The sequence below is a fragment of the Lepus europaeus genome, chromosome 8, assembly GCF_033115175.1.
Source record: "Lepus europaeus isolate LE1 chromosome 8, mLepTim1.pri, whole genome shotgun sequence".
NCBI lineage: Eukaryota > Metazoa > Chordata > Mammalia > Lagomorpha > Leporidae > Lepus > Lepus europaeus.
The window spans coordinates 56,200,518-56,272,606 of record NC_084834.1 but is presented as its reverse complement, the minus strand read 5'-3'; the positions used below and the strand labels follow the sequence as shown (position 1 = coordinate 56,272,606).

The following is a 72,089-nucleotide window of genomic DNA, read 5'->3' as shown; positions in this document are numbered from 1 at the left end:
CTTATACTTTCTCCTTAAATGTCTTCTAAAACCCCTTTGGAATTCTTAGGTTTGTTAAAAATTGTACTGAGCAGTTCTCACCTGCGAAGAAGTGGGGATGTGATTTTCAGCAATGATTCTTTTCTTGGTTTTAGGTGACTCATTCTCTGATGATAAATGGAAGATGTATGCATTGTACACATTTGAAAAGAACAGAGTAAAATATAAAGAGGAACAAAATTTAACTATAACCTTACCAGTAAGATATAATTATTTTCACTAGTTATCTTACCTTCTTTGTAATATCTTCCCAATATGTTTATCATAAAATATAGCACTGCATATAAGTGTATTTGGTATTTATGTAGAGTTTAATAAATAATTGCATATCAAACTTCCATGTAGCCATCAAATAAAATTAATATAAATTTTAAAAATATAAAATTACTATTATGGTCCAAATGTTTATTGGACTTTGACACTTGCTGCCTGGCACTAAGTCTCTATTTCATGTGTTCTGTTACAGAACTCCTCAGCCACCCCAGGCATGGCTCTATCAGGCCCAGATGAAGAGTGAGCTGCAGTGATTGCCCCTCTATAGGGTACACAAACAGTAACACTTGGCCACATCCATGAATTGCCATCTCCACTAACCCAGAGTACATGAACTGTGAGGGTATGGCTATCTCCACTTAGACTTTGGAAGGATGGAATTGCCTGGACACTCAGGCATAACCCAGGCATGGAGTCACATAGAGAGAGGTCTCATGGCAGAGAGTCCTATTAAGACAATGCATAGTAGAGTTCCCAAAAAGCACAGACCAGGAGAGCCCCCGTTCAACTCTGCACAGGGACTGCAGCCCATGAAAACCAAGGTAAAGGCTGTGCCCAGTAAACAATGGGCTAGGGCCTCTCAGAGTCTTAAAAGGCACATGGATTCAAAGAAGATTCTTCCCAACCCTTAAGATTCAATGTTGCTAGTCTTGTTGGATTTGGGATTTGGTCAGGCCCTGTCACTCTTTTTTTCCTAGTTCTCCCTTTTTAATAGAAATGCCTATCCTTTGCCTGTCTCAATACTATTTTGGAAAGCACATAACTTGTCTAATTTTACACGCTCACAGCTGGAAGGGAATTTGCCTCGGTGTGAATCATACCTGATGTCTCACCCACATCTATCTAGGTATTGGATGAGACTCAGAATTTTAGACTTTTGAGTTGATGCTGAAACAAATTAAGACTTTAAGGGCTGTTGTGATGGAATGAATGTATTTTGCTTGAGAGAAAAACAAGAATTTTGAGGAGTAAGCAAAATGCTATTTTCTGAATGTTTATTGCTCCCAAAAATTTGTATGTTGGAATCTAACTACCAATGCAGTAGTATTAAGAGCTTTAAGTAGCATTAAGGGCAGAGAGAGGGGCTGACCTTGTGGTGCAGTGTGTTAAGCATATCAGAATGCCAGTTTGAGTTCCAGCTACTACACTTCCCATCCAGCTTCCTGCTAATGTGCCTGGGAAGGTAGCAGAAGATTGCTTAATTACTTGGGCCCCTGTCACTCACATGGGATATCTAGATGGAGTTCCTAGCTTCTGGCTTCAGCCTGGCCCAGGTCTGGTTGGTGCAGCCATTTGGGCAATGAACCAGCATATGGAAGATCTCTCTCCTTTCTCTCTCTCTCCTTTTCAAATAAATAAATCTTGTTAAAGAAAGAAAAAAAAAAGAGAGAGAGAGAGAGAGAAACATGGAGCCTTTGGTGAGGTAACCAAGTCATAAGAGTAGTGACTTCACACATTGAGTAAAGCAGGATTTCTCTCCCCCAAAATCCATGTAACTGTTAATGGTTCACGGATCAAGGGTGGAGATTTGATAGAATTGTGGCAGCTAGGAAGTGGGCCGGTGGTAAGTGTTTGGGTTGCTGGGAATGTTCCCTAAGAGGGTGGTTCTCACAAGAGTGCTGGTTATTTGAGTTCAAGTTAAGCCTAGCTCCTCTCTCTCTCCTTCGTGCCTCACCATGTGATCGTGCCTCCTCACCTGCCATGCCCAGCTTCCATCGGACACCAGAGTGTGGGGCTGCCCAACTCTGAACTGTAACCATCAACTGCAATACCGTTTTTCCTTTCCAAAGAAACTCCTCATGGGTACTTTAATTAAAGTAATGAAAAGCAGACTGGCACATCTCATGAATGGAGACAGCGCCCTGAAAGCAGTGGAAGATGGCCCAAGTACTTGGGCCCCTGCACCTGTGTGGGAGACCCGGAAGAAGCTCCTGGCTCCTGGTTCTAGCCTGGCCCCACCCTGGCCATTGAGGTCATTTGAGGAGTGAACCAACCAATGGAAGATCTTTCTCTTCATCTCTCCCTCTCTCTTTAACTCTACCTCTCAAATAAATAAATAAAATCTTTAAAAAAAAAAAAAAAAGAGGGAGAACTAGGGAGCTCATTCATTCTTTCTGCCACATGAGGACACAGCCAGAAGACCCCATCCACAATGGAGAAAGCAAGCCCTCTCCAGATACTAAATCTGCTGGCACCTTGATCTTGCACTTCCCAGTCTCCAGACCTATGAGTAATAGATTTCTGTTAATAAATTAAGTAGGCTGTGCGCGCGCCCTCTCCTTCCTCCACCGCCGCCGCCTCCTTCTTCTGCCGCTCCTGGTGCTGCTTGTGTGCTCCTTCGGTGCGGACCTGGTACCTCTTTTGTGAAGCGGCAGCTGAGGAGACTCCGGCGCTCGCCGTGGCCGACAAAAAGCCCAAGGAAGGAGTCAAGACTGAGAACAACGATCATATTAATTTGAAGGTGGCGGGGCAGGATGGTTCTGTGGTGCAGTTTAAGATTAAGAGGCATACACCACTTCGTAAACTAATGAAAGCCTATTGTGAACGACAGGGTTTGTCAATGAGGCAGATCAGATTCCGATTTGACGGGCAGCCAATCAATGAATCAGACACACCTGCACAGTTGGAAATGGAGGACGAAGATACGATTGATGTGTTCCAGCAGCAGACGGGCGGTGTCTACTGAAAAGGGAACCCGCTGCTTTACTCCAGAACTCTGTCCTTACAGACCAAGGACACATTCTCAATCTGAAAACTGCGATTGGTTCCATCACATCCTGACTACTGCAGCATAGTTTTCTCTACTCTTTCATTTCCCCTTCCCCATTCCTTTATTGTACATAAAGTAACTAGTGTATGTGCACAAGCATATTGCATTTTTTCTTTTCTTTCTCTCTCTTTTTTTTTTTAAACTAAATGGCCAATGGTGTGTTTTGATTGACATCAAATGGAGATGGAATGGGGAAAATCCTGGTTCTGTGAAAATACCCCCTTTCTCCATGAGTGGCATGCTCATTCAGCTCTTATCTTTATATTCCAGTAAGTTATTTTGCTCTCACTGTTTTTTGTTTTTTTTTTAACTTTTATTTAATTAATATAAATTTCCAGTATACAGGTTATGGATTACAATGGCTTCCCCTTCCCATAATTTCCCTCCCACCCGCAACCCTCCCCTCTCCCGCTCCCTCTCCCTTTCCATTCACATCAAGATTCATTTTCAATTCTATTTATATACAGAAGATCAATTTAGTATAAATACTTCAACAGTTTGCACCCACATAGAAACACAAAGTGAAACATACTGTTTGAGTACTAGTTATAGCATTAAATCAAAATGTACAGTACATTAAGGACAGAGATCCCACATCAGGAGCAAGCGCACAGTGGCTCCTGTTGTTGACCCAACAAATTGACACTCTAGTTTATGGCGCCAGTAACCATCCTAGGCTGTCGTCATGAGTTGCCAAGGCTATGGAAGCCTTCCAAGTTCCCCGACTCTGATCATATTTAGACAAGGTCATAAAAGACAGGTTGAGGATAGTAACCAATGATCCTAAGAGTGGCCTTAACCAGGTCTGAACAATTATACAGCATTAAGTGGGGAAGAGGACCATCAGTACACACAGGTTGGGAGTAGAGCCATTGGTGGTAGAGTAGAGGTTATGATTACATGCTCATTCAGCTCTTATCTTTATATTCCAGTAAGTTATTTTGCTCTCACTGTTTTAACAAAAAAAAAAAAACATAAAAATCCTTGCATACCTTGTTTGATTGGAGAATTTTAATATTTTTCATTTATCATTGTAAAACCAAGGACAATTTTATAACTTTTTTGTACGTAGCTGTTACATGTAGGGCAATCTGTCTTTAAGTAGGAGTAAATTACTCTTAAAAAATGAATCCTAGATAGTTTTCCCTTCAAGTCAAGTGTCTTGTTGTTTAAATAAACTTCTTGTTTAAAATGAAAAAAAAAAATTAAGTAGGCTAAGATATTTTGTTATAGCAGCAGGAATGGACTAGAACCATTACCATCACCTCAGAAATCCTCATCAATACCTTCTTCTTCCACTCACAAATGACCACCAACTTGACTTTTATGATCATTATTTCTCTTGCTTTTCAGTATAATTTTATTACTTGAGTATATGCCATGAAAAATGTCAATTTTGTCTGTTTTTTAATTTTATATAAATTAAACACATATTTTACATCTTGATTCTTTCCTTCAACAGTGTATATGTAAGACTAATCCATAATGTCAGATGTAGCTGGAGTTCACATATTTTCATTGCTGTATGATATTCCATTGTAGGAAATGAATCATTTAACTTATCCATTCTACTTTAGATAAACTTGTGAGTAATGTCTACATCTGTCTTGAATATTTTCTTTGCGTAATAGAACTATGTTGTCTCTAAAATTTTATGTTCTATTTTTATCATTTAATATTTATCATAGTATTTTATGTTATTAAAATCTTCAGAAATTGTGAATCTAATTGTTGTGCAACATATCATTATGTTTGTACTCTAAGTTATTTAACCATTCCTCTAGAGTTTTCATTTAGATTGCTTCCAATTATTTGCTACTATAAATAATATTATGGTTAACCTTTTTCATGCATAAGGATTATAAGGATTTTATCTGTATTTCAGAGGATTCCCTTATGTCATTTCCCAATATAGAATTATTATTTCTGAGAGTATAAATATTTTAAATAAAATTTCTCAGAAGAAGAGTTGTAATAATTTATTCTTTTTGTCAGGAATGAATGAGTGCTTATTTTCCTGTTCCCCTACCATTAAAAAATATTCTCTCTCTCTCTCTTTCTGTGAGTGTGTGCGTGTGTGTGTCTTTCTCTCTCCCTAGCCTTTCCATCCTTTCTTCCTCCCTCTTTCCCTCTCTCTCTCTCATCTTCTTCAAGATTTTTTATGTTAACTTTGTACTACTGTCGGGGCCAGTGGCCCTGGCCTGACATGAGATGCAGCAGGCTGAGGCTGTCCCTTATCTAATCCTGTTTCCAAGACTTTTCGTCCCATATTCCTGCAGGCAGGATGTGACTTCTGATGAAGGTTTATGATGTTCTTTGCTCTATCTGCAGAGCTTGTACCCTGACCATTGCTACTTTGTAAACTTGCTCTATTCCTGTGCTATGCATGATTGCACACAATGAATGTTATCTGTATGGGGTCTGGGGTATATATCCTTGTCTTTCTGTGTGCTCGGGGCTGGAGGCTGAAGAGTTTCTTCAGGGAGACTGCCTTCAGTCCCTCTCGCCGGGCCCCCTACTTTGGCCTGGAACGCGATGAGGCAATAAACGTGGTGATGAATTGACTGAGTGCTGCGTGTTTCCATGTGGTTTGTCGGGTGGCCTCCGACATACTACTGCCTAATCAAGTACCAAAAATGGCTTGCTATGTACAAGAAATAGCTACATAAATTAGGCCCTAGGGGAAAAGTAGCATTATGTTTAGTCATTATTAATAGTGAGTTTTAGATATCCTGGATTTTTTAAAGGAGAGAAAAATAGAAGGGGAGGAGAAAAAAAAAAACTGTAGCAGAAACTGACCAGTTCCTCAGCAAACACGATTTCTCTTCTGAGCACACAGCGCAATTACTTTAACTAGCCTTCTCTATGGCAGTGTCCACAGCAGAGTTCCAGCCAGTGGAACCTGGAGGAAAGGATGAACACCAATAAAACTTCCCAGACCTCACCCTGCTTTCTCTTTCCCCATCCACTGGCAGAATGGAGACTACCCCAATGTCATAGACGGGAACAAAGCCTTGAAATTGAAGGATCACATGAAATGCCACCCACACAGAAAAATGTTGAAATAAGTAAGAAATAGATTTTATACAGTTAAATATCTGAGAATTTTGAGTTTATCTATAACAGTAGCTGGAGTTATCTTAAAATATGTTTTGTGTGTAAATGCTACATTTGTATGGCAGGTATTTGGCATAGAGGTTAAGATACCACTTGGAATGCCTATATCCCATATCCGTGTACCTGGGTTCAGGTTCTAGCTCGGCTCCTGATTCCAGCTTTCTGAGAATTCACACCCCAAGAGGCAGCAGATGGTGAACCCAGTAGTTGGGTCCCTGATACCCAGATGAAAGACCTGGATTTAGTTCTTGGCTCCCAACTCCTCCCTAATCCAGCCCAAATCATTGCAGGCATTTGGAGAGTGAACCAGAGGATAGGAGATGCTTTCTCTCTCTCTCTCTCTCTCTCTCTCTCTCTCTCTCTCTCTCTCTCCCTTTCAAAACAATAACAATAGTCATTTTTAATGGCTATATTCTTAGTGGAACATGTTGTTGAATTGCTACATATGTTTTCTCATTTAATCTTTACAGACATTCTACACAATAGTTACTATTAACACCATCCTAATGATAAGTGATTTGCACAACATTGAAGAGTAAGTGCTGGGATCCAAATTTAAGTCTGAGTTCCTCGGATGGCAAAGGCCCTCTCATCACACTATTCCATGCTGCCTCCTGTGTGCTCTATGCAGAGGCCATACAGAACACACAAGTAAAACAGCTCATTTATTTCACAGGGAATCATTGGGAACGACTATGGATCAGGCTCTGTCTCAGCACATACATCAATGGAACCTATGAGTTCTCTAAACTGTGTCTCTTGTAAATATAAACCATTGCTTATATTTGGCTAATTTGATTGCAATTGCATTTTGATATTATATATGTGACTATCATGGTTTGAGTGGAGAAAGGTGAGGTAGGGTCGTGGAAGGGAAGGACAGGGAGACCGCTTCGTGAGGGACTTGGGCCAGTACCCTATTGCCAGTTCCCATGAGGTAGACTGGGGGGTGGCAAGGCCTTTGCTGCTATAGCTGATAGAAGGCAACAAGGGAAAGGGAGTATTTCAGAGCTGCCCTTCAAGTGATCCACCTAGCAAATCACTACCACAGGCATTCAAATCACTATTACCTATTCTGCCTCAGTAATAACTCACATGAATATAGCAACAGACTTCCTGAGAACTTCATCTGTAAATATACAACTTAAAACTATAAATTTTGGAGAGAGAGAGGGAGGGAAATATGTTTATCTTCTTAGAATTGTATGTATGAACTACATGAAATCTATTCTCTTTATATTAATAAAAATTAAAAATTATAAATCATAAATTTACAGAGCTAGGCCGGCGCCGTGGCTTAACAGGCTAATCCTCCGCCTTGCGGTGCCGGCACACCGGGTTCTAGTCCCGGTTGGGGCGCCGGACTCTATCCTGGTTGCCCTTCTTCCAGGCCAGCTCTCTGCTATGGCCCGGGAAGGCAGTGGAGGATGGCCCAAGTCCTTGGGCCCTGCACCCGCATGGGAGACCAGGAGAAGCACCTGGCTCCTGGCTTCGGATCAGCGAGATGCGCCGGCCGCAGCAGCCATTGGAGGGTGAACCAACAGCAAAAAGGAAGACCTTTCTCTCTGTCTCTCTCTCTCTCACTATCCACTCTGCCTGTAAAAAATAAATAAATCTTTAAAAATAAATAAATAAATAAATAAATTTACAGAGCTATGAAAGATCTCTGCCAGTGAGATCCCAGTGGAAAAAACGGGCCATCAAAGAAGGAGGTACCTTTCTCTGAAGGGAGGAGAGAACTTCCACTTTGACTATGACCTTGTCTAAATAAGATTGGAGTTGGAGAACTCAGAAGGCTTCCATAGCCTTGGCAACTCATGACAAGAGCCTAGGGTGATTACTGATGCCATAAACAAGAGTTTCAATTGTTAAGTCAACAACAGGAGTCACTGTACAGTTACTCCCCATGTAGGATCTCTGTCCTTAATATGCTGTACAATGTGAATTAATGCTATAACTAGTACTCAAATAGTATTTTATACTTCATGTTCTGTGTGGGTGCAAACTGTTGAAATCTTTACTTAATATATACTAAATTGCTCTTCTGTATATAAAGAGAATTGAAAATGAATCTTGATGTGAATGGAATGGGAGAGGGAGCAGGAAAGGGGAGGGTTGCGGGTGGGAGGGAAGATATGGGGGGGGGGAGCCACTGTAATCCATAAGCTGTACCTTGGAAATTTATATTTATTAAATAAAAGTTTAAAAAAATAAAAAATAAATTCTTCAAACCTTTCTTTTATGTCCAGCTTCAGCTACTGATCAACCGAACTGAAAACTATAGAGGACTTAAATTAGCCTCACAAAATTAAAATGCAGAAATTTCACCTTATTCTCTTTTTCTTAAAAAATATTAATTCTGAACCTAAATTCCTAAACTTCCAAGTTGGTAATAATTCCAAACTTCATCATGCTTTGTGAGTTACTTCCCCTCCTTTGAAATGGCACAAGAAATATGGTACTGGGGAGGCATTTGGTGCAGAAGCTAATACATCACTTGAGATGCCCTCATTCTATATCAGAAAGCCTCGTTCAGGTCCTAGTTCCACGTCCCATTCCACTTTCCTACAATGCACAGCCTGGGAAGCAGCAGGTGATGACTCCAGTAAGATCTCTCGCTCTTGCTCTCGCTCTCTCTCCTCCCTCCCTTTCAAGTAAAAGGAAAATAAATAAATAAATAAATAAAATTTTTAAAGGTTAAAAGGAAAAAAAAAATCTGGGGTCTGCACAATTAAAAAAAAATTAAAAAGAAGTCTTAAGAGCTTAGGTAATGATCAATCCAATGTACTCTCCTGAAGGGTGCATGTTTGGGTGGCTCTTTTGACAGGCAAGCCCCAGAACACCCACAATCTTCAGCCCCTACTACTCCACCCACTTTCCCTTCAAAGGCCCTCCCGAGGCACTCTGGGGAAATAGGAGGGGTATCCCAGCCAATCTCTGAGAAGGGTCCCCCCATGCCTTCCCTCATCTTCTCTACTCGAAGCCAGCCTTTCCTCTCAGGGCCGGCCCCTGGCTGGGACGGGGAAGGAGCTCTTCACTCTTCCCAGTGCGTCATCAGCAGCAGTAGCAACAGTGAAAATCAGGAAAGCAGCAGGAGCTCTCCTTTTCACGTACGTACAAGAACAGAACATAGCAAGCATGAATTACAAGTTATTTCACTTAAAGTAATAGTTTGCAAAAGAGCCACTGGATTCAGGATCGTCTCATCATCCTGCGTCATTCATTACTCAAGAGTGGTATAACTCATTCTCCCAGCAGTGCCCCATTTACTATTCGGTAAATATTGATCACATGCTTTCTACATGTCTGTTATGGCACTGGAGGGTAAGGACAGAAAAACACCCATGCTTGAGCAAGTCCTCAGTCAGGTGTACTGTCACAGTGATTTTTTTCATCACAATCATTCACCCATGTAATTCTCAATGAAGTACCATGTTCTGTCACTCAACACATGAGGAAATTGTCAGAGAATCAACTGTCCTGCTCACAGTCCATTACCTGGGTTTACCAGCCCTTCTCTTACTCCTTACCCTAATGAGACCTATTATGTAGCTCCTGCCCTACAGCACCCACATTAGCAGAGGGATTTCTAGAACCCTGTCACATCCCTGTTTCTTCCTCCTAGAATTTCCCTGTCCAGAACCCTTTCCCCTAAGACCATCCTCCAGGTTCCTCCAATTAAGACCCGGATCTTCAAGTTCCCCAGGTGAGATAAAGATCTTTAACATCCTAGCACTGAAAAAGTTTTGGTGGGCATCCCTATCCAATATATAAGAAAAACACAACTTTAATTTTTTAAATTATAAAAAAAAAACCTAACTACTATATGAAAAATCATTTTGCCCTAAGTTTTCACATATGAAAATTCTACAAGAGTTTATTAAAGCTGAATCATTATTGCCCCTCTATTTTCCTCTCCCCTTCTTCCTACCCCCCATAAGTATGCCAGCTTCATCCTCAACCCAATCCAGCAAGTTCCATACCCAAGATGCTGTTGGGTAAGGACATCAGAGCAGGTTTACCACTGGACCAGAGGCTACTCGTAAGCAGAGGTCAATTCTTTCTACAAAAAGTTTCAGCTTCAACTACTGTCTGACATTTCTTGAGTTTCTTCTGATCTCTAAAATTCTGATTGGCCCTAACCAGTAACTCCAGAGAAGCTGTTATGATCATTTTTTAAAATATTTATTAATTCATTTGAAAGGCAGAGGTACAGAGAGGCAGAGGCAGAGAGAGAGGTGTTCTGTTTGCTGGTCCACTCCTCAGATGACTGCAATGGTCAGAGCTGCACCAAACCGAAGCCAGGAGCCAGGAGCTTCCTCCAGGTCTCCCATGCAGGTGCAGTGACCCAAGGACTTGGGCCATCTTCTACTGCTTTCCCAGGCCACAGCAGAGAGCTGGATCAGAAATGGAGCACCCAGGTCTTAAACGGGCACCCATATGGGATGCTGGCCCTCCAGGCAGTGACTTTATGCACTACACCACAGAACTGGCCCCATGATCATTATTTTAAAAAGGAGAAATAAGAGTACCATAATCTATGGTTTCCATAGAGTTTTTGGCTCATATCTATATAACAGTGTGTTCTTCTTGATGACAAATGTGATCATTATTTTAATTAGGAAGACAAAGAGATACATTTTGAAAAATCACATTAGTCTATTTATACCATCAACAAAATTTATTCTATAAATATATGCTAGGACTTGGTTTTAAAATCAGAAATAATTGATTCATGGGGCCAGTGCTGTGGTTTAGTGTGTAAAGCCACCACCTGCAGTGCCAGCATTCCACATGGATGCTGGCTCAAGTCCCAACTGCTCCACTTCTGATCCAGCTTTCTGCTATGGCCTGGGAAAGCAGGAGTCCTTGTGCCCCTGCACCCATGTAAGAGACCCAAAAGAAGCTCCTGGCTTCTGGCTTCTGGCTCCTGGCTTCAGATCAGCAAAGCTCCGGCCGCTGTGGCCATCTGGGGAGTGAACCAGTGAATGGAAGATCTCTCTCTGTCTCTGCCTCTCCTTCTTTCTGTGTAACTCTAACTTTCAAGTAAATAAATAAATCTTAAAAAACTGTAAACCTAGGTGGAGGTGAGTAAAGATGCTCTTTAAGGACTTCTATTCTGTTGGGGATGATACCTACACAGAATGAGTAAAAGCACAGAGTAATCCATTTTCACTAACTACAGGACAGAGATAAGGTGTAGTACTGAAAAACAGGAAAACAAGAAAGAAAACTCTGAAATAAGCCAGACACAGAAAGACAAATACCACATGTTCTTCTTTACATGTGGGAGCCAAAATTTTTAAAAAATCAAAAAACAAAAACCAAAAAAGAAAAACACATGTGTATCAGTATTGCTGTAAATATAGTTTTGCCAAACTTTGTTTTATATCTTTGTCAAATCAATGGTTAAGAATGATATACTACTATAGTCCTAATGATCTGCGATTATTTTAAAATTTTCTGTATATGAGTGAAATGGTCATGTTTTCATTTGATTATTTTTTCTTGCCCTTGTCTATATTCTCACCAAACTAGGAAGAATGTTTTACTTTTTACTTGTTCAACTCTTTATTTAGTGATGCATTAAGCCTAAATAAAAAAAAAAAGCCTAAATAAAAAAAAGACTAGAGCAGTGTTTTTCAACCTCTCTTTCATTATGACTTGTCCCTCCAAGGCTGCGCCCTCCTGTGACATTTGAATGCCACAGATGTACGGAATGTCTATTTGTGGACTACCTGCAAGTATCTGCACATAAGAGTAGTAAGAAGGTTTTGTTTTGTTTTGTTTTGTTTTTCAGCCCAAAAATAATCTCCACCCTCTTAGGAATGATATTGCATTGAGACCGAAGAGGTTATAGGGTGGGTAGGGTTGAGGGTGTCTCCATCTGTTTGGGCTGCTGTAACAAAATACCACAAGCTAAGCAGCCTTTAAATGAGGAAAATTTATTTTGCACAGTGCTACAGGCTGGGATGTTCAAGATTAAGGATGCAGCAGGCTCAGTGTTTGGTGTGGGCCCATTTCCTGGTTCATAGGTGGAGTCTTCTCATTGCATCCTCACATAATGAGAGGGATAACCAAGCTGTCTGGACCTATTTTACAGGGACATTAATCCCACTCATGAGGACCCTACCTCCTAATACCACCCGCTGGAGGTAGGGAAATCTACATGTGCATTCAGCGCACAGCAGAGCGGGATGAATGAACACCAGGTATACAGAGTGTTTGCTGTGTACCTCCTAGCAGCCCCAGTGGGCAGGGAGGGAGAAAAACAGGGGCCCAACAAAGCAAAGGTGGCCATCAGAGCACAGTTGGGAAGCAGACTGAGCTGACAGAGGGAGGTCACCAGAAGAACAGGAAGTGCTCCAAACAGTGGCCACCCCAGGGGAGAGGCAGGCGGCAGTTTGAATCTGGATTCCCGGAAGGCTGTGAGGTCCCCAGGAGGCAGACTTTACACAGTCATAGGGACTCTGAGGTGGTGGCTGGAACATGCTAGCCATGGCCAGCCCACAAGAGGTACAACAGGCGAGAGAATAGGCTACCCCAAAGTTGCTAGGAATAGGAACACAGCAGAAGCTAAGTCTGGAGTCTGGGGCAGAAGAAGCTATGACACACAGGCTCACCTGGGAGCAGATGAGCACTAGGACCAGGGCCACAGCCCTGCAAGACGATTTCTGATGATCCCCAGGGAAGGAAGCCCCGAGAGGTTTAAATGCAACCTTCTTTATGTCAAGCTGGATCGGCTACGTTGGTCTGATAATATAAGCAGAGCTGAGAATTCAAGGAAGCAGCCTCACCAGGGAGTTGCACAAAGGGACCCAGTGATGACAAAGGCATGGGAAAGCAGGCAGGGCTGGCAGGGCAAAAGGCAGCAGAGGCCCTGGGCTGTATGGGCACTTGAAAAGTCTCTTGGGAACATTATGTTCAAGATGGCAGTAGGAGCAATTGTGAAACCCGGACTCCATTAACAGGAGAATAAAGGAAGTAAATCAAAGAGGCTGCAAAGGACAAGGTCAGCACTGGAGAGATGCCATCAAATTTCTGGGGAGTGGAAAGCGGAAGAAGTGGGGCTGATGAAGCCCTGACCCAAGGCGCATAGAGCAGACAGAAGTTTAAGAGAAAGACAGCCTAGCCTGCATGCCCCCAGAGAGGCTCAGAACACACAAGAATCCAGCAGCACACGGGTGAGAAAGATAGGCAGGCCCTAAAACAGAGCACTTAACCGACAATCCGGCTATGAAACAGTAAACGTTGCATTCAATACCTTGGGCTAAGCACACTCTTCCCACTCACTCTCTACCCCAACTCCAGGAAGAAGAGGGAAGGAAGGGAAAGGTGAGAAGAGAAGAGAGGGGAAGAGGTGATGGAAAGAAAAGGGGAAGGAAAGGAAATCCTTTGTTAAAAAGGCCAAATGAGGGGTCTAGTGTGTTAAGCCACTGCTTGCAATGCCACCATCCTATATGGGCACCAGTGCCAGTCCTGGCTGCTTCACTTCCCATCCAGCTCCCTGCTAATACACCTGGGAAAGCAGTGGAAGATGGTCCAAGTCCTTGGGCCTCTGCACTCACATGGGAGATCCAAAAGAAGCTTCTGGCTCCTGGCTTCGAATCGGCCCAGCTCCAGCCATTGCAGCCATCTGGGGAGTGAACCAGTGGATGGAAGACCTCTCTGTCTCTCCTTCTCTCTCTCTGTGACTCTTCGATTCAAGTAAATAAATAAAATATTTTAAAAAGTAAAAGACCAAATGAAGAGAACTAGTTAGTTACTGAGATAAGGCCGCCCTCCACACTAAGTCAGCTACCACCTGCTGGCATTCAGAGGCTCCAGTGTAAAAACTAAACAGCAGGCTTGGAGAGAAATCAATCCAATCAAATGACAGAGGCTCCAGGAAAGAAACCTTGGGAAGAAACACCTGGAGAGGTGCCATAGACATCCCACAACACTGGGATAATGCAAACACTTAAGAAACATTAGAGGCAGATGTTCTGAGGGTGGGAGGGGTGGGGAGACAAAAGAAAAATGAAATGATAGAACACAGCTGGATTAGATACGAGCTGACAATCTGTTTTTATTTCCCAGTTGCACAATCGACACTGGTAAAGCACACAAGACCTGAATGAAATCAGAGAATGCAAATATCCTCAACTCCAACAACTCAAATGCAAAATTACAGTTAACAGGAGTTGCAAAATGAAAAGGGGATAGGAGGGGCCAGCGCTGTGGCTTAGCAGGCTAAGCCTCTGCCTGCCTGCAGCATTGACATCCCATATGGGCACCGGTTCACGTCCCAGCTGCGCCTCTTCCAATCTGACTCTGCTATGAGCCTGGGAAAGCAGTGGAATGGAACATGGCCCAAGTGCTTGGGCTCCTGTACCCATGTGGGAGACCCAGAAGAAGATCCTGGCTCCTGGCTTCAGATCAGCACAGCTCCAGCCATTGCAACCATTTGGGGAAGAACTTTCTCTCTGTCTCTCCCTCTATCTCTACCTCTCAAATAAATAAATAAGAAAGAAGAGGGGATAGAAGAGATGACAAGCAGTATCTCTAGCATCTGAACCTTTGAGAAGGAGGACAAAAAATTTAAATGTAACTATATTAAATTACTCAGGTTTAGATGGGCAGTTGGCACAGCAATTAAGATGCTTCTTGGCACACCTGCATGCCATCCTGGAGTGCCTGAACTAGAATCCCAGCTCCTGTTCCCTGGGATGCAGTAGTGATGGCTCAAGTACTTGCGTTCCTGACACCCAGGATGCCCAGAATAGACTTCCCACAAGACTGGCATCGACCTGGCTCAGCCCCAGCTGTTGCAGGCATTTAGGGATGGAAGATCTCTCTTCCAGTGGATGGAAGATCCCTTCCTCTCTCTCTCTCTCTCCCACCCTTTCTGACAAAATGAAAATAAATAATAAAAGATTTTTTTAATTTCCATTCAAATTTTCAAAATAAAATAAAATTACATAGGTAACCAGGAGGGAACTAAGAGTTGCAGGCGAGCTGGAGGAGGTTAGCAGAGAAGAGGAAAGCAGAGTTAATAAACCAAACATCATCTATCACAGCAGAATACAATAGGAAACTTTGAGGGGTATGTGTTGTGGAGTAGCAGGTTAAACTGCTGCCTGGGACCCCTCGCTGCATCCCATATCACAATGCTTGGTGTGAGTCCTGGCTGTTCTGCACTTCTGATCCACTCCCTGCTATTGTACCTGGGAGGTGACAGATAATGGCCCATTTGCTTGGTTTTCTGCCACATTCATGGAATCCAGATTGAGTTCCTGGCTCCTGTCTGGCCTGGTCAAGCCCTGGCTGCTACAGACATTTTGGGAGTGAACAAGCTAATGGAAAATCCTCTCTCTTCCCCTTCCTTTCCCTCTCCCTCTCCCCTTCCCTCTCCTCCCCATCCCTCTCCCTCTCCCTCTCTCTCTCTCCCTCCTTACCCCTCCCTCTCCCTTCCTCTTCCTCTCTCCCTTACTTTCTCCCTCACTTTCTCACCCTCCCTCCTCTCTCTCTCTGTCACTCTACCTGGCAAACAAATAAATGAATCTTTTAAGGAGTGGGGAGAGTGATCTTGAAATAAAGGAATGAGGAAATCACAGTTTATGCATACTATTCAGAAATATGATTAGAACTACCTGAAAAAAAAAACAAAAACAGCAAATAAAAGTAGGAAGTTTTTAACCACCACCACCACCACCCACCCACCCACCCACCACCCACCCACCCCCGCCCGTGCAATAGGGACTCAAGGGATGTGAGGAACTGAGATGATAAGCAGATAAGCAGTTCTCCTTTGCTTGGCAAGAGTTTAATACTATCTGACTTTTTAAACATGTGCTTATCAATTTGATAAAAATAACTTTTTTCTGTAATAAAAAGAAAACATTTATGTAGTCCCAATGCAGTAACTGGTTCCAGAAATAGGAGAGCAGCAAGACTGGGAAGGTGGGCAAGTGTGATAGACACAAGGTAGGGAGAACCACCTGGGAACTGACCATTAAGTTAACACAAAGGACAAGGAAAGGAATGAGAAGGTAGAAGGATATCTCCAAGTTCTGAGTCTGGATGAGTGGAAAGATTTGAGGCACTGTTAAAAACAGAGAGTTTGGGAGGGCCTACTTGTCTATAGCAGGTATGATGAGTGCAGTTGCAGTAGAAATGGGTCAATTTCATTGAAAACATTCCTTCATTTCAAATTTCATAATCCAGCAAGCACATGTACCTGCGAAAGGGGATTGCTTTTCTTGCGTGTGCCTGTGGCTGTTTATCTAATTGTTTTCAGGTATGAAAAAATGGAGAGAAAAGTTCATCATCGGCAGAAGAAATCTAAAGACTTTACAAAGGAGAAGGAGGTGCTCCGTGCTCCATGGAAGAGCTGCAGCAGGAGAGAGGATGGAAATCAGAATTCAGAAGCTGGTGCCTCCAAAAATAAAACTGAGTGTCCTCACTGGGAAAATAGGTGATTCCAAACCACCAAGTACAGAATGTGGGGTGAAAGTTTAGATTCATTTTTTGAGTGTTAGGGAAGATTTTATAGGAGCACCCTGTAGCACTGAAAAATTTTTAAAGTTTGTTGTAAATAAGTGCAGTTTGAAGGTGAAGGAAGTAAACTTTGCCTACAGCACCACCCACTGGGCACAAAAGAGACTAACCAGACTTGTCAAGAGTCTTCAGGGTACCTACCACAAGGAGGCACTTGCTCTCTCTCTCTCCCCCCACTTTCCCCTTCTCCCTCTCCTTCTCCCTCTCCCTCTCCCTCTCTCTCTCCACACACACACACACACACACACACTGCCATAAGGATGCAAAATGTTTCCACTGATTTAGGAAGGAATTTAGCAGTTTCTAACAAAGTTACATACAGACTTACTACATAACCCAGCAATTCCATTCTTATTTACCCAAGAGAAATAAAAACAAAAAAGTTTACATGAATGTTTGTAGACTTTGCATTCAGAATCACCCTAAACTGGAAACAATCCTATTGTACATCCAAACTGGTGAATAGATAAACATTGTAGTACACCCATATAATGAGAATAAATTAGCTACCAATACATGCTATAAAATCAGTCTCAAAGGGCTGCAAACTGTAGGATTCCATTTATAGAACATTCTGGAAGAGGAAAAACAACAAAAACAGAAACCAGATTACTAGTTTCCTGAGTTTGGGGGTGGGCAGAAAATTAACTACAAATGGTTTTGAGAAAACTTTTTTTTGGAGACAACAGTAACGGAAATATCCTAAATCTTAACTGTGGTGATGCATGCACAATTGTATGTACCTGTCAAGATTCAAAACATCATACACCTAAAAAGGATGGATTTTTCTGTATGTAAACTCAACCTTTATGCACTTAATTAAATTAAAATAAATGCATAAAACACGAGTCATTTAAAACACAACTTAACATGAAGACTGACTGTTAACTTTGAGACTTACTGAATTTTCAATACCTGAAATTTGGAGAATTGAGCAGTCCCAGATCAATAAGAAGCTGGGTGGAAAAATAACCATGCATACATTGATTTAGTCTTTTATCAAAAGCATTTTAAGGGGCAGGTGTTGTGGTGCAACAGGTTGAGCTACCATTTGGGATACCCACATCCCTGGGATCCAGTCCCACTTCTGCTTCCAATCTTCCTTCCCACTGGGAGGCAGCCCATGATGGCTCAAGTACTTAGGTCTCTACCAGGTGGAGCTCCAGGTCAAGACTAACTATTGCAGATATTTATAGGATCTCACGTGTGTGCTCTCCCCCCACCCATATGCCTCACAAATAAAACTTTTTTAATAGAAATTCACCTAGAAGCTGTTCTGGGGTAGGAAAAGAACAAAGGCAGGACTAAGTTTCCAGGGGTCTGACTCATGGAAATTTTCGGTGAAGAAGCAAAAAGAAAAAAAAAAAATGAACACTCCATGGGACAAGAGGATAGAAAATAGACACATTGCTGCAGCCAGCTGCCACTGTGAGCCACCATCTTACCATGTCAAGGTAGGAAAAAAATTGCCGCATGCCCCACCACTAACAGATTTAGCTGAGAGGGAATTCCATAGTCACCCACTGACTTTTACTTCACTTTTGGCAGTGCAAAGCCACACAGGGTGCCTCAGATCTGCTCCCAGCATCATAGTCAGAGTCAGTGCAATGTGTGGGGCAAAGGACAGATTCCCTGCATCCTGCAACTGTGGGAGTTTTGGGCATTAGCCCCAGAGCTACACTCACTCTATGTGAGCAAAGGGTATTGACCTTAGCTTCTGGGGGCTAACACCAGAAGCATCCCACCAAAAAATCAGCTCCCAACACGGGAGGTCTGGGAAATGACCCCACTTTACCCTGCAACACCAGGACTGTAACAACTCATTCTAAATTTCTCAGTGCCACTGGACTCTACTCTGTGGACATAGGGAAGGACCTACCTGTACTCCACCTCTCTGAACTCACAGCCTCCTGAGTAAAATCTGTGTACCTTGTTGTCACACTGTAGAATGGGAACAAGGTCTACCTCATATCCTCTAGTCCTAGGACTAGGGCTATTGGTATTATAAGCTGCAGCACCAGTTGGACTCTCCTACCAGGACCTGAGGAAGGGTCCATCCATATCCCACAGTCCCAGAGCCACAGGAATTGGTGCCACAAACCTCAGCATCTCTCTGGCTTGTCAGTGGGACTAAAGGGCTGTCACTCCTGTCTCCCTCTGCACCAAGAACAAAGGCCTGGCAATCACATTCCCCAGAGACACAGACACTGATCGCTCTGTGAAACAAAGATACACATCTAAGGAAATCCTTATTCATCTCAAATTCATACTTCTATCCTTCTCAAGTGCAGCAGACTAGCCCATTGTGTCACTTACAGACACAGCTAACATTGATTAAAACAAAAGAAATCACTCAGAGACTACACTCCTGGACCCACCTAGAATTAAAGTCAAAGCAACAAGCCAAGTGATACCCTGCATTCTAACTAAGCCATAAACTCTTTTACAATAAAACAGACTCCATAAAGAAGAAGAGACAAATATATCAATGGGCAGACATCAATCTAGGGACACAGGAGACATGAAGAAACAAGGTAGCATGATGCCTCCAAAAGAACACAATACTCCTCCAGAGTTAGATCCTGAACTGAAGGAAATCTATGAAATGACAGATAAAGAATTCAAAATAATGATTGTAAAGAAACACAATGAGAAGCAAGAGAATACAGATATATTAAAGAAATAAGGAAATCAATGAGTGACAAGAATGAATATATTACTAAGGAGATAGAACTCATTAAAAAAATAGAACTTTTGAAGATGAAATCTTCTATCAGTGAAATAAAAAATACAATTGAGAACTTCAACAGCAGAAAAAGCCAAATGGAGGAAAGAATTTCTGATCTCAAGGACAAAAATTTTGAAATAATCCAATCAAAAATAAAGAGAAAAACATTAAAAAGAATGAAGGAAGTCTATGTGAAATATGGGATACCAATAAATGACAAAATATCAGTATTATAGGTATTCCTGAAGGAGAAGAAAAGGAAAAAGGAATTGAGAACCTACTAAATGAAAAAATAGTTGAAAATGTCCCAGGTCTTGAAAGAGACATGAACATCCAGATACAAGAAGCTCAAAGGACCCCAAGCAGACTCAACTAGAACAGTTTGGACATCTTCCACTGCTTTCCCAGGCCATCAGCAGGGGAGCTGGATTGGAAGAGGAGTAACCAGGACACAAACCAGTGCCCATATGGGATACTGGCACGGCAGGCAGAGGTTTAGCCTACCACACCACAGTGCAGGCCCTAATCAGCGGGTTTTTAAACAAATTAAAAATGAAATAAAAAACTTTCTTGGAATAAATGAAAATGAAAACACAACATATCAAAACCTGTGGGATACAGCAAAAGCAGTGTTAACAGAGAAGTTTATAGTATTAAGTGCTATCATGAAAAAAAGAGAAATGTCTCAAATTAAAGATCTAATGATATACCTTGAAGATTTAGAAAAACAAGAACAAACCAAACTCAAAATCAGCATGAGGCAAGAAATAACAAGGATCAGAGTGGAAATAAGTGAAACTGAAACAAAGGCCGAAAAAAATCAACAAAAAGTTGGTTTACTGAGAAGACAAACAAAATAAACATCTAGCAAAACTAACAAAGAAAAAAAGAGAAAAAACTCAAATCACTAAAATTAGAGATGAAAAAGGAGACATTATAACTGACACCACTGAAATACAAAGGATCATAAAAAACTACCAGGAAGAACTATATGCTAATAAACCAGAAAATCTCAAAGAAATTGATAAATTCCTGGATTCATGTAATCTACCAAGATTAAATCAAGAGGATGTAGACAACCTGAACAGACCCAAAACAAGCAATGAGATTGAGGCAGTAACCAAAAGTCTTCTATCAAGGAAAATTCCAGGAACTGATGGCTTTATTACTGAATTTTACAAGACATTCAAATAGGAAGTAACCACAATACTCTTCAAACTTTTTCAGAATATTGAACAGGATGAAACTCTGCCAAACTCTTTTTATGAGGCCAGCATTATTTTGATACCAAAACCAAACAAAGGCAGGACACAAAAAGAAAACTACAGACCTACAGCCCTAATGAACATAGTTGCAAATATTCTTGACAAAATACTAGCAAATCGAATCCAAACTACATCAAAAAGATGATACATCATGATCAAGTACAATTTATCCCAGAAATGCAATGGTAGTTCAACATTTGCAAATCAATAAACATCATGAATCTCATCAAAAGAATTAAGAACAAAAACCATATTGTCATCTCAATAGATGCAGAGAAAGCATTTGATAAGATTCCACACTCTTCATGATAAAAACTCTCCAAAAATTAGGTATAAAAGGATAATTCCTCAAAATTATAAAGGCTATAAATCACAAACCAACAGCCAATATCATTCTGAATGAGAAAAAACCAAAAGCATTTCCCTTCAGGTTTCAAACAAGACAAGGATGTGCACATTTGTCACTCTTTTTTAGTGCTGGAAGTTTTAGCAGGGGAAATCAGAGGGGAGAAAGAAATAAAAGGAACCAAAATTGGAAAAGAAGTCAAATTATCCATGTTTGCAGATGACATGATGTTGTACATGGAGAAACATAAATGCTCCACCAAAAAGCTGGTAGAATTGATAAATCAATTCACTAAAGTTGCAGTCTATAAAATAAACAGTAGCCTTTTTGTGTGCTAAAAATGAACTCAGAGAAAATCAATAAAGAAATCCCATTCATAATTATCAAGCATTGATGAAAGAAATCATCAGATCAGAGTCGGCGAACTCAAAAGGCTTCCATAGCCTTGGCAATGCATGACAAGAGCCTCGAGTGATTACTGACGCCATAAACAAGAGTGTCAATTGTTAAATCAACAACAGGAGTCACTGTGCAATTACTCCCCATGTAGGATCTCTGTCCTTAATGTGTTGTACTATGTGAATTAATGCTATAACTAGTACTCAAACAGTACTTTATACTTTGTGTTTCTGTGTGGATGCAAACTGTTGAAATCTTTACTTAGTATATACTAAATTGATCTTCTGTATATAAAGAGAATTGAAAATGAATCTTGATGTGAATGGAATGGGAGAGGGAGCAGGAGATGGGAGGGTTGCAGGTGGTAGGGAAGTTATGGGGGGGCGGGGGAAGAAGCCACTGTAATCCATAAACTGTACTTTGGAAATTTATATTTGTTAAATAAAAGTTAAAAAAAAAAAGAAAGAAATCATCAAGGACAAAAAACATGAAAAGATATTCCTTGGAAGAAACAATATCACTAAAATGTCCATACTATCTAAAGTAATATACAAATTCAATTAAATCCCTATCAAAATACAAATGACATTCTTTACAGGACTTTAAAAAACAATCCTAAAATTATGCAATCACAAAAGATCCAGAATAGCCAAAACTATCTTGAACAAGAAAAATCAAACTGGAGGCATCACAATACCTGATTTCAAAGCATAGTACAAAACTATATTAGGCTGGCGCCGCAGCTCAATAGGCTAATCCTCCGCCTGCAACGCCCATACACAAGGTTCTAGTCCCGGTCGGGGTGCCGGATTCTGTCCCGGTTGCCTCTCTTCCAAGCCAGCTCTCTGCTATGGCCTGGGAGTGCAGTGGAGGATGGCCTAGGTCCTTGGGCCCTGCACCTGCATGGGAGACCAGGAGAAGCACCTGGCTCCTGGCTTCAGATCAGTGCTATGCGCCGGCCACAGCGCACCAGCCGCTGCGGCCATTGGAGGGTGAACCAACAGCAAAGGAAGACCTTTCTCTCTGTCTCTCTCTCTCACTGTCCACTCTGCCTGTTAAAAAAAAAAAAAAAAAAAAAAAAAAAAAAAAAAAAAAAAAAACCCTATATTAAAGGGCCGGCGCGCCGTGACACAGTAGGTTAATCCTCTGCCTGAAACGTCTGCATCCCATATGGGTGCCAGTTCTAGTCCCGGCTGCTCCACTTCCTATCCAGCTCTCTGCTGTGACCTGGGAAAGCAGTAGAAGACGGCCCAGGTCCTTGGACCCCTGCACCTACATGGGAGAGCAGGGGAAGCTCCTGGCTCCTGGCTTCAGATTGGCGCAGCTCCGGCTGTTGCAGCCATCTGGGGAGTGAACCAGTGGATGGAAGACCTCTTTCTCTGTCTCTGCTTCTCTCTATAACTCTTTCAAATAAATAAAATAAATCTTAAAAAATACTATATTAATTAAAATAGCATGCTACTGGCATAAAAACCAATACTTAGATCAACAGAACATAATAGCCCAGAAATTAATCCACATACATACAGCAACTGATTTTTAACTAAAAATGCTCAGACCATACAGTGGAGTAAGGGTTGTTTCTTCAACAAATGCTGCTGCCAAAACTGGATTTATATATGTAGAAGGATGAAATTAGATCCATATGCCTCACCATTAAAAAGGCATTAGGGCCGGCGCTGCGGCTCAATAGGCTAATCCTCCGCCTAGCAGCGCTGGCACGCTGGGTTCTAGTCCCGGTCGGGGTGCCAGATTCTGTCCTGGTTGCCCCTCTTCCAGGCCAGCTCTCTGCTGTGGCCCGGGAGTGCAGTGGAGGATGGCCCAAGTGCTTGGGTCCTGCACCCTATGGGAGACCAGGAGGAAGCACCTGGCTCCTGCCTTCGGATCAGCGCGGCGGCCATTGGAGGGTGAACCAACGGCAAAGAAAGACCTTTCTCTCTGTCTCTCAGATCTCACTGTCCACTCTGCCTGTAAAATAAATAAATAAAATAAAGAATAAAAAAATTTTAAAAGTATTAGTAAATGTTTCCCTCTTCCCTGTTCCTCATCCCCCTAGTTTAATGTAACCATTATCACCAGGATTCTATGTATCCTTCAGAAGTATTTTACTCTTGCACCTCAAATGCATACATGAATTCTTATTTGTCATTTTTTCACACAATGAGAAACTCTATTATGACCATTATTCTGCCTCTCCGTGTTGTTTTTTCAATATTTATTTGAAAAGCAGAACTAGAGAGAGAGACAGACAAAGACAGAGAGAGTGTGAGAGAGATCTTCCATCTGCTGGTTCACTCCCCAAATGGCTGCAATGTCAGGAGATGGGCCAGGCCGAAACTAGGAACCTATAACTCCATCCAGGTCACCCACATGGGTTGCAGGGGCCCAAGTCCTTGGCCATCTTCTGTTGCTTTTCCCAGGCCATTCAGAGGCAGCTGGATGGGATGTGTAGCAGCCAATGCTGGCATCACAGGTGGTGACTTCACCTGCGGCACCATAACAGTGGCCCCAATCTCAACGATTTTAATATTCAATTCCTCAATATTATTTCCACATCAATACATATGTATCTTTCTTATTACAAATGTGCATTGTTACTTTACCCAGCTTCCTACTGACAAACTTTGATGTTGTTTCAATATTTTGTTGTTAGAAGCAGTACTTCAATGAAACAGCTTTACTCCTCTGTTATTTCATTGCATGGTATCTCTAAGAGGATTTCCGGGAATGCATTTGCTGATTCAAAGAATGTAAGTACTCACATATGTGACCTATAATGCCAAATGTCCTCCAAGAAGATGAGAACCGTTTATACTGGCACCATCCACATGTAACAATGACTGTGTCACAAGGCCATATCAGCCTTCTGGTCTTTGCTAAACTGCTACATAAAACATTGTACCTCGGTCAGCGCTGCCGCCGCCGCCGCCGCCGGCCGCCCTCTGCCCCCAGCGCGGGCGCCACCTCGGGCCGGCGTCTCCGGCGGGCGGGCGGCCGGGCGCTTCTCCGGCTCAGCATCGGCGCTGGCGGTGTCTCCATGGGGCCGGAAAGAAAAAAAAAAAAAAATTGTACCTCGCCATGGTTTTATTTTGTATTATTCTTATTACAAGGTTAAACATCTTTCCACATGGACTTGTGCTCCTGCTCTCTATCTATGAGCTTTCCATGTCCTTGCCCTTTCCTTTCAGTATGAAGGACCTCGTTACATTCTATGGAAATCGCACCTGCGAGTTGTAAATATTTCACTGAGGGTGACTTTTTTTTTTAACTTGCCTATTGTGGCTTTGGACATTCATAAATCTCTAATTTTCAGTTTCATAAAGTTTAAGATTTCAGTTAAATGTAATTGGGCTTTTTCTTTTATGGTCTTTAGATTTTATAATATACTAACAAGTCAGGTATTAGAAGGGTTTTAATATTTGTCAGATTTATCTTTTTTTTCTTATGAAATCATTGAGTATCATGAGATGGGAGTTACAGGTACAGCTTAGTTCTTGGAGACAGCTGTCCAGAACAGGACCCCAGCACCAATTATGGAACGTCTATTTTCTCTATTGACTTGACATGACATTTTATCGTATACCAAGTTCCCATATACTGACCTATTTTTCTCATTTGTACTCTATTATCTGTCTGCTTCTCATACAAGTACTATATTTCTTATTATAGTCTCAAACCTCCCTGTAATATCTGGTAAGTCTAGCCCCTTAACTCCCTGATTTTTTAAAAAGAATTTCCGGGCCTTCTTTCTTGTCTGTTTTTCCACAGAAACTTTCAAAAATTTTCTCTGGGTATTTTTTATTAGGATCACATTACCAGTTAGAAAAATTTAATGAGAATGAACATATTTGTGATGTTGAGACCATATCCAATACTGCAATTCGCCTTTCCTTAGTTCAAGTGTCTTTTCCTCAGTAGGACACACAACTCAAAGGACTTTAAGCACACTCCCCAACCTAGTGTGGTCTCAAAGGCCTGCTCACATGAACAATGCTGCCCCTGCTGGAACCTGAGGCAAAGCACTGTGATGAACATTATACTAAACTTTCAGCCCCTTTGGAAATGGGAAATATAGGCTAATCCTATATATGTCTTAAAGAAAAATACATCTGGTAGGGTGTGGAGCATTTTCTTCCACATGGGACATCAGCTAACATGAATTCCCTACCGTTATTTTTTCCCTTTTCAAAAAATAATACATGACATTTCAAACATGGAAATAATTTCATGATCATATACATTGAGATTTTTGTCATTGCCACATCTTCTGATTCCATTTCCACTTGCTCTTAAGCACTTTTGAGCAATAAGTGATGCTAATAATTATTCAGGATACTAGGCATAAATAGACTCCGTCTTGGGCAACCTAGAATATATAGTCTTCTTGCCTGTAGTTAAATACTGTCTTAATGTCCTAACTTCCTTTCTAGTGCGCCTTCACATAGAAACAAGCTAATAGGAATATATATCCCTATCTCTTACTTTCATACTCTAGTTAAGAAATAACAGCTTGCTGTTTTCACTGAACACTTAAATTGACCTTTTCCTAAGATATATAAAGGGCCTTCTCATCTGTTTTATGTGGCAATAGTATTCTATTATTTGTATAGACTAGTTTACTTAACCAGTCTTCTATTGATGGATATTTGGGTTATTTACAATGTTTTTGCTAAAACAGTGTTGCAATAATAACTTGGTACATACCTCATTTCATAAATGTGTAGGTAATCAATGGATTAAACTCCCAGAGTGCTAAGCTGGGTTGGAAGATACATGCATTTAAGGTTTTGCTAAATATTGCGTAACTACTCACCAGAGCATTGTATCACCATTCATCCCATTGGCTATCTGTGGGAGTTTCTAGTTCACCATGGCTGCCAACTCTAGAATGTTGTCCAATTTGTGGTCTTTTCCTGTTTAAAGATCACTTGTGTTTCTCATTCATCTCTTATAGCCATTTTTCTTAACTATGGTACTGTTTTGTCTTCCATTTTTGCTTTGTAGGATTTATTTATATTTAAAGATTAGCTCTTTATTATATGTTACAAATATTTTCCCCAGTTTTTCACATGTCCATTGAATTTTCTTCTAAGTGCTGGTGGTGTTTTCCCTCCTGCCTTTTTTGATCATGCAGAAAGTGTTGATTTTTTGAGGTGTTCAAAAATAATTTTTTCCTCTTCTGACTTTTGGATTTGGAGTAACAGTTGGGAAGGGCTCCCATTTTAAGACTGTGATGACTAACCTGGGCTGCTCCACACAGATCTTCTTGCTAACACTCAGGAGGCAGGCATTTGGCATAGCAGTTAAGCCACTGCTTAGGACACCAGCATCCCATAACCATGTGCCCGGATTAGAAGACTAGTTCTGCTCCAGATTCCAGTTTCCTGCTAACGTGCACCCTAGAAGGCAGCAGGTGAGAGCTTAGGTACTTGGGTTTCTGCCACCTACATAGGAGACCTGACCTGAGATCTTAGCTCTTGGTCTTGACCAGCCCAACCCTGACTATTGCAGGTATCTGGGGAGTGAACCAGTGGATAGGACACTTTTCCTTACAAAAAGCGAATAAAGTATTTTTAAAGAGAAAGAAAAGACTCGATCTTGAGCTATAGGATACATAGGTTACTCAAAGTTTCTACCTGTGACTCTTTCAGAGTTTGCTTTGGCTTTTGAACTGGGCCAGCCACGCTCTTCTCTAGGAGGCACCCAGCCAGTAACCGAGGGAGAAGGGAGGTGATGGTACAAGGCCAAGCACTTCTAACAGGGGCTCCTCTCCTAGGTCCCCACACTGTACCGGCAGAGGCTTGGTCACACCTGCTAGGCAGTCTAATGAAACCTCATGCCAATCCTGCTTCCTGCCTTCCCAATTAACCTTTTGTACCCCAACTCCATCTCAGGATCCGCTTCCCAGAGAACTCAGCAGGCACAGCTGTAAGGAAATTGCCCCATGTTGCTTTCTAATTTTAATTTTATACTTAAGTCTTTGGTCCACTTCAAGATCTGACTGATATTATCACAGGAGTGTAGACATAACCATCTCTCTCAACATATCTGCCCAACTGTCTTCACACATTTTTAGAATGAACTCCATCTTTAACAGCAAGTTAAAACCTATCATTATCATATGCTAAATTTCCAAATAGAGTTGCTTCATTATCTAGACACACTATTTTGTCCATGTGTCAGTCTACTCATGTACCAGTATGACATGCATGGCTTTAACTGTTCTGGCTTTATGGTCTATACGAAAAGAAGCAAATATTAGTGCTCTTCTATCATTCTCTTTATGATTTGACTAACAACCCTTCTTTATTCACAGAAAATTAGAATCAGCTTGTCTAGTTCCAAAAAAACTAACCAGGCGGCGCTGTGGCTCACTTGGTTAATCCGCCTGAGGCATTAAGGCATTAGGATCCCATATGGGCGCCGGGTTCTAATCCCGGTTGCTCCTCTTCCAGTCCAGCTCTCTGCTGTGGCCCGGGAGGGCAGTGGAGGATGGCCTGGGTGTTTGGGCCCCTGCACCTGCATGGGAGACCAGGAGGAGACGCCTGGCTTCTGGCTTCAGGTCGGCGTAACTCTGGCCGTAGTGGCCATTTGAGGGGTGAACCAACGGAAGGAAGACCTTTCTCTCTGTATCTCTCTCTCACTGTCTAACTCTGTCAAATGAATTTAAAAAAAAAAAAAAACTAACCAGGATTACAATAAGGCCACAGGAAGAACTGGGCAGATCACAAGATGATATACATAGGAAATGTTAAAATCCATTAGTTCATTTCTTTTAAAGCATGACAAATAAATAATCCAAGGCTTATCCACATAAAGCCAGTGAGCTATTAAAAAACAAAACATAGAAAATGCAAATCAAAACCACAATGAGGTTTCACCTCACCCCTGGCAGAATAGCTCACATCTACCAACAACAGATGATGGCGAGGATGTGGGGAAAAAGAAACACTAATCCACTGTTGGTGGGAATGTAAACTGGTTAAGCCACTATGGAAGTCAGTCTGGAGATTCTTCAGAAACCTGAATATAACCCTACCATACAACCCAGCCATCCCACTCCTTGGAATTTACCCAAAGGAAATTAAATTGGCAAACAAAAAGGCTGTCTGCACCTTAATGTTTATCGCAGCTCAATTCACAATAGCTAAGACCTGGAATCAACCTAAATGCCCATCAACAGTAGACTGGATAAAGAAATTATGGGATATGTACTCTACAGAATACTCTACAGCAGTAAAAAAACAATGAAATCTGGTCATTTGCAACAAAATGGAGGAATCTGGAAAATATCATGCTGAGTGAATTAAGCCAGTCCCAAAGGGACAAATATCATATGTTCTCCCTGATCAATGACAACTAACCGAGCACCAAAGGGGAAACCTGTTGAATTGAAATGGACACTATGAGAAACGGTGACTTGATCAGCCCTTGCCCTGACTGTTGATGAACAACTTAATATTTTATCCCTCCTAGTATTTTTTTTGTTTGTTCTACTTAATACTATTGGTTGAATTCTGTAATTAATACAGTTATTCTTAAGTATTGAAATTTAACTGAAAAGTGATCCCTGTTAAATACAAGAGTAGGAATACGAGAGGGAAGAGATGTACAATTTGGGACACACTCAATCGGACTTGCCCCAAATGGTAGAGTTAGAAACGTGCCAGGGGATTCCAATTCAATCCCATCAAGGTGGCATGTACCAATGCCATCTCACTAGTCCAAGCGATCAATTTCTGTTCACAATTGATCATAATGATAGGACTAAGAGTCAAAGGGATCACATAAACAAGACTAGTATCTGCTAATACTAACCTATAGAATAAAAAAGGGAGAGAATGATCCAACATAGGAAGCGGGAGACACAGCAGACTCATAGAATGGCGGATGTCCTAAACAGTACTCTGACCTCAGAATCAGCCCTTAAGGCATTCGGATCTGGCTGAAAAGCCCATGAGAGTATTTCAGGCATGGAAAGCCAACACACTCTGTCCAAAAAAAAAAAAAAAATGACCTAAATGAAAGATCTCTGCGAGTGAGATCCCAGTGGAAAGAACAGGTCATCAAGGAAGGAGGTACCTTTCTCTGATGGGAGAACTTCCACTTTGACTATGACCTTGTCTAAATAATATTGGAGTCGGCAAACTCAAAAGGCTCCCATAGCCTTGGCAACTCATGACAAGAGTCTAGGATGATTACTGACACCATAAACAAGAGTGTCAATTTGTTAAGTCAACAACAGGAGTCACTGTGCACTTACTCCTCATGTAGGATCTCTGTCCTTAATGTGCTGTACATTTTGATTTAATGCTATAACTAGTACTCAAACAGTATTTTTCACTGTGTTTCTATGTGGGTGCAAACTGTTGAAATCTTTACTTAGTATATACTAAACTGATCTTCTGTATATAAAGAGAATTGAAAATGAATCTTGATGTGAATGGAAGGGGAGAGGAAGCGGGAAAGGGGAGGGTTGAGGGTGGGAGGGAAGCTATGGGGGGGGGGAAGCCATTGTAATCCATAAGCTGTACTTTGGAAATTTATATTCATTAAATAAAAGTTTAAAAAAAATAGCAGAACTCTTTGAAACATTCTTTCTTATGAAAATGCAGGCAACAAATGTTCACCTTAGCTCTGTATCGAAACTGCCTATGACCTTTTTTCTTTAAGATTTTAGTTATTTATTTGAGAGGCAAAGTTATAGACAGAGAGAGGGAGAGGCAGAGAGAAAAGTCTTCCATCCACTGGTTCATTCCCACTCCCCAAATGGCCACAATGGCCAGTGCTGAGCCCATCCGAAGCCAGGAGCCAGGAGCTTCCTCTGGGTCTCTCATGCAGGTGCAGGGGCCCAAGGAGTTGGGCCATCTTCCACTGCCTTCCCAGACCATAGCAGAGAGCTGGATCCAAAGAGGAGCAGCCAGGTCATGAATTGGCACCCACACAGGATGCCGCTGCCACAAGCAGAGGCTTAGCCTACAACACCACAGCACCGGCCCCATCTATGACCCTTTAAGGGGGAAAAGTTTTACCTCACATGCACACACACACAATATTTAAGTTTCCCCTAGATACTCAGATGAGTACTAAAGGCTGTAAAGAGAACATTATCACTGTTTAAAAGTTCCAAAGGGAGGCCGGCGCCGTGGCTCAACAGGCTAATCCTCCGCCTTGCGGCGCCGGCACACCGGGTTCTAGTCCCGGTCGGGGCACCGATCCTGTCCCAGTTGCCCCTCTTCCAGGCCAGCTCTCTGCTGTGGCCAGGGAGTGCAGTGGAGGATGGCCCAAGTCCTTGGGCCCTGCACCCCATGGGAGACCAGGAGAAGCACCTGGCTCCTGCCATCGGAACAGCACGGTGCGCCGGCCGCAGCGCGCTACCACGGCGGCCATTAGAGGGTGAACCAACGGCAAAAGGAAGACCTTTCTCTCTGTCTCTCTCTCACTGTCCACTCTGCCTGTCAAAAATTTAAAAAAAAAAAAAAGTTCCAAAGGGAGAATAGTCCATTTTATCAAAATGATATTCTTGTTAATGTCAATGTCTGCTTTAAAAAATGTTACCTATAAAAGTGTAAGTACCAAAAGAAAAGTTACACTAAATGAGGAGGCAGCTGAAAACAGAAAACTGAAAGGTAACTATTACAAGAAATAAAGAAAGTACTCCTTTCTAAAAAGTGTTACCTGTCTTTTTATCTCAAAGAAGGGGTAGATAGTAAAGAGGGAAAGCAAGTTTATAACAGCAAAGAAAAAGGCAGTGCTTTTAATTTTTAGGTTAAGCTTTAAATTTAGCTTTTGTACTAAGCAAGCAACAGCATCAGCACTGCCTTAACTGATGCTCAAGTAAACATTCTGCAAATAAACCAGAGATCCCTGCGACCTTGCCCTCGTTCCATGCTGGGTGGGAAGGAATTCATAGTTTGTGCTGTTGTATTTCTTATTACCCAAAAGACCAACTGGAAATTCAGCTCTCAACAAACATCATTATCACTTGACTGGCTTGAAGAAGGATATTGTTAAATACATAAATAAACTTTCTAAACACACATCTGCCACAATGTAAGGGGAAGGAAATCTTTATTTTTCACTAATCTTTTGAGTACAATCACCAAAAATTTGCAGGTTTAATTTGATAGCAAACTTCATTAATAACACTTAGGAGTTCACAATTTCAAGGTGCAGGTTATGATTACGGTAAGGAGATTATTGATTGAATATAAATGAAAGGCTAAAAGCAGTCTGCCCCCTTAAGGAAACTGTAAATGACCCAGAAATTAGTACCGTAAGTACACTGCAGCATTACACTAGTCAATAAGGGAGAAACATAGCAAAGGTAAGAAGCAGCACGGCTGTTTTCTTCTATGACACACGTCTTGGTCTTAGCACACTATTGTAAGGCAAGGTGTCGCACGCCAGCATACGCGTGCGACTGGATGTGCAGAAGGCAGGCGGTGGCGGCATGGCAGGCACGGAGCTGGATCCCTCTCTCCAGGGAGCATATCAGTCATCGTCTCCCCCACAGAGCAGCAGGAGGGCTTTCTTGTAGTCCCCAGATGTGTCATCCTGGAACCCAAAAGCACTCCGTTAACCTCCGTGACTCACAGACGCCACAGGAAATCAAAACCTAAGAAATATCTGGCAACAAGCTTCATTCATATGACTTCTCTCCCAAGTGAGTCATCTTCTGTGTGACTTTCACATCAGGAATGTGATGCGCAGTTTCCTACCAATACAACTTAGGTGCAGCTCTCTAATTTCACCCCTTAGGGGCACAGTTCTCTCAAAGACGGTGAGGTACGCTCTTCCTTCTAGTACCGCGGAGGACAGGGGAAGTCATACAACACCATTGCAATCAAGCTTTATACACAGACTCTAAGTTCCTATCACATGGCATGTCTTTGGCTAAGGGATGGCAATGATGAGGCCCCTTCGTTGTCATGTTTTTTGCCTCAATTATGGAAAGGCCACACGTGCTTAGCTTCTCTTCTCAAACACAGATGTGTAGAACATGGCAGCACTTCAGCTATGCCTTCAAAGCTCCACTCCATCGCCCTCCAGCCTAGTCACATGACACATAACAAAGGCACTTCAAGAAGTTCAATGGAAAATGGAATTACAACATAAGTTGACTTTGGTGCAAAAAAAAAAGGTGGACGGGGGCCGGCGCCATGGCTCACTTGGTTAATCTTCCGCCTGTGGCGCCGGCATCCCATATGGGCACCGGGTTTTAGTCCCGGCTGCTCCTCTTCCATTCCAGCTCTCTTGCTGTGGCCCAGGGAAGGCAGTGGAGGATGGTCCAAGTGCTTGGGCCCCTGCACCCGCATGAGAGACCAGGGGGAAGCACCTGGCTCCTGGCTTTGGATCAGTGCAGCGCGCCAGCCGTAGTGGCCATTTGGGGAGTGAACCAACGGAAGGAAGACCTTTCTCTCTGTCTCTGTCTCTCTCTGTCTAAATCTGCCTGTCAAATTAAAAAAAAAAAAAAGGTGGAGGGGCTGGCACTGTGGCATAGCAAGTAAAGCCACTGCCTGCAGTGCCGGCATCCCTTATGGGTGCCGGTTCGAGTCCCAGCTGCTCTTCTTCCAATCCCGCTCTCTGCTGTGGCCTGGGAAAGCAGTGGAAGATGGCCCAAGTCCTTAGGTCCCTGAACCCAGGTGGGAGACCCAGAGGAAGCTCCTGGCTTCGGACTGGCACAGCTCTGGCATTGCAGCCAATTGGGGAGTGAACTATCAGATGGAAGACCTCTCTCTCTCTCTGCCTCTCCTTCTCTCTCTGTAAGTCTGACTTTCAAATAAATAAATAAATCTTTAAAAAAAAGAAAAAAAAAAGATGGAACTCCATGCATAACTTCATCATACATGATTTCCAACAGATTTTCTGAAGTCCCCTTACACACTGAATGAACAGCTTTGGCTCAACTGCAATCTTACATTGCATAGGACCCCCACTAACCTTTACCAACACAGAGAGACATCCACACACAAAGCCCAAAGATCTTATGCCAAGTTTAAGTATAGGGCCCAAAGCGCCTGGCTTCAAAAGAACAAAAATGATGGGAATATCGAGGTGCCTTCTGGCTCCAGAAATGGCCTGGTTGGTTCTCTCTTGAGCTTTGAGCCAAGGCCAGAGACAAGGTGATAACAGACTAAAGAAAGAAAGGAAACACTGACATGAAAGAAAGGAGGAAGTAATAAAGGCAGCTGAAACTGATAAAAGACAGAAAGAACACATTATTGTCACGTGCAAGGGGTGGCATTTGTTGAGTCACCTGTCACCACTTCTGAATAATGCTTCCAAATTCACCAGCAGCCTCAGACACACCAATACCCAAGCTTTCACTCGGGAGCCGTTATCTCTACTTCAGGAAACATTACACCAAGTATCCTAACTCATGGCTCTAATCATACCACTAAAATTTTAAACTTTACACAAGAATTGGATTCTCCCATCCATGTCTTATATGCTGTATGTTGGTCTCCTTGAGATTTCAAAACATAATTTAAAGAAGCATTCTACTACCTTAATCATGGAATAAAGAGAGGTTCCAAAATTCTTCCTAAATTCCTTCCTGATGTTATACAGATCAATCTCACTCCTGGACACCATGACTCTGATGAGGGTATCATCATCGGTCCCAGCTCCCTTCGAGAAATAAAAAGAGAGGGACACATTATTTAATAACTTCAAATACAGCTTGCATGGTTGAAGAAGAGAAAAATTTCTAAGGTCTGTTATCTAAAACATCATCAGAGATGGAGAAAGGCAATAATTAGAAAGACCTTTATTGGATGGAAGATTCAAGGGATCAACTTACCTTCATAGCATAGTACAGAGTCTCTGCAAGGTAGGCGGGTATACTTCGAATAGATTTCACTACGAAAGTAAGACATTGATCAGATGCTATTCCAATATGAGAAGGACTAAGTTGTTAAAAATGAAATGCTGCCTCACGCTTACAGCTCTTCAAAAAGTCCATGGAAAATTCACATTATGCATAGATTGATTTCGACTTTCTTTGCACTAAGATAAGACTCATCTTTAAATTCCATTTTTTCATGCCTCTTTGTGAAGTACCTACCTACCTCTATAAAGGTAACAGGCCAAAGTGCTGCCTGTTTGTAAGCTGACCTGATGTCCTCACATACCAAGTACTTCCTTGTATACTGGCTTGGCTTTTCCTTGGAGTTATGAGTTCTACAAAGAAAGATATATAGGGGACCAGTGCTGTGGCACAGAGGGTTAAGACACAGCCTGCAGCACCAACATCCCATACGGGTGCCAGTTCGAGTCCTGGCTGCTCCACTTCCTATCAAGCTCCCTGCTAATACACATGGGAAACCAGCAGAAGATGGCCCAAGTCCCTGGGCCCATGCACCCACATAGAAAACCCTAAATAATCTCCTGGCTTTGGTCTGGCCCAGCCCTAGTAGTTGCAGCCATTTGGGGAGTGAACCAGCTGATGGAAAATCTCTCTCTTTCTCTCTCCTTCTCTCTGTCTTTCCTTCTCTTTGTAACTACCTTTCAGGTAAACAAATCTTTTTTTTAAAAAATTCCAAAAAAAAAAAGAAAAGAAAAGAAAGAAAGGTATATAGAACATTAATGCAAGCTTTTTCTATGGCCCTTTTTCTGGAAGCACTTTTTATTTTTTTAAAACTTTTATTTAATAAATATAAATTTCCAAAGTATAACTTTTGGATTATAGTGGTTTTTCCCCCCAATAACCACCTTCCCACCCGCAAACCATCCCATCTCTCACTCCCTCTCCCATCCCATTCTTCATTAAAATTCATTTTCAATTATCTTTATATACAGAAGATCAACTTAGTGTATACTAAGATTTCAACAGTTTGCACCCACAGACACACAAAGTATAAAGTACTGTTTGAATACTAGTTTTACTGTTAATTCGTGAGGTACAACACATTAAGGACAGAGGTCCCACATGGGGAGTAATTGCACAGTGACGCCTGTTGTTGATTTAATAATTGACACTCTTATTTATGATGTCAGTAATCATCCAAGGCTCTTGTCATGAGCTGCAAAGGCCATGGAAGCCTCCTGCGTCCACTAACTCTAACATTATTTAGACAAGGCCATAGTCAAAGTGGAAGTTCTCTCCTCCCTTCAGAGAAAGGTACCTCCTTCTTTGATGGCCCGTTCTTTCCACTGGGATCTCACTCGCAGAGATCTTTCATTTAGGTCATTTTTTTGCCACAGTGTCTTTGCTTTCCATGCCTGAGAAACTCTCATGGGCTTTTTAGCCAGATCTGAATGCCATAAGGGCTGATTCTGAGGCCAGAGCTGGAAGTACTTTTTAGATACAACAGTTTGGGCAGCCTAGGTTGTTACGTCACAACCTTCCTCAGCAGCAATACATTATACAAACATCCTGGAAGCTTTCACTCCCAGAAATGCAAGCCCATAATATAAGATTACTACTCTATGTGATGTCTGAAATATCTTGAACTAGCTTCCTATTCTCCCCTCATATTCTCTCATATCCATAATGTACACAAGGTGGATGAGGCACCCATTTCCATACATTCAAACTGACATCAAGAGTTGACCTCTGAACATCTACATGTGTAACGCAGGTCAAGGCTTCTCAGACCTCAGTCAGCTTAGCTTCAGAAAGCCTATCATCTGGAAGTTCCTTAATACACAAAAATAGCATCCTTGGAATTGTAGGGTTTTTTTTGATTGTCCCTTTTCCATGCTGAAGAAAAACAACCACCAGCAAGTATAAAGATCATAATTTTTGTGCCTTTATTCTAATTATGCAGGAACTGTCTAAAAGCTTTCCAGGCAAAGCTCACTAAATTCATACTCAAATGAAAGGCTACTTTTTTATAATTCATACATGTCCTTAACTCATTTTCCAAAAGACAGAGAACACAAAAGCTTGAGCTCCATCCCAAAAACTTGAGGAATAAGGCAGATGAGGCTCACTCTATATCCATATGAAAACTAAATTTGGAATACTTCAAAAAGTTAATGGAAAAATTAAAAGTTTATTTTGGTGCCAAAAAATGCGAAATACATATATAGGTTTTTCATAATATGCATTTCACATGAACTTTTTGAAGAACCTCTCATACGCATGAATTTCACAACTGTGTACCAAGAACTAAGCAAATGAACATGTATTTCCAGTATCAATACAGACTTTCAAATTGGAAATTGAAGAGTCTGCTTTACCCAAATATTATGTCAAGCTCCTCTTTTCATAAACAAATAGGTGGTTATTTTCAAATACAGCCTAAACTTCACATGAGCAAAACACTTTTGCTCTTATCACCACAAACACTACAAACACTGAAAAATTACCTACCGACTGCCAAGAGTAGTTGCTCCAAATTACCAGAAGTCTCTCGGTCAATGGTTTCCTCAATCTGAAATCCTGATATAGTCATGTATTTATCAAACACTAGGAGAAAATGAAAAGGATTTCTTAATACCATATGGATCATTCTTCCCAGAAAGAAGGTATTTTCTCTGCACAGCTATTGTTCCTCCCACCAAAGACAAAGCTTCCTCCTTGAAGGCAGAACCTTGTGTTCAGAGCCTCAACGTGCCAGGCCCTAAGCAACAGATGACAAGTGTTCCCAATTAACTGACTTCTCAGTGCCCTTTCCTAGTTATAACCAATAAGACCTACAGGTAAATCTGCTTGAGGGCATTCTGAGGCATCTGTTTCCTTATAGCAAGTAATAGAAAACTAGTTTTCTCATTCATTCCTTCCTGCTATAAAAAGGGTTACATCACAAACTGTCTTGTGATGATGTGGTAATAAGCATGAAAAAGAAAACCAAAATGCTAAGAGTAGAAGGCAAAAACAGAGATCTCAGGTCTTGCCAAGACAATCACGGATCCTCCTTAAGAGAAATAAATACCCAAAGGCGACTATTACGATTTTCTGCCACTCACCACAGAACTCATTCCCAAGTACTGAAGAATATCCACAAATGAGGTCTTAGCTGAACCACTAATCAGTGATGTGTGACTCAGAACAATCTAGAGGCTTGACTTCCCTCACCAGGATCTCTAATTTCACAGAAGTTTTGATAGTAACAAAGAGAATCATGAGACTTGTCCAGGTCACAGAAAAGAAACACAAAAACGATCCTCTCAGTAAGTGCCTGCACGTGGCAGGTGCTTTGGCATGCAAAACACACCACAGTATCCACCCAGGCAGTCCTCCTTCACTCACCCCTTCTCAGATGAGACACGCTGCGTGTTCCAAAGATGGTGATGAACTTTTCTTCATCTGTCCCCCACTTAAGTTCTCCAGCTTGAAACAATATCTGCAAACATTTTCACCTCGGTTAGCAGAATGTTGTCCCCCTTCACTTCCAGGTTCTTTTTTTTAAAAAAGATTTTATTTAATGCATTTGAAAGACAGAGTTATAGAGAGGCAGAGAGAGAGAGAGAGGTCTTGCATCCTCTGATTCACCCCCCAAATGGTCACAATGGCAGGAGCTGTGCCTATCTGAATCCAGGATCCAGGAGCTTCCTCCAGGTACCCCACGTGGGTGCAGGGGCCCAAGGACTTGGGCCATCTTCTACTGCTTTCCCAGGCCATGGCAGAGAGCTGGATCAGAAGTGGAGCAGCCAGGATTCAAACCGTCACCCATATGGGATGCTGGCACTGCAGCGGGTGGCGGCTTTATCCACCACACCACAGTGCCACTTCCAGGTTCTTAATCACATCTTGTTTTTATTCCCTCAATATTCATTTGCCTGATTCATCATCTTCCACTTTCCATTGCAAATGTTTCCTACTTTGAGTCTTAGCTGGGTTTGGAGCTAACTTAGGAGCATGCACTGAACTGTAATGCAGAACAATGGGTCAGCGCAACATAGCAGGGTGATGGAGCAAGGTTAAATACTCCCAAACTGTCTACCGTAACTTGCAGTCTTGCGAGAACAATCGTATGAGTTGCAGAAAGTTCTGATCACCTCCCTGTTGCCAGATCCACTTACAGAGTAGCAAAGAATTTAACTGGGAGTTGTCTGCATTTTTGGTTTTGCATATCCTGCAGCTGTTCAATAGCATATGACAAAAAGCAAACTCTATATTTTCTCTTTATAATTTAGCCAAGGTTAGCTATAAAATGTTGTCAGATTTCCAAAGGGTCACAATAATTTTTTTTTTAATTTGTTTTACTTGAAGAGAGACTGAGATCTCCCCATCTGCTGGTCCACTTGCCAAATACCCATTGACAGCCAGGGCTGGGTCAGGTTCAATCCAGGTCTCCCACGCAGGTGGCAGGGACACCAGTACTTTAGCCATCACCTGCTGTCTCTCAGAGTATGCATTACCAGGAAACAGGAATGGAGAGTGGAGCCGGGACCCAAACCCAAGCGCTCTGATAGGAGATGCAGGTATCTCAAGCAGCAGCTTAACATGCTGTGCCAAACACCTGTGCCCACAAACTTTTTAAAGACTGAAGGTATTGCCCGGTTCCAAGAATATATAATAAATACTAGTTGAACGGTCTGAGTAACTGCATTTTTGACATGGAAAATAATATATGCTTTCCATTGTTCATGTAACTGCTTAAAAAATAAAATTTATATGCAGATGTCATCATTCAGTCTGAGTCCATTTATTGAGATGTGGATAACTTATTAAAACCCAGAGAATCAATTTTTTTTTTTTTTTGGACAGGCAGAGTGGACAGTGAGAGAGAGAGAGAGAGACAGAGAGAAAGGTCTTCCTTTTTGCTGTTGGTTCACCCTCCAATGGCCGCAGCGGCCGGCACACCACGCTGATCTGGTGGCAGGAGCCAGGTGCTTCTCCTGGTCTCCCAGGAGCCATCCTCCACTGCACTCCTGGGCCACAGCAGAGAGCTGGCCTGGAAGAGGGGCAACCGGGACAGAATCCAGCGCCCTGACCGGGACTAGAACCTGGTGTGCCGGCACCGCAAGGCGGAGGATTAGCCTATTGAGCCGCGGCAACGGCTAGAGAATCTTTACAATGTCTACACTGCCCATTTGGTTATTCATTTTAAATAAGGACACCAATTAGACCAAGATGAAGGCCACTGGCTGAGGCTGCTGCATGGAGTTGGCCTCATGCGCTTACTGGCAACATGCGGAAGGACGGGAGGTGGCTTGTGCGCTCAGAGGCAGAAGTATTCATCACAGCATGCAGAAGAATGTAGTTATGTTGGTGTCAATACATCTACTTTTATTATATTTTCAGAGAATTTTTTTTAAAAGATGAAAATTACACATATTTTACAGTCAATTTTGAAATTTAGGGGCTAGCATTGTGGTGTGGAAGGTTAGGCTTCTGCCTGTGGTGCCAGCATCCCATAAGGGCTCCTTTTAGAATCCAAGCTGATCTACTTCCCATCCAAGCCCCGGGTTAATGCACCTGGGAGGGCAGCAGATGACCCAAGTGCTTGGGCCCCTGCACCCATGTGGGAGACCCGGAGGAGGCTCCTGCTCCTGGTTCCTGGCTTCAGCTTCGCCCAGCCCGGCCTGCTGCAGCCATCTGGGGAGTGAACCAGCGAATGGAGGATCTCTCTTGCTTTCTCTCCTTTCTCTTTATCTCTGCCGTTCAAATAAATAAATCTGAAAAAGTTGTTTTTAAAATGACAAAGAAATAAATTCTGGTTGTATGAACATGCTCTTTAAAAAGAGTTCTGAAATCAATATTCATTTGAAAGCTATTATTAAACAAATCATATGTAACAATAATGATGGCATCTTCACATGTAGCAAAGATACTGAAAGGTGGGTTTGGTTTCATCAAGCATCCTTTCTGCTACACAAGCACACCCAGGATCTAAGGAGCTGCCCTGCACGAGGGCCCTTCCCACTCCTCACACCTCCTCAGCCCTTGTCCTTGGCAGCTCAGCCCAGGCACAGTCTGAGAAGCCCTGCATCAGTGCAAAGGACACAACAGGCTTTGGATTCACAGAGAGACCAGGCCCTTGGCCTTATCTTTGAACTACCTAAATCTCTTCTCAGGCCTCAGGGTCCTCACCTACAGAGCGGGAATGATCTTCCTGTAGAGTCATTAGAGATTACAGTTTATGGAATGCAAGTACCAGTGTCAGCCAATCAGTGGCAGGAGTTTACTAAACATTGCTTCCCTTCTCCTCCCGCTAAGAGTTCAACTCTGCCTCCAGAGAAAGAATAAAACAATGATTTGGCAGGACAGCAGGTAAAATCAATTTTAGCATATTAAACATATCATTTTAACACATTTAAAATGTTAAAACACATAGTAAATTAGCTTAAAAACATGCATGTGAGTTCCAAGTGAATGACTCACTGTGGCTTCTCAACTCTGCAACAGGAATTCTCTCAGTGTCAAGTATCAGCAGGAGAAAAATTCAAAAGCTTTTGAAAGGGCTCTCCCGCTGTCTCGCCTTGCTCCCAATTAAGAAATGTTACATTTATGGAGCCGGCGCCATGGCACACTAGATTAATCCTCCACCTGTGGTGCCGGCATCCCAAGTGGACGCCAGTTCTAGTCCTGGCTGCTCCTCTTCCAATCCAGCTCTCTGCTATGGCCTGGGAAGGCAGTGGAAGATGGCCCAAGTCCTTGGGCCCCTGCACCCACGTGGGAGACCGGGAGAAAGCTCCTGGCTCCTGGCTTTGGATCGGCGCAGCCCTGGCTGTTGCGGGCATTTGGGGAATAAATCTTGCTGTCTCTCCCTCTCACTGTGTATAACTCTACCTCTCAAATAAATAAATAAATAATGTTTTTTTTTTAAAGAAAGAAAGAAAGACAGAAAGACAGAAAGAAAGAAAGAAAGACAGAAAGAAAGAAAGAAAGAAAGAAAGAAAGAAAGAAAGAAAGAAAGAAAGAAAGAAAGAAAGAAAGAAAGAAAGAAAGAAAGAAAGAAATCTTACATTTGCATTAGTGGCAACAACCCCGTGCCCTTACAGCCATGTGTAAATGGGTTTTCCTTCTCAGACTGCTGAAAGAATTGTTTTCAGTGGGTCTAATTAATTAGTAATAGGCCATTTTACAGAATCAAAAACTAATGGCCAGGCAGCATGTTCTGTGCTGCCCCTGCTCACTGGGAAGGTGACAGAAGCCTGGATGCCATCCAAGGGATATATCAAAGCAGCTCGGTGAACATAGTTTCGATCTCGAGGTTCTGAGTGATGGTGCCGGCCACAGGACAAGGAAAGTGACACGTGCGTGCACGCCTCAGCGTCACCCGAGGCTGTGTCAGGAATGCATGCTCCCAGACCCTGCCCACACTCAGAATCCAAATCTGCAGCAGTTTAATGAGGTCCCCAGGTGATGCCCATGTCCATGAAAGTTTGAGGTCAGTGAGTGCTGTGAGGAGGGAAATCAATGTAAAGGAGTTAAAATGCACGGCTTTCCCCTCGGGAGCCTCAGACTGCAGCCAAGCTCCCATTGCATCACCAACTGTGCTGGGAAATCTGCCCAGCGCTCACTAATGCAGGCCCCCACCCCCACCCGCCGGTCATCTGAGACTACCAGAGCTGGCTTCCAACACCGTGACCATTGAAAAGCTTCCAACAGGCCTGCTCCTGGGAAGCAGCACTGCCTCCCTCCAAAGCCCACAAATAATTACTGCTTGGAAAGCAAAAGGTCATCCTCAGTACCGATCAAGGCCACTAGTACAGCTTGGTAGGGCTGCTCTTGCCCTTTTCTCCACAAGAAGGTGGAGTCAAGCTAGAGCCAAGCGTCCCATCTGTATAGGCAAGCAAGAGTCAAGAACATGGAGGCTGATGTGTAGTGCAAGAGAAGGGGCTTTGCAGACAGGCAGACCTGGTTGGGAATCCCAGCTCCACCACTATTCAGTAGGGGCCTTGGACTTGTTTCCCTACCCACAGGAGGGAAAATGCCCCTCTCTTGTAGAGCTCTGCACTCATTCATCCAGCAGTTATTGACTGAGTATCTACCAGGTGCTAGGAGCTGAGGCTACAACCCAACTGCAGCACAGGATGTCCAAGAAGGCAGGCGAGTAAACAGGCAGCTTCAATGTGAGGTGGCAGGTACTGGGACAAGCAGCTTAGGGTGCTACATTTTTCCCTGGAAGAGCACCTGACTCACACCTTGGGGGTCAGGCAAGCCTACGTGCAAAGTGCCTGAGCTGAGGACTGACCTGTGAAGAGAAATCAGTCAAGTGACTAAGGAGAGGAAAGGACAAGAGGAGGAGAGAACATGAGGGAGAGGCTGGAGGCCTACAGAGGCGAGGCACAGAAAATTAAGGGCCTGGACATAGCCTAAGTAGAATCCATGGAGGGTTTTATGGTTTTAAAAACAGGACCAGCACTGGCGCTGTGGCGCAGTGGGTTAACACCCTGGCCTGAAGCGCCAGCATCCCATATGGGTGCCGGTTCGAGATCCAGCTGTGCCACTTCCAATCCAGCTCTCTGCTATGGCCTGGAATAGCAGTAGAGGATGGCTGCGTGGGAGACCCGGAAGAAGCTCCTGGCTTCAGATCCGCACAGCTCCAGCCGTTGCGGCCAATTGGGGAGTGAACCAGGGGATGGAAGACCTCTCTCTCTCTGCCTCTCCTTCTCTCTCTGTGTAACTCTGACTTTCAAACAAATAAATAAATCTTTAAAAAAAAAAAAAAAAACAGGACCATGACACAACAGGCTTGCTTTTATTTTTTGAGGGACAGAGAGGCACAGACACAGACCTCCCATCCATTGGTTCACTGCTCCAAATGTTCACAGTAGCTGGGTCTGGGCTGAGGTCAGAGTCAGGAGCCAGAAACTTCCTAATACTACAATCATTTGTCATCTTGTGTAACAAAACATAACTTACCATTACTTTATTCTTTCTTCCTTATCCCCTCCTATTAAGAGGTTGCACCTGTTTTGTTTTTTTTGGTTTGGTTTGTAAAATTCTGTATTTTGTGAATATTCCCTAATTACAAAAATATATGTGCTAGGTGGAACTTGCTATATAATTAATTTTATTTCATTTTGGCTTTGGGATAATATTCTGTTTGCCAGATCAGACTAAAAGAAATCTAACCTCTGTGGTCTGTGATTTGCAAAGGGCCCATAAACAAGATTATTTCAAGAGGGGGTTAGAACATACACTGTAGGCCGGCACCGCGGCTCACTAGGCTAATCCTCCACCTGCGGCACCAGCACTCTGGGTTCTAGTCCAGGTTGGGGCACTGGTTCTGTCCCGATTGCTCCTTTTCCAGTCCAGCTCTCTGCTGTGGCCCGGGAAAGCAGTGGAGGATGGCCCAGGTCCTTGGGCCCTGCACCCACATGGGAGACCAGGAGGAAGCACCTGGCTCCTGGTGCCAGATCAGCGCAGCGCCAGCTGTAGCGGCCATTTGGGGGATAAACCAAAGGAAAAAAGGAAGACCTTTCTCTCTGTCTCTCTGTCTCTCACTAACTCTGCCTGTCAAAAAAAAAAAAAAAAAAAAACCACACACACACTATGACTTTCCATCACTGTGAATTCTTTTTTCATTTCTGGGTCATAATAAAGTCATCACATATTGGGTCTCACTCACCTGTGCATCCTGTTCAACTTGAGCTGTATCAATTCCAGAATCAGGGTCTCTATTAGCCTATAAGAGATAATATGTCATATTATTGAATTGGAGAATATTTTCATTTAAATGGAAAAAGGTTACACCTAACTGTACACCTATAAAGCTTTTTCTCTTAGCAATAATATTATGCTTTTATTAAGATGATATCAACCCTACAATACTTCACCCAGCACTGTACAAAACCAATCTGAGCCTCTTGATTTTAAATTCTATGAAACATAGAGGACATGTACTGATATCTAAAGCAAACTGAGGAATTAGCTATTAAAAGTTGAAGTCATAGATTCTAAAACACAAACAAGCACAGACAACAGACAGCCAGAATCACGGCAGTAGAAATCAGCATGTCATTAGAAATTATTAAGAGAATTTTAAGTGACCTGACTTCATTAGATTCAGGCCAGTCCAAGTTCAGACTTTTTAGTCAAACTATTTGTGTCCACCCAATACCTGAAGGAGAACCACCAACATCCTCTGGTAGTACCCTGAGGTATCCCCAACCACGTCATCTTCCAGGCTTGAGCCATATTCTGCAACAGAATCATGTCACACTTATTTACAGCTTCGTTCGACTACAGCAGGATAGCCTGCCCCTTCATCGAATGAGAGAGACATAGGGGAAGAAACGCTGTAGTTATTAACATAAGTTTTCTCTGTGCCATCCCTAAAGACGAAAGGCAAATGCTGTGAGCGACTGGACAAAAGTGAATTCAAGCCTCCCAAAAGCACTGGGTTCAAGCCTAAATCAGAGATGCTCTCACCCAAGGTAGCTATTAGTTTGCAAGACACATAATGGTCCTGGAAAGCCTCCTAAATGCAATCAATCTCCACTCTGAACTTTGGTTTGCTTTCTTCCAAATGTCCCAGGTGATTGATTTCCAAACATCTCCCAAACTCAAATAGTTAGAGACTTCTGTCTTTGGGCATGGCCTGGCCTTCTCCTAATAATATATCTTCCCTCTGTGGCAAATGCACTTAACTCTGAGAGACTGCAAAGGCACTTTAAAGTATGCCCCCTCTGACCTCTATTTCTAACTGTTCAACCACAGGTCCTACGAAAGGGAAGAACAGGAGTCTACAGGAGTAGCTAGCCTCTTCGCTGTCACCCAGCTGTTAAAATCAAGGCGGTCTTATCTAACCCATCTAAATATTTACTCATTATCTGAAAGGAGGCAAACTTGAAAAGTCTGAAACTTCTATTTCACAAGACCCAAAAGAGTTTTGTATCTATTTCAACCAGGTACCCAAATACAAAACCTTTCAGAAACCTTTTCTTTCCTCAACTCCACCTGAGTGTGTCTGTGTGTGTATGTGTGTGTGTTATCAAATCCTATCAAAAATTTCTCCTCTGATTTGTCATCCTCACACCTCCCATAGGCCTAAGGTGGGCCATAATTATGAAACACCTAGCTTGCCTCCCCATACCAATACGTAATTAGCCTCAGGATTCAAACAAAACTGTCTGTGCCGTAACCTCGCCCAGCCTTGCTTGTTCATTTCGCCTTCCACAAAGGTCACCTGTGCATCCTTCACTACGCTCAGGTTCTCTCTGTGCCCCCAGTAAGCTCTCCGCAGCCCAGTCTCCAGGCCACGGCAGACAGCGGCCACCTGGGCTGAAAACACCATCCTCACAGACCCAAAACCTACCTGTCTTTTCCCCCAGCTTTACTGAGTTAGGAGACATGAATAAAAAGTCTATGTATTTAAGGCATACAACATGATGCTTTGATATACACATACCCTGTGTATATCACAGTCAGGCTAATTATTAGTACATCCATTACCCCAGGGATGTGTGTGTGCACACGGTGAGAACATGTAAGACGTACTTTCTTAGCAAACTTCAAGGATAGAATACAGTACTATTAACACGCCATTGTGCCACACATTAGATCTCCACTACTCCCCCATCCTGCCTTGCCTAACACAAACTTTGTACCCTCGGACCAAATGGCTCTATCACCTTCTTCCTTTCACTTCTCTCCCGGTTTCCTTCCTGCCACCCCTGGTAATCCCCGTTCTCTCTGCTTCTGTGAGCTTTGGCTTTTTTAGATCCCACATGTGACAAGATGCAGTGTTCATCTTTCTGCCCCTGGCTTATTGCACTTTGCACAATGACCTCCAGGTTCATCTATGTAGCTGCAAATGGCAGGCATTCCTTCCTTCAGGCTGAATAGTATTCCATGAGTGTGTGTGTGTGTGAGTGTGTGTGTCTGTCTCCTACTGTCTTTATCCATTAATGGACACTTAATAAACCTACCTAGTCTTGAAACTTTGCTTAACGCCTCATTTGCAGTATGATACCTCCCCTAACATCCAAAGCCATGATGCCTGGTCCCCTCAGAGTGTGCTCTCACATTAAACGTTGTCAGTACTTGACTTTAGTTTGCATTTTACTACTCTTGGACTATTACAGCTATCCTAATTATGTGCCCCCCTAAACAGACTGCATGCAGTCTCCCCGAGGTCAGGGGCCGTGCTGTACACCTGCGGACGTGCAGCTAGTGCTGAGAACACGGCTAAGGAGGACACACCACACAGAGTGATGGTCCCCTCTCAGCACTCCGCCTGTTATCCCACAGCAAAGTCACAAAGTCTCGCTCATCAGTGTCAACACCCTCAAAGAGATCCTGGAGTACTGTATTAAACAGAGCAGAATCACCTCCGCCTTAGTGGCCGGACCTGTCTGCCTAGAGAAAGAGAACCAAGCAAGAGACCCTACACTTCAGAAAGGTAACCACTTAGTTGCTTTAAAATTCACACTGTTCTGATTGACTCCTTTAAGATTAAGATCAACAAACTAATGGCGCCCTGGAGACCCAACTCCCCAGCTGCAGGCACTAGGATTGCAATCTGCTGACTGGGTTGATAACGGAGTGCCCTGGCCCTGCTCAGTCAGGTAGGAGAAAGGGTCCGCTACGAGAAATCTGATGAGAACAGGGCCCTCGGCCTTCATTTTCTATTTCATTTCTTGATTCCATTCACGGGACATGCTGCAGATTGAAACACTGATTTTGTTTTCACAAAAAAAGTAAGGCACACCACAAAGAAAAGTCAAAACGCTGAGCATGTTATCCGAGCACTGCCACCAGCTGAAACAGCATACATTATACTGAAAAGCTTTTAACGACTCTGATCTGGAAAAGGGTTTTGGCTTCTTCTCCTAGGTTCCTAAAATGCCTTTTAGGTAACTCTTAACTTCTACTAACATGCAACTGAATTTATTTCAAGGAAAAAAGCCACTTCCACGTGCTTCAAAATTAATGTAAAAGAAAGAAAACCTGTCTATTCCTATAACAGTTGCAAATCTTATGTAAAAGTAAACTCTATATTCATAAGCAACTTCTTAAAAACTACAAAAATAGTCGTAAGTGAATAGACAATTTTTCAGCCCCTAAATGAAGAAAAAGTGGCTTGAATTAGAGCTCATTCATTCATTCAACAATCATGCACTGCCTGCCTCCCTTATCTATGGAGGACTGCATTCGTGTTGGAGAAGTGAAGGAAATGATGGTGGAAATAGACAAAAAGCCATTCAAAACATTTTACCTTCTTCATAAACTTGCTTTATGGCTGTTAGTTCTGCAGGTGTCCTTGAAGCAATAATTTCTGTTAGCACTTTTTCATCTGTCCCAGCTCCCTGTTTATTTGTAATAGAGGGAAAAAATCAATCAAAGAAAGTTATTTTCCTAGAATACATGTTACTCAAACTGCATTACACACACACACACATATATATATATATATCTAACATAACAGACATCTTTGTATGCAAGTTCTATCAGTGATAAAGATATTTTAAATTAATTTCCTCTCCAAAGAGAGTTTTATTCTTTTTTGCCTAATGGAAACAGTGTTTACTGTATACATGTGTGGTATGTATGTATGGGTGTGTGTGTGTATATATATATATATATATATGCAAATATGAGCAGACTTCAAAACTTCCATGGAATAACAGAATTAAAAGATAAGCTTATTTTGGTGCAAAAAAGTTTTGAAATCCATCATGCATAGTTTTCCTATAATATGCATTTTCCACAAATTCCTTGAAGATCCTTTGTATATAACAAGGTATATAAATTTGTAACCTTGTTATTTGATCATTAACTTTAGTTTAAAAATTTTTACTAAAACATAAAATAACTTTATAAAATTTACCAAAGTGGTAAAAATAAAAACTGCATAATAGTGCACAGAGGAGCACTGATACTTAAACAATGTCTACCTCAAAAAACAAATTGCTCAGACCAGTGTTGTAGGGCAGTGAGTTAAGCTGCCACCTGCAATGCCAGCATATCATATAAATGCCAGTTCATGTCCCAGCTGCTCTATTTCCAATCCAACTCCCTGCCAATGCATCTGGGAAAGTAGAGGAAGATGGCCCAAGTACTTGGGCCCCTGCATCCACACAGCAGACTAGGGTGGAATTCCAGGCTCCTGACCAACCTGACCTAGCCTGGCCATTGCAGCCATTTGAGAAGTGAACCAGTACATGGAAGATTCTCTCTCTCTGGTCTCTCCTTCTCTCTCTGTAATTCTTGCCTTTCAAATAAATGAAGAAATCTTTTTTAAGAAGAGAAAGACTCATGCTCCCAAGTTCTCTATCAAGCCAAAGGGAACTTCTGCAGGAAAAAAAAAAAAAATAAGCAATACTTATGGCATTATTTAGTTATTACAAATTGAATTAATATAAACTCTAAACAAATTAGAAATTATTTTCTAAAAAATTATTTTAGTTGGTTTTCCCTTCTCTGCTTATAAAAGTCGTATCTACACCACAAAGTGAGAAGATACAGCAACAATATAGTTGAACTTAATTTGTAAAAAAAAAAAAAAAAAAAAAAAAAAAGAGATGTACTTTAAAGCCCTATTTTCGTATTTCTGTTTCTAAAAGAAATCAAGCACTGAAAACCTAGGCTCATTCTCTGGCAGAATTTCAACCACTGCTGACATTTCAGAAGCACTGTTAAAAAAAAAAAAAAAAAAAAAAACTTTTTCAATATCCTAAGATTATATTTACTCCAGAAAAACCATTGTAGGAAAATGAAGAGAATAAGCATAAATAGGCTACCAATCAGATAAATTTTCTCCTCCCTCCATTCCACAAATAACAATACCCAAGCTGTATGGTCTAGTTCTTTTTTACATATTTGTTTATTTATTTTCATCTACTTGAAATACATACTGACAAACAGATCTTCCACCCAATGGTTCACGTCCCAAATGCCTGCAACAGCCCAGGTTGGGTCAGGACAGAAGCCTGGAGTCCAGAACTCCACTGCTATCTCCCACACCAGTGGCAGAGGCCAAAGCACTTGAGCCATCATTTGCTGCCTCCCAGGATACATTAGCAGGAAGCAGAATAACAGTAGAGCAGCCATGAATCAAATCAGAACTCCAATACAGGATGCAAGTGTCTCAGCAGTAGCTTCACCCACTGCACCACAGTGCCTCAACCTGTACTTCATGTTAATCTCAATTTTCCCATTCAAAATCTAACTGTTGAAGCAGGCATTCTGCACAGCAAAGACACTGATTTGAACCCTGGCATCCCAAAAGGAAGTGCCTGGGTTCACGCCCCACCTCCACTCCCTACCCTGGATTCAGTGCCAGGCCCTTGGGGACAACAGGTGATGGCTCAACTAGTAGGGTCCTTTTCCCTAGTCAGGCAAATTCCTATTTTAAAATAGAAAATATTTCATACAACATTTTTAAGCACTTCTCAAAATTTGAAGACAGACATGACAATAAAACACAAAAAGCTATTTAAAAATTAAAATTTTAAGTAGCCAATATTACTGAGTTTAAGCATATAAAAAGATTTATTGTACACTTTCAATTTTTTCCTTCATTTACTTTTTATTGCCTGCTGCTGTTTTATCTTCCAAGCAGTCCTTAGTGAAATAAGTCAAATGAAACTTTTAAACATACAAATGAGATTAAATAATTACCAAATCAGAATAATATTACTTTGGTTTTTTACCTTGAGAGCATGCTTCAGTTCGTAGGCATCGTAAAGCTGAAAAGGCTTCATCAGAGCCACAATCAGTTTCTCAAATTTTCCAGTCAGTTCCGATTTCAGGTCATCCAGGAGGTCCTACCCCCACAGAAAACACAAACTTGTTAACCAGACAGAAATTTTAAGATTCTTCTTAATATAAATGACAGCCCTTTGCTCTAAGGAATTCTTTACATTGCTGTCCCCAAGTAGAAAGCACATAGCTAAAATAAAACACAATAGCCCTGAATTATGTATTTTTATGTAATTTTTAAATTTTTAAATAAACACATAAAAAATTGTATATCGTGTGAAGCACTTACTCATGTGTACGTTTTATGATGTCCAATTAGGGTAAATATATCTATCTTTTGCTAAATCTTAAGTTAAAGCAAAGCTACTCATTCATGAAGATGCTTGTTTTTTAAAAAATGTTTCTCTTAACTTCAAGAGTTAAAAAAAACTTGAAAAGTGGCTTAAAATAGTTTATGTTTAAAGTATTATTCTGAGAAACATGTATTCACATATCTTTTTTAAAAGCCAAAAAACCCCTCATAAGTGCATTTTTACAAAGGACAAAATTTAGTGTGTCACATCTAAACATGACAATTGTTTTCTCTCAATAGCTACCCCCCTTGTAGATAATAAGATTCCACTTATTATCATGCTTCTGATTGTTGAGAGACATCACTTACTAAGGGGAAATTATGGATATAATTATGAAACAAAAAAAAAACAGGATTTCATATTTGTTCTGTTTCACATCAGGCACCTAGAAATAGTGTTCAGAATACTCTTTTTTTTCCTCTGTATTTGTTTTTTAATGAAGTGACAGACACAAATTTTCAGAACAAGACTTCATTTTAAGTTTTCCGTGTAACATACTCATTCATTTACTAACAAAGGTTAAGTTTTTTACTTTGAATTATTAATCTAACAAAGACATTTAAGTCAGTTAAGCAAACGTTCATTTATTAAAATCCCCACAAAAGGAACCCAGACTGTGACTGTCACAACACAGTGTCTGCCTAGACAGCAAGCCTCAATGGGAAGCGCGGGGGAACAGCACGGGGAGGGGGCGAGACCCCCATGGCGTCTGCAGGCAGCTCCATGGCATCCAGCAAAGAACAAGTGCGCTGAGGATAAGCGGGGCTAGTGCTGCACGCCAACACAAAATAAACGGTGTTCGCCCAAGGATGTAGGTGTTTCACGCTATTCCGAAAATTCACAGCTGCTTGCTCCCGTCACCCTTGGGTGCCAGTACAGACTTACCCTGCCAAAGAGAGTTTTGAAAGCGGCGGCGATCTCCTGGCGCTGCGCGTTGCTGCGCGCTGTCAGCAGGGTCAGAATGCTGTCCTCATCGGTGCCTGTAATTCACAGCGCACAGTGACACCTCAACTCCCGCGAGCCCACTCTCAACAGCCTTCCCTTTCTCTGGGAGCACATGAAATACACTTGACGTGTTCTACTGGATAATTTATCACAGCCAGAAAATGTACAATACATACAAAATGTGCTTCGACTATACAGGATCCTCTCTCTCCAATGTATGGTGAAGTAGGATGGAAAAATACTACCAGCTTTGAAACCTGAGTTGCACCGAGTTTTGCATGCAACAAAAACTTACTCAAATAACAGCTATGCACAAGGGGCAATGTGCTGGTGTTAGAGAGGAGACTCTGGCTTCGGGTTACAATTTGAGGGGAACCTCAAAACACAGGAGTGACTGTGAGCTGAGCAGACTGACAAGTGTCTCCAGAAAGTTCTGGTGTGGAAGGGGGTTAAGGGGAGGGTCTCTTAGCTGACAGACAGAAGAAGGGACTTCGGGAAAAGCCTCGGGGAGAAAGCGACACTGCAGACAGTCTTGAGGGACAACAGGATGTGAAAGGCTCCAAGAGGAAGGCAGCCAGGCAAAGCTCAGCAGTACTAAAACGTAAGGGGACCTCTGAAAGGTCACAGGGTCACACAATTCAAAGAGGAGTCTGTTTTTGGTGCAAACCATTTTTGAAATGCAGGCAGAGTTTTTTATAATATGTGTTCTCCAGGCACTTTTTTTTTTAATACTCAAAGGCCATGTCTGCCTTTTTTGTCTGTTTTTGAAGATTTATTTATTATTTGAAAGGCAGAGTTACAGAGAGGCAGAGGCAGAGAGAGAGACAGAGAGAGGGGTCTTCCATCCACGGGTTCACTCCCCAAATGGCCACAATGGCCAGAGCTGGGCCAATCCGAAGCCAGGAGCCGGGAGCTTCCTCTGGGTCCCCCACGCAGGTGCAGCAGCCCAAGGACTTGGGCCATCCTCTACTGCCTTCTCAGGCCATAGCAGAGAGCTGGATCAGAAGTGGAGCAACCGGGACTCCAATCAGCGTCCATATGGGATGCTGGCACTGCAGGCAGCTGCTTTACCAGCTACGCCACAGCACCTGCCCCTCCAGGCACTCTTTGAAGACCCCTCATAGGAGTCTTTCATGGGGAGCAGATAACCCAGCCTGGTCGGATAAGAGCACAAATCAAGCGCAAAGGGAGCTGAGAGGAGATGTGGAGCTGAGGATATTGAGAAAGGCCCCCATGAGGCCAGGACAGTGCACCAGGAGCTCAGGGACATGGAAACCCTCCTAAAGGCACCCTGAGAGATGGCCAGGGCTTGAAGAGACGACAGTGGTATGCTTGAGACCCACAGAGGAAAAACTTATCTGGCTGGGCAGAGGGACAGAGCTGCTCAGGACTCCCCTGGCTGCCACACAGGTGAAGCTGACAAGTTCATCAGCCCAGGGCCCGAATTCGACTGCCCATCTGGTTCTAGAGACTGAATATTAGGGGTGGCTGCTAGTATTATTTTCTTATCTTCATGTATTTTTTTCTCCTATAAATTTCAGATCAAAATAGGCTTTGGCCTATTCCTTCCATTAGAATCAATGACTTTCTGTTTAGCAAAACACATGTCACATTTCTGCAGAACAAAAAAGAGGATGAATTACCCAGGCCTTTCATGGCTTTCCGGAGAATCTCTGCATCAGCCCGCTCATCAAACCCGGGGAAGGCAGTCACAGTTCCTCTGAGAGCCTGAGACAGGAAACACAGGGGTATTACTCACATCACAGCTAACATGACACAGCACGTAACACAAACAGTTAAGTCAGTTGCCATGTACATGTTCTGCTTTTAAATGGATGTACCACTTGCTAATATTCATGACCCCATTTGAAACGGGAAGTGGACCATTTACGATGTGGACTGGCAGGAGCAACTCAGAGTCCCCCTTCAGCGTCATTAGTGGGAAGGCCGGCTCCCTCTTCCCTTGGGCATCACCCCTGCCACCACGCCACACCAACACATCTCAGGTCACAGAAGGCGCCTCCTTGCACATGTGCCTCACATCAAGTCTCTCACCACTCTGATCTAATCTAGGAGGAAGCTGAGCCTGCATTCAAACTCGATGCTCTACCCTGAGCAGTCAGTGCTAAGCAATACCTGTCTTGTGTATGTTGTCCCCTAAGTCACCAGTTTCTGTTCCAGGGTAATTCAAAAGTCCGTAGAAAATGGAATTAAAAGGTACGTTTATTTTGATGCAAAACAATCTTGAAATCCAAGCATGTGAAGGGTCTTGAAAAAGTTCATGAAAAAATGCACTATAAAAAAGCGTGGATTCCAAAAATTTTCTGCATCAAAATGAACTTACCTTTCAGTTCCATTTCTCCACAAATACTTGGAAGCAGAGATTTTATGATAACCCAGCAATACCTGAAAAGATATTGCTCAAACTGAGGACTTTCTAAAGGCATACTGCAAGATGTTCTTTATTAGGTCTCCTGTCACACACTGCTTCATCCTAAGTATAACCAAAACACTTTTTAATACTGAGCCATAATTTTTTTCTTATAAAAGGAGGCTCCCAGCATTTTCTTTTTCTAATAAATGTCTTTCAAAACTCCTGTTAAGGTACCATCTAAAACAGCAAACAGCCTAAAGGACGGAGGGGTTTAGAATATGTAGTCTGGCCTACATTCATATGTTTCATAATAAACACATAAAAACACAATCACCTATTAGGAGAAAAATTTATTTTCCACACTGGCCTTCAATTGTTGCATATACCAACAACAATACAACGCCAGCCAGGTTCTAAGATGACAAGAGAGATGGGCACAGGGAACAGCTTCGTAAGACACAATGCCGAAGGCTGCTTCAGTGGTGCTAAATTATGCTGCTTGAAAACTGACACTCATGAACCCAGGAGACAGTGGCAAAGACTCTCCTCGACCAAACTTTGGACAGGCTCTCTGAGCCTCTTCTCACCTCGGCCTCATCTTTGGGCCTTCTCTGACTGCCTGGCTAAGTGGTAGCGAGAATCCTGCTGAGTGAGTTAGGAAAAGACACCCCTACTCTTGACAGCAGATCGCTCCCTACCATGGACCAAATGCTTGTGTCCTGCCACAACTCATGTATTGAAACTCTACCCCACAGTTTGATGGTATTAGGACGTAAGGCCTTTGGGAAATCATTAGAGTTAGCTGAGGTCATGAGAGCAAGGCCCCTATCACACGGGCAGCATCCTCGGAAGACTATTCAGAGAGCTTGCTTCCCTTTGCTGTCCATCATCAACTGAAGATGCAACAAGAAGGTAGCAGCGTACATCCCAGGGAGAGGGCCCACACCAGGATCGTACTGTGCTGGTGCCCTCTCTCTCACTCCTAGCCTATAAAACTGTAGAAATAAATTTGTCTCTATATACACCACCCAGTCTATTCTGTTACTGCAGCCCAAATGGAATTTAGCTCCCTTGCAATATGTAATCAATTCTCTCACCACCCAACCTTGACATCTGATCACCATGCTTCATCAAGAATCCCCTACATTTGATGCTTCCTCTTGGTAAATTTCCCTCCAGTGATCCCCTCACACTGCTCATTAGCAATAAATCCCCTAATATCCTTGCTGTATTCACAGTCCAGTCTAATCTCTCTCTCCCCTGTTGTGATAGCCACGACCCATAATGCCACAGTCTTGAATAAAGTCTCCCTTACCATTCTATTAAGTGTCAGAATAGTTTTTTCTTTAACAGTAGTCCCTCCCTCTTGCTCAAGGAGAAGGGACATTCTTCTTTCCCCTCAACAGAGATGGCTATGAGAGAACTTGCAGGAAAATCTGGCCTAGTGGAGCTCTTCCTGACCTCAACCACTTAGGACAAGGATTACAATCGTGAAGCCAAAAGAACACAATCCAAAACAAGGGGTGCTGCCCAGGCTGATGTCCGTGTGCAGACTGTTGACTGGTAGCCACTGTCATTCCCTCTGTCCCTCGGCTACACAAAGGACTGTGGTCAACTAGGAAAAAAGGGTGTAAGGGAAAAATTGAGGAGCTACTCCTTGACATATCTCCTGGAGAGATCTTAAAATCAAACTGGAGCTGTTCGCTCCTACAAATGGGTAAGTCTCTAGTTCCACCTTCCCAAAGGAGCACAGATCAGAAAAACCAATAAAGTCCTTTCCTTGAGTTCTAGACCTGGACTCCTGTGGAACTGAAGGGGTGAGTACTGGCAATTTCTTATGGTTCAACATAATTAAAAGGAGCTATGAGACAGGAAAGAAACATGATTTACTTGAGAAGATGGTCCTTCAAACCTGGTGTGGGTAAGGTCCACACCTTTCTCTCTGGTCCAACCACAGTTTCTGTTTAGTGGGACAACTTCAAATCTATTACAAAGATACTATCAATACCCATTGGAAAAATGACAAATACCACAAGTACTCTCAATGTGAGAATTCAGGAATGACTGCCTTTATAGTTCATCTATTTATTCATTCACTCCACAGTGTTTTTAAATTCTTTGTTTATTTTCACTTTATAAGAAAGAGACAGACAAAGATCTTCCATATTCTATCCACTGATTCACTCCCTAAATGACTACAACAGTCAGGGCCAGAATAGAGCCTGGAACCCAATCCAGGTCTCTCATATGAGGTACAGGGGCCCAAGTACTCATCAGTCAGCTCCCTCCCAGGCTGTGCATTCACAGGAAGCTTAATCAGAAGTGGGAGAGCCAGGACTTGAACCAAGCACTCCAATATGGAATGCAGGTGTCCCAAGTGGCAGCTTAACCACTGTGCCAAATGCTTTCCCTAACAACTATTTTTTAATGCCTTTTAACATGCCATGTATCATACTCATCACTAGAAAATATCCTGATGCCTAAGTCAAATAGGAACTGACAAGTATATTCATAATCAAGTGCAGTTAACATAGACACTGGTTGAATCAGGGTCATGTAAGCACATAAACTGGGGACTGAGTTGGGAAGGACAGGTCAGAAGAAATTGGAAAAACTTCCAAAAAATGTCTTCAAAGTTGGCAGCAATTTTTTCAGGCAGGTTCAGGAGGGCAGAGCTGTGCAGTAGAGTATTGTTTTAACACATAGAAAAACAAAACATGAGAGAACAAAATGATCTGGTACTTTGGATAAAGGGTTAAGTACCTCAACGGATGGGAATAAGCAGTCAGGCTGGGAAGAAAACTTAACAAGGGGAGCCATGATGAGGGGAGAGATGGGGTATAAAAGCCACAGAAAAAAGTACAGCCATCATCCTGTGGGCAACAGGAGACCACTGGAGGACATTCAAGGGTGGCGGGGTTCAGAGGGCAACAGAGTCAACTCTGCATGGTACTATGTCTCCTGCAGCAATGGAGACACGGGAACAGACTGTTCAAGAGTGGAGACAAGGAACTGGCATTGTGGCACAGTGGGTTAAGCCACCATCTGCAATGCTGGTATCCCATATGCTCCACTTCCCATCTGGCTCCCTGCTAATGCACATGGGAAAGCAGCAGAGGATGAACTTGAGGCCCTGCCACCCACAAGGGAGACCCAGATTAGTTCAGGGCTCCTGGCTTCAGCGTTGCCCAGCCCCAGCCTAGCTAGCATGACCATATGGGGAGTCAAACAGTGGATGGAAGATCGGTCTCCCCCTCCACCCCACTGTAGCCCTGCCTTTTTTTTAAATTTATTTATTTGACAGGTAGAACTATAGACAGTGAAAGAGAGCGGGGGGGGGGGGAGGTCTTCCTTCCGTTGGTTCACTATCCAAATGGCCGCAATGGCCAGAGCTGCACTGATCTGAAGCCAGGAGCCAAGAGTTTCTTCCCAGTCTCCCAAGCGAGTGCAGGGCCCAAGCACTTGGGCCATCCTCTACTGCCTTCCCAGGCCACAGCAGAGAGTTGGACTGGAAGAGGAGCAACTGAGATTAGAACCAGTACCCTTTATGGGATGCCGGTGCCACAGGCGGAGGATTAACCTTGTGTGCCATGGCGCCGGCCCCCAGTAGCCTTGCCTTTCAAATAAAGTAAATAAGTATTAAAAAAAATAAAAGGAGTGGAGACAAAAAGATTATTTAAAAATTATTTGCATAATGGAGTGTGAGGAAGAAAAGGTCAAAGGCAGGGCAGTAGAAATGGAAAGGAAAAGAAGAAGAGCCAGGGAAGAAGGGAACTACTACTGAGGATGATTCCACTTCCAGATGGCAAAGGGATGGCTGCTTCTGCAATTCCTCTTAGTAGGTACACTGGAAGAGAAGCAGGCCAGTGAGTTATGAGCACACACAGATGGAAGGTGGGGACACACGCAGGGACCAGCACACAACGTTAAGAAGGAAAAGGCCAGAAAGGTGACCCACAATCAGACAGCAGCTGATATCTGCCCAGTGCAACTGTGAGCCAGACACTGCACTCAGAGCTTCACGTGGTCATCTCAGTGAAACCCACTTTACAAATGAAGGAAACTACTGGCTCAGGAAGGCTTGGCAAAACACCCAAGTGCCACCAAGCAAGCAAGTAGCAGAGCTGGGACTGGAACTCAGGCCTTACAGCGCTGTGGCTAATGGGCTCTCAACCACAATGCTTCCCCACTTCCCAAGAGAAAGAAGAAAATCCAAAGAGGGTGGTGGCATGGGAGCCAAAGGGGAGAAACATTCCAAGGGGAAAGGAAGAAGCAGCCACTTCCAGTATCACAGGGAAGTCCAGGAAGTGGGAAGATCACAGGGGCCCCTGGACACAGGCTGGGGCAGCAGTAAGAGCCTAGCTGTGGGACAGTCAAGTGTGACCTGAGAAGCAGGTCAATGGGACAGTGCTGTGGCATAGCAGGTAAATGCCTACAAGGCTGGCATCCCATGTGAGTGCTGGTTCAAGTCCCGGCTGCTCCATTTCCGATCCAGCTCTCTGCTAATGCACCTGGGAAAGCAGCAGAAGATGGCCCAAGTGCTTGGGGCCCTGCACCCATGTGGGAGAACCAGAGGAAACTTCTGGCTTCAGCCATCTGTGAAGTGAACCAGCAGATGGAAGATTTCTTTCTTTCTCTTTCTCTTTCTCTCTCTCTCTCTCTCTCTCTCTCCCTCCCTCCCTCTCTCTCTCTCTCTGTCTCCCTCTCTCTCTCTCTGTCTCCCTCCCTCTCTCTCTCTCTGTCTCCCTCTCTCTCTCCCTCCCTCCCTCTCTCTTTCTCTGTCTCCCTCTCTCTCTCCCCCTCTGTCTCCCTCTCTCTCTCTAACTATGCCTTTCAAAAAAAAAATAAATCTTTAAAAAAAAAAGAGAAAGAAAGAAACAGGTCATCTCCATGGAACCCCACTTTACAAAGTCTGTAAAAACACACTTTTCAAAACACTTCAAAGAAGGCCTGGACCCAGTTTGTAGGCTATGAAGAAACTGCTAGTGGAGTGAAAGGTTAACAGCAGGGGGAAGGTTACAAACAGAAGAGACAGGAGGGATCTGCCTTATAGCAAAATGATGATCTGACCTCAGAGACCACAGGAAACAGGGTGAAAGATGAAAGGAAGAGAAGTGTCCTCAGAAATCTACGCTACCAGCTATGAAGAAGAAATAACTGCTGGCTATATTTTTGGGAGCTTTCTAGAAATTGTGAAATACTTTTGCTACATTCCAAGTCGTTGGAGTCAGTCGCCAAAGCTAGCCAAGCCACGTGGCAGTGTCAAGGGACCAGATGAGAAACACAGACATGAGTCACAGGGCAGAGGCCTTGTTTGGACGTCCTGCCCAGTCCCCCTCTCTGCCCACACACACTCTGCACATGGGACTAGAAGTGAGTCATTCAAGAGGGCTTCCCCTGTTTCCTGAGTCCCACATTTACCCATTCAACGCCACCTCCACGCAGGTTCACGCAGCCTCGCTCTATCCTCAACTGACTAACGCCCTCCCAGAATTATTACATATTCTGAGACAACACATGGTCAGAACATCTAATTAACTCTTTTAACTCACACCCTCAAAAATATCCATTCTTTAGCTCTATAATTTTGTTGGCTTTTTTTCTCCCTCTAAATTAAAAAGTTCTTTACCTTCCAAGACTAGGTATGCCAAAATAAAATTAATAAAATCAGCCAAAACACAAACGAAGGGCTGCTTCTCTAGACAGAGAATTAAGAGACACAGAAAAATAACACATAAATAACAATTTCTGGTTTAAATGAGAAAATATTCACATGCCTGGAACATTTTAAACAAAGCTTTTCCCAGAGGCACAGGGGAGGACTGAACCCTTTTTAAGTCTGTCTTGCAGTTCTATGTAATCAGTCCTTCATCAAAACCCACCCAGCATTCCACGTGATGCCAACCAGGAGCCAGATCATGGCACAAACCACTCAACGTGAACAAGTGCTGAGCAGCTGAGCAGAGATTTCTTTTCTCTCTTTTTAGATTTGTTTATTTGAAAGGCAGAGTTACAGAGAGGCAGAGGCAGAGAGAGGTGTCTTCCACCCACTGTTTCATTCCCAACATGGCCCCAACAGCCAAAACTGGACCAATCTGAAGCCAGGAACCAGGAGCTTCTTCAGGATCTCCCACGCAGGTACAGGAGCCCAAGGACTTGAGCCGCCTTCCACTGCTTTCCCAGGCCATAGCAGAGAGCTGGATCAGAAGGGGAGCAGCTGGCACTCGAACCAGCGCCCATATGGGATGCCAGCACTGCACACAGTGGCTTCACCTGTGATGATTTTTAAGGATGGCTCTTCAGAGGCTTGGCTTCCTAAAAGCCCCAGGGAGGGGCCACTGGGAAAGATGGGCAGACAGGAAGACCAAATGGGCAGAGTCTGCCTCCCTTCACAGTCAGAGGAGCTCAGGTCTCACCTGACACACATACTTAGGGACCCCATTACTCTTTCCTGTGATAATGGGTCCCACTGATAAAAAAAAATTGGGGCCAATGTGTGTCACAGCCATTTAAAATGCTGCTTATTAACACCAGAATCCAAATCAAAGTGCTGGTTACAATCCCAGCTGCCCTGCTTCCAATCCAGCTGCCTGCAGATGTGCCTGGAAAAGCAATGGAGGATGGTCCAAGTGTTGGTGCCGTTGCAAACAGTATGGAGCTGCAGGCTCCTGGTCGCAGCCTGGCCCATGCCTGGCTGTTGCAACTGTTTGGGGAGTGAACCAGCACATGAAAAATCTTTTTCTCTTTGTCACTTTGCCTTTCAAATAAGTAAATAAATCTTTAAAAAAAAAAATTAATCACTGTGCAAAGAAAGTAAGGAGATAAGCCAGGAAAGAGAAAATCATGCTGTGAGCTTCAAAGTAAATTAAATATCAGGAAATTAAAAAAAAAAAACCAGAATCCCCAAGACGACTGAGGGGACCAACACATCAGGGATTAGAAACAAGATCTCACCACCACCCACACCCTTGCTGCAATCCCATCAGAAAAGGTGAAGGTCACAGTTAAAAGCCTTAAACTCAAATCGGCCTGCTGCTTCTTCCACTCAGCTTCCTTCCCCTTCCGTGCTCCTCCTTGCTTGTTTTTGCTTCCTTACACTTTGTCATACTGGCAGTCCCCCTCTTAGTCTCGAGGGGTGAGCTCCAAGGCCCCCACTGGATGCTGGAGCCCACACTGTGCCTTGTCCTATTTGTACATGCCATGACAAAGTTTAATCTATCAATTAGGCACAACAAGAGATTAACAATAACTAATAATAAAATAGGACAACTGGAACAATATACTATAGTAACAGTTAACGTGAATGGCTCTCTCTTTCACTTGCTCTCTCTCTCTATCTTAATTCCTCACTGCATCACAGTAATACTTTTGGAGCCTGCTTGACCTTAGGTAACCAAAATCAAAGAGAAGCCTGGGATGGGGCCGAGGTGAGGAGCCCACTACAATTGGCTTCCTTCATAAAATCAAGCATTAAGGGAGCAATTTTAAAATAGTTTACATTTTAAAATAGTAACATTTTAAAATAGTAACATTTTAAAATAGTTTGCACAGCAGTAGAAAAGAAATTGTTGATAATCAAATAAAGATTCACGAGCATGATTTAAATCTTTATTGTGCCTTCACTGCTGTGTTGAACGTGCTGTTTCTTTAAACTTCCCTGCCAGTATAAGAATGTCTTCTGGGGCCTGCAGGCATCGTAGCATAGTGGGTAAAGCCTGCGGTGCCGCCGGCATCCCACGTGAGCGCTGTTCAAGTCCTAGCAGCTCTACTTCCAATCCAGCTCCTTGCTAATGGGCCTAGGAGGGAAGTGGAGGATGGCCCAAGTGCTTGGGCCACTGCACTCATGTTGGAGACCCAGAAGAAGTTCTGGGCTCCTGGCTTCAGCCTGACTCAGGCCCAGCTGTGGCAGCCATTTGGGGAGAGAAGCTACAAGATGGAAATCAATCAATCAATCAATCTCTCTCTCTCTCTAATACTACCTTTCAAATAAATAAAAAAAATAAATTTAAAAAAAGTCTTCCCTTGGTAAACAACAATAAAATGGAAAGCTAAATTGGGTGCTCCTAGAAGTTACCCAAGAACAGGAGAGACAAGATGACAGCTGAGTAAGTTAAAGAGATGGAGGTGAGCGGCAATGGCCGCCCAAGAGCTCACACTACGTCAGGGGAGACAGGAATGTTTTCCTAAGTGTGCACCTGGGCATTCTGTGACTAGCACTTGAAAAGCTGCAGCGTGTACCAACTCATTCACACCAGTGCATCACAAGATAATCAAGTGTACAGAATTCTCACAGCAGAGAAGAGCATACACAGATTTACAACTTCATTTCCTTTTTCATAGAAAACAAGGGGAACAAATCTAATGAATATGACTGACCCTAAGCCAAGGCAGAAAGTAAGCTAGCTTCAAATCTTTTTTGGCTGCAGGAAGAGATAAATAATGCATAAGCAAATGGACTTACAGAGATAAAAGAGGACTTGGAGATCATATAACACCAAGCTAATTTCCACACAGAGCTGGTGCCACCTAAATGTTTCATAAGGAATGCAAATTCAACATCCCCACTACTGCCTCTTTCCTGACTCAGATCTGCACTCCCCAAGAAAATACACTCAAGCAGCCCAGTTATCTCAGCCCTTTCCTGACCTTTCGCCAGCAACCACTACCCCATGTGTGCATCCCATCTGCCCATTCTCTCCCTCAGACCTCTCCTATCTATTAAGCCACAGCCACTGCCCACTCGAAGTCCTTAAAGTCTCACCAGGATTACTGCATCAGATTCCTAAGTGGTCAGCCTCCCTCTCCTCCCCTCCCAGAAACTCTACCATATCACTCCTCCTCTGCAACCCCCAGAAAGGCAACCAGCTCCTTGGCCACAGGACCATCTTTGTGAGACACAACCAGCTCCTTGGCCACAGGACCATCTTTGTGAGACACAAACGCAACCATGGCAGACTCTCCCTTAGAATCCCTGGTAGCTCTCCACACCCAGAAACCATTCATCTTCTTTAGCTCTGGCTCCCCTTTCCAAGACAGCACCTCTTTCCAAGACAGGTCTCCATGGCCTCCCTTGCTGCAGCCTCACTCCAGCACTGCCCGGCAACCATCAGGTGCAGGCCATGCCCCGACACCCTCAGCATTCACTGTAAAATGCCTTCCTCCTTTCTCCCCTACAACTCATCCCAAATAAGTAACCTCAATTTCCTCTTAAGTGAATCAGAAATAGTAACACTAACCTCCAAAACTGTATTGTATGCACTAAAAAACGCACACAAAGGACTTGGCAATGCATCTGTTACGTCAATGAGGCTTAGTTCCATTTCCTGTTTCCTAGCTAATGGTAGCTGGCATAGAGCAGGAATGCAAAACCTTCATACAAGGGTACTTCAAAAAGTTAACAGAAAATGGATTTAAAACGTCAAGTGGAGGGCTGGGCATCTGGTCTAGTGGTTACGACACCCATGTTCCACATCAGAGTGCCTGGGTTTCATACAAGTCTCTGGCTCCTGATTCCAGCTGCCTGGCAAAGCCAACCCAGGGAGGCAGCAGTGACGGCCCAGGTAGCTGGGTTCTTGTCACCACAAGGAATCGGAATTGTGTGAACTGCATCCCTAACTCCAGGTTTCCACCTCAGCCCAATCCCAGTGTCACAGACTTTTGGAGAGTGACCCAGTGGATGGGACTCTCTTTCTCTCTCTCGCTCTCTCTCTACTGCCTCCCCCTTATAAAACATAAATAGAAGTTAATAAAAGGTGTTAATCTTTAGCAAAGAGATTTTCAAATCCATGTTAGGAGAGATCTTCAAAAATTTCACAGAAAATGCAGATTATGAAAAAAAAATGATTCATAGTTTTCAAAATCTTTTACACTAAAACAAACATCTTTTACTTCCACTTTCCAGAACTTTCTGAAGTATCCTCATATTTTCATGAATGAATGCACAAATCGAAGGTAAAGAGAACAGCTAGGAACTAGTGTCCAAAGAAATGAAGCCAAGTGGAATCCTCATTCCTTCCGAGTCAGCAACTGCTTATATGTTTACATGTTACAAAAATGACAAGAGGCTGAGTCCAAAACAGCACTTAAAGCAAAGGTCTTAGGCGTACTCATTTATGAAATAAAGCAACTGATGCATCTGTGAAATTTTAGAATGCCATAACGCTTATGTGAATAAAATCTATTTCAGAAATGGATCTATCATGCAAATGATCTATCATATTTCCACCATGTTAAACTTCTAAGCCATTGAAAGAGGACAACCCCAGAGTACCTGCTCCGAGCTAGCTTAACTCGCCTTTGCAGGTCTCCCAAAAGACAATGGATACTAGATACTAGATAAGGGGGCTGGGTTTGCTGAATGCCAAAGAACTGCTCAATGGCTTCCAAAGCTGCCTATCAGTCTGCGATCTAGTTTGTGTTCTCAGCATCTAACATGAATAAAAGAGTCAAAAGGATCAGGAACAGAAAGACTAATCCAGAGCAGCAAAGGCCATGGGGAAACAGGTAACCCTGATCTAATTTCCTAATTGTGAATCATTAGCCATAGCAAGATTTGACCTTAAAAGTGATGGCATGCAAAGAAGGAGGTACTTTTCTCTGAAGGGAGAAGACAACTTCCACTTTGCTTATGGCCTGTCTAAATACTGATGGAGTTTGTGGACTCAAAAGGCTTCCGGAGCCAGCACTGTGGTGCAGCAGGTAAAGCCTCTGCCTGCAGTGCTGGCATCCCATATGAGCACCAGTTCAGGCCCTGGCTGCTCCACTTTCGATCCAACTCTCTGCTATGGCCTGGTAAAGCAGTAGAAGATTGTTCAAGTCCTTGGGCTACTACACCCACGTGGGAGACCCGGAAGAAGCTCCTGGATCCTGGCTTTGGATTGGTGTAGCTCCAGGCGTTCCAGCCAACTGGGGAGTGAACCAGTGGATGGAAGACCTCTCTCTCTTTCTCTCTCTCTGTCTCTCTCTTTCTCTTTCTCTCTCTCTCTCTTTGCATCTCTGTAACCTGCCTTTCAAATAAATAAATCTTAAAAAAAAAAGGCTTCCATAGCCTTGGCAGCTCATGACAAGAGCCTCGAGTGATTACTGTCGTCATAAACAAGAGTGTCAATTGTTAAATCAACAACAGGAGTCACTGTACAGTTACTCCCCATGTAGGATCTCTGTCCTTAATGTGTTGTACTATGTGAATTAATGGTATAACTAGTACTCAAACAGTACTTTATACTTTGTGTTTCTGTGTGGGTGCAAACTGTTGAAATCTTTACTTAGTATATACTAAATTGATCTTCTGTATATAAAGATAATTGAAAATGAATCTTGATCTGAATGGGATGGGAGAGGGAGTGGGAGATGGGATGGTTGTGGGTGGGAGGGAGGTTATGGGGGGGAAACGCCACTATAATCCAAAAGCTGTACTTTGGAAATTTATATTTATTAAATAAAAGCTAAAAAAAGTAAGCTTAAAACGCACAGTATTTTAGGACATAGAAAAAATTAATATATCCAAGAAATAAAGAAAATTGTGTATAATCTAGAAAAAATGTGAATGGCATGAAAAGATGCCATCAATATCCAGTCAACCCCTTTGGAATGTGCCTCATCTCAGATTTACTCGATTACATTTTGAATCTGCTTGCTCTGCACAGGGCCTCTGTAACTTATTGAGGCACAATAATTTCAAACTGACCAAAAAATTTTCTAATCGAATCATGGACAGTTTGGCCGGAGCTGCGGCTCACTAGGCTAATTCTCCGCCTGCAGCACCGGCACCCCAGGTTCTAGTCCCGGTTGGGGCACCGGATTCTGTCCGGGTTGCTCCTCTTCCAGGCCAGCTCTCTGCTGTGGCCCGAGAAGGCAGTGGAGGATGGCCCAAGTGCTTGGGACCCTGGACCCACATGGGAGACCAGGAGAAGCACCTAGCTCCTGGCTTCAGATCGGCACAGCACGCTGGCCATAGTGGCCATTTGGGGGATGAACCAACGGAAGGAAGACCTTTCTCTCTCTCTCTCTCTCACTCTCTCTCTCTCACTAACTCTGCCTGTCAAAAAAAAAGAAATCATGGACAGTTTAAGTATATATCATGGCAATAATTCTGATATTCATGAAACAAAATGAACAATTATGTATCCTAGTTTTACCTTTATCCCTTTCCTAATGCCCAGAATATATTAACTCTTTACAAGCAACATTATAAATAAAATTCACTTCACACTGTCAAAAATTCAATTTCTGAACATCTATCTTAGAGGGAAAGATAGCAAAGCCTTAAACTGAATTAAAATGTATTAAATGGATCACTCATCTGTGAAATACAGCCAGACAAATCAAACACTTCAAGCTCACAAGCTTTTAAGTACTTAAATAAATTAGTGTATCTATGAAATTTGGCTCTAACTAAATGGTAGGATGAAAAACCTGCATGAGCAAGTAACAAATAAAAACTCAATTTAAGAAATCCAACTCAAAATATACTAAGTGTTATTGAGAAAATGACCCTAAGACCTAATGAAAAAATCACATTTATATATAATCAGAAGTTGACTATAGAAAGAAAAGATGAGAAGATTCAAAATATTTTACTACACGTAGGTCATCAGGCAGCTTTTAACAGTTCTTTGGCCATTCTTAGCATTTTATTTGACCTAGCTGATACCAAATTTAACATGGTAGAGAATGTTACTGATCCAAAAATCAAACTAATTACTCATTTAGTAAAGTTTATATTACAATAACATGGATCTTATTATTTCAAACTATATAAATCATTGGAATAAATGTTGCAAACACATTTGAAAAGTAAATACTCTCTAGGAATTATTTACATGCAGGTGCACTGGTAATTTAATTTTTTCTTAGATATCATAGAAGATAAAGTTACCCAACATATTCTAGAAAGACTAGGTGACCTATTACTAAACTACTTTTTTTCCCATTATAACAGTCAGTTGAATAGAATCTCACATATTTCAAGAAAATCAGGATTAGATCAAGGATTAGAACAAGAAAGAAAAGGGCAGACCAAGTGGTTACCCCACAAACGCCTCCAGCTCTGAATGTATTCACCAACATAATATAAATCATTTTTATGGAGTTTCCAGTACTATCTTTTATCCTGGCTGTGTTCCCCTACACTGGCAGAATGAAGGTAAAATTTAACTGAAACAATTTACATCAATATGAATACATATTTCAAATGCAAACATCAACACAAATATACATGAATAACAAGAAGAAACCCCGATGGAATCATCAGAAACCAAAATTCCTAACAATTCTCTAACAAGTCTTAATCATGCTGGTTACGAACTTCACAGTTCATAAACTTGGGGGTCAGGCCCACCGTCTGCACATGCAGTAACTGATGTCTGGACTTTGGCTAATGGTTAGCGACATAGTGGTCCCAACATATTAAAAAGAAGAAACTGTTGGAATGGAAGATATAATCAGTAAACATGAATTGCTCTGACTGGGAAATGATATTTTAATTTTTCAATAAATAAGAGACATTTCTATTTAAAATAATACAATTTAAGTCACTGGGATGTGCACCTCTAAGACTTGAGCATCTGCCATCATCACTCTGCAGATGATTAAGGAATAGAGGTTGGTCCCTGGTTCCTATAGGATACCCAAAGGTCAGCAAAGGTACTACCATAGCAACCCACAGAAACCTAACACTGAGTTTTCTCCATCTGTCCTACAATTACCCTGGGACTTAACACGATTTTATACAAGTACAATTTCAATGCATTCTGCACATCACAAAATGTAAACATAAAGGTCACAAGACTCTACCTTTATACTTACTATTTTCACAAAATGTTTTACTTTCATGGTTTCCAAGGATAACTAATGACAGGGCAGGAGCAAAACTCAACGCTTAATTTTTTAAATACTACTTTCAACTTTCATGATGACTAAAAACTGGGGTTTTGATAGGAAACAGTCCTGGTGTTATATTGTGGTAGAGATCATACACATAATTTAATAATGCAAGCCACTATTCTCCTAGTTTTTCTATCTGTAAAGGCCCGGTGTTGTAGCCTATCAGGTTAGGCTTTGCCTGAAACACTGGTACCCCATATAGGCACCAGTTCAAGACTTGGCTGCTCCACTTCCAATCCAGCTCCCTGAAAATGTGCTACAGAAAGCAGCAGAAGATGCACAAAGTGCGTGGGTCCCTGCACCCATATGGGGAGACTCAGAAGAAGCTCTGAGTTCCTGAATTCAGCCTGGCCCAGCCCCGGCCTTTGCAGCCATTTAGGGAGTGAACCAGTGGATGGAAGATTGCGTGCTCGCTCTCTCTCTCACTCTATCATTAAAATGAAAAATAAATCTTTAAAAGGCATTTATGCTATTATCATTCTTGTTCTTTTTGAAAATTATTTATTTGAAAATCAGAGTTATAGAGAGAAAGGGAGAGTAAGAGAGAGAGGGAGAGTGATATCTTCCATCCACTGGTTCACTCTCTAGATGGCCACAACTGCCACTACTCACCCAGGCCAAAGCCAGAAGCCAGGAGTTTCAGCCAGGTCTCCCATGTGGGTGGCAGGGATCCAAGTACTTGGGCCATCTTCTGCTGTTTTTCCCAGGCTGTTATCAGGGAGCTGAATCAGAAGTGGAGCAGCCAGGACCTGAATTCTGCGCCCATATGGGATGCAGATGGCGACTTTACCCACTATGCCACAATGCTAGCCCCTTTTATCATTCTTTGAAATTTTTAAAACTAACATCCACAACTGGGAAATGTATCCATTTTTTACCATCTTGGGTAAAGAGTCTACATAATTAAAAAGAATTGACAGAAGAACTTAAGCTATCACTGGGAAACATCCAAAGAGATCCAAGAAACAGCCAAATGAGCAAGGACAAGCGAATGATTCTTTGATACTTACTAACTCATCATGTACATCACCACCTCAAGATAGCAAAGATACTGCTGACGGAAGGAAAGTTAATTCCACACAAGTATCCTTTCCACGGGAAGAACCTACAACAAGCTTTCCACCTGAAGTAATGTGAGAGCTGGCTCATGCTAACAGCTAAGCTAACAAGGGAATAAGAATGGGAGCACTGTACAAAGTTAATAAAGTTACCAACTCGTCTTAATCCTCCCATTTTCTCTTGGAAAGGGCCATGAAACCTTATATTATTTTGATGAACCTATCTGATAAAAAAAAAAAATGAAGTACAAATGAGAGAGAGTATTGCCTGGGCAATTAAAACATTTGTTTAAAATATTTACGGGGCGGGGACAGGTGTTGCGGCACAGCCTGTTAATACACCCGCAACCCATAGCCGAGTACCTGGTTAGGCTCCCAGCTACTGTGCGTTTCCAATCCAACTTCCTGCTGATGCACCTAGGAGGCAGCAGATGATGGTACAAGTATTTGGTTCCCTGCCAGCAACTTGGGAAACCCAGATGGAGTTCCTGGCTACTAGCTCCCACCTAGCCCAGCCCTGGCTATTGTGGCCATTTGGCAAGTGAACCTGAGGATGCAGGCTCTCTCTTGCTACCACACTCCTCTCCTTTTACTCCCCACCTCCCTCTCCCACCAACCACCAACATAAATCTTTTTTTTTTTCTATTTTAAAGATTTAATTTACTTGAAAGGCATAATCATAGCGAGGGAGAGACAGAAAAAAAATCTTCCATCCACTGGTTCACTCCCCAAACCAGGGCTGGGCCAGGCCAAAGCCAGGAGCCAGGAACTCCATCCAAGTCTCCCACCCCGTGGCAGGGGCCCAAGCACTAGCACTGTCATCAGCTGCCTCACAGGTGCATTAGCAGGGAGCTGGATCAGAAGTGGGACAGCCTGGACTCAGGTCTCACATAAGCGCTCATGTGGGCAACACAGCTGCATGACTACACAGTCCCCAAGTAAAAATAACTTTTAAAATGACAAGATCTGTGTAATTAGTTCTGGGGTGGAGTTTTAGGAACTGATTGTCACAAAAGATTGTCTCACATGGTCGACTTTTGAACACTACTATGTAAATTACCCAACCTTCTCTTTCTTACACTTTGGTAGCCAACTTCTGACAGTCCCAAAGGCAAATTCAGAACTCGTTCCGCAAGTTCATGATTTAAGAAAAACAGCTCTGTTTAACTTTTTGCATTTAAAAAAAAAAAAAAACACTGTGGACGACCAAGTTCTTTGAGTAAAATTGGGCTGCGCACATGCAAAAAGCTCCATGGCAACCCCACTGGAAAACAGTGCCCACGCACGGAATTAAAATACAGGAAACTTTGCTGAGAAAAAATGAAGCCAGGGAGGGGAGGGTGGGTGAGCGTCCGCCTCACGTCACCACGATGAGCCGTCCTGGCTCCGGCTCTAATTTTAGGGGCTCTCAGGATTGCGGGGAAGGCCCTCTTTCATCCACTCTCCCGTGAACCGGGAGCACACGGAATCGCGGCCACGTCACCGGCCGCTGCCCGCGTCGCCGCGCGGGCGCACGTTCCAGGGAACGCTCCGCGGGAAGCTCCAGGGACGCGGGAAAGGGGCGGGGAGGAGAAGGGAAGCACGAAGGGTGTAAGCGATGGTCAGGCGACAGGCTCAGTTCCTTCCGAAACTTTTCTGGCTGTCGCACAAGTTCTGGAACTTTCTTGTGGCCGCTCACAGAGCGGTGCGTAAATCCGAGCGCGGCCCTGGGGCGCACCGCCTTACCTGTGCCATGGCGACTGCTGGCGGCAGGAGACCGGGACGGAGCACTGCAAGAGAGGAGAGACACCCGGCTTAGCGAGCCACCGCCAGCCCCCGGCCCTCCCCGGAGCGCAGAACTGGGCGGAATCCGAGGCTGGGAGACGCGCGCTCGCCACAGCTCCAGGGGCGGCTGCGCGACCCCTGTCCCCGACCCAGCCCGGGCTGTGCGACCGCTCGCCTAGACTGGGTACCTCGAGCCTACCGCAGAGTTGCGGAGCGCGAGCCGGCGGCGCGCAAGGGCAGGGCAGGGACAAGGCGGAGAGGGATCTGGGCCCGGCTCCCTAACTACTCCAAGCAACGGAAACGCCGCGGCCCCGCCCCGGCCCTGCCCCACGAGCGTGGCCCGCCCCTGCCGGGACCTCACCCCAGCGCGGGCCTCAGCGCGCCTGCGTGGGGCGCGGCTCGACCCACTCTCTCCCGCGGGTCCGTGGGATGCCCGGCGGACCAGCGGCCGGTGGGGCCAGGCTGAGGCTCCACTAGAAGCGGGAGGGGGCGCCGCTCCGCCGAGGCCCCAAAGAGCCGTCCAGGACTCGGGGTTTGGGGTCGCTGGGGCCTCGGTCCGCGGTCGCCACAGCCGCCGTGGCCTCCCTGGGGCGCGTGGGCGTAGTCACTGCAGCCGGGGACAGCGCGTCTTTGACCGTGGTGTGGGGAAAGTGTGCCGCTTTGTGAGCCGTGGCCAAGTTCATTGTTTTTTGTCTTCTTTCTTAAAGTGTCAATGATTCCTTCCTAAATGACCATCTCTTACATGGATATTTAGTAGCCTGTGTGGAATACTTAAAAGCCCGGGCCCGTAACTAGTTTCTGTTTTCAAAACTAACCCAAAACTTGAATAGAACTTGAACGCGAGCCATGCCCCGTACTGGTTCAACGGGAAACACATGAGTCTATGGGGTTTTAAGGGTGGAGGGCGAGTCTCCAGGGTACTGTGTTAGCCTGGCGCTGGAAAAGCAGAAGTGGAGAGACAACAGCGCCGGTTCTGGGACCTGCTGGGACGGGGAAGGCAGGTGACAAGATAAGGCAAGAGGGCAAGAGCTTGCAACACCAGGCACAGCGTTCTAGAGACAAATGCCCCAGGATGAGAAGTGCAAAGTGCAGTGGCGGCTCAGCAGAGGACAGAAAGGGACTAGTCTTCTTTGAGAATGAGGAAGAATAAATGAAAAAGAATGTGGTTCTTTGTTTAGATCGTCTCCTTTGCTTCCACATGTGAGCTGCACCAGTGGGGTCCTGGCTAAGTCACACAGAGCAGTAGTTGTCAGAAAAAGGGAGCCAAGGCCGGCGCCGTGGCTTAACAGGCTAATCCTCCGCCTTGCGGTGCCGGCACACTGGGTTCTAGTCCCGGTCGGGGCGCCGGATTCTGTCCCGGTTGCCCCTCTTCCAGGCCAGCTCTCTGCTATGGCCCGGGCAGGCAGTGGAAGATGACCCAAGTCCTTGGGCCTTGCGCCCGCATGGGAGACCAGGAGAAGCACCTGGCTCCTGGCTTTGGATCGGCGAGATGCGCCAGCTGCGGCGGCCATTGGAGGGTGAACCAACGGCAAAGGAAGACCTTTCTCTCTGTCTCTCTCACTATCCACTCTGCCTGTCAAAAAAAGGGGGGGGGGGGGGCGGGGAGCCAAACTGCGGAGGAGGTGGAGCTGGCCACTCCTCCCGGCCCTGCAGACCAGGGCCAGGCAGCCTCCCCTGCACCAG

General features: G+C 43.3%; 2 protein-coding genes across 3 annotated transcripts; one reads left to right on the top strand and one right to left on the bottom strand.

The window, feature by feature from the left end:
* The first annotated feature begins 770 nt into the window (after positions 1-770).
* On the top strand, positions 771-3,377 carry LOC133765267 (small ubiquitin-related modifier 2-like). Its single transcript, XM_062198895.1, has 2 exons — positions 771-854; positions 2,573-3,377. Exons 1-2 carry the CDS (start codon positions 771-773, stop codon positions 2,996-2,998), a joined length of 510 nt encoding a protein of 169 aa, XP_062054879.1. The 3' UTR covers positions 2,999-3,377.
* A 28,151-nt stretch (positions 3,378-31,528) lies between these two features.
* On the bottom strand, positions 31,529-70,700 carry ANXA5 (annexin A5). Of its 2 annotated transcripts, none has more exons than XM_062199680.1 (13): positions 70,595-70,700; positions 70,368-70,411; positions 52,970-53,054; positions 51,267-51,361; positions 49,980-50,093; positions 47,543-47,633; positions 44,444-44,523; positions 43,952-44,008; positions 37,678-37,771; positions 36,799-36,894; positions 34,282-34,340; positions 33,987-34,109; positions 31,529-32,033 (listed from the first exon to the last, which is right to left on the bottom strand). In XM_062199680.1, the coding sequence occupies exons 2-13, from the start codon at positions 70,374-70,376 to the stop codon at positions 31,971-31,973; spliced, it is 966 nt and encodes a 321-aa protein (XP_062055664.1). In that variant the 5' UTR covers positions 70,377-70,411; positions 70,595-70,700; the 3' UTR covers positions 31,529-31,970. The 2 variants fall into 2 exon arrangements, with proteins under 2 accessions (XP_062055664.1, XP_062055665.1); XM_062199681.1 differs by having other exon boundaries at positions 70,606-70,687.
* Between the last annotated feature and the right edge of the window lie 1,389 nt (positions 70,701-72,089).

Coding starts and splice junctions, on each gene's coding strand:
- LOC133765267 (XM_062198895.1), top strand. CDS start 771: ATGCATAGTAGAGTTCCCAAAAAGCACAGACCAGGAGAGCCCCCGTTC. Junction 855..2,572: donor TGCAGCCCATGAAAACCAAG/GTAAAGGCTGTG, acceptor TAAATTAAGTAG/GCTGTGCGCGCGCCCTCTCC.
- ANXA5 (XM_062199680.1), bottom strand. Junction 51,362..52,969: donor GAAAGCCATGAAAGGCCTGG/GTAATTCATCCT, acceptor TGTGAATTACAG/GCACCGATGAGGACAGCATT. Junction 44,524..47,542: donor AAAGCAAGTTTATGAAGAAG/GTAAAATGTTTT, acceptor ATTCTGTTGCAG/AATATGGCTCAAGCCTGGAA.